This window comes from Triturus cristatus, chromosome 6, assembly GCF_964204655.1.
Source record: "Triturus cristatus chromosome 6, aTriCri1.1, whole genome shotgun sequence".
Lineage (NCBI taxonomy): Eukaryota > Metazoa > Chordata > Amphibia > Caudata > Salamandridae > Triturus > Triturus cristatus.
This window is the reverse complement of record NC_140589.1, coordinates 27,367,189-27,439,277: the sequence shown is the minus strand read 5'-3', so window position 1 is coordinate 27,439,277 and position 72,089 is coordinate 27,367,189. Positions and strand designations below refer to the sequence as shown.

The following is a 72,089-nucleotide window of genomic DNA, read 5'->3' as shown; positions in this document are numbered from 1 at the left end:
GCAGCCGGTGGTAGTCACTTGTGGGGGGGAGGCAGGCTGAATGTAGCAGCCTTCGGGAGAGGTGCAGTCGTACCCTGCACTCAGCCTCGCACAGTGCTGCCTTCACTGCCCCCACACATTGTGTGCAGGCGAGCAGCTCTAGAAGACTGCACGGGAGATGGCATGGCTGCAGAGAGTCCAGATAAAAATAGCGAGGACAGAGGGACTCGTGCTAAGTGGATTGGTCAGCAGAACTAAGCGGGTCTGAGGACTGCTTTTTAAATCAATAAGTCAGACAGCAGCATTCGTTGTTGCTACAGCTCTTGGGCTAGGGGTTACAAAGTATCGCCTGGTATGGCCCCCAGGTATCGTTTGGCACTCATGTTATTCAGAGTCCGAGTAAGCGCAAGCGCCCTTGCGAAAGCAGAGCGCACAACGGAGGACTCCTCTGCAGGGCGTTGCCATTGTTGTAATACAAGAAAAAAGTGCTTGCCGGCTAATTAAGAGACGCCGTGTCACGCCGCGATCAAATGATCCAGTCCGGGTGGGCGAGCCAAAAAGGAGACAGGGAGGGAACAACAAACAAGCCTCACTTCAAATAGAAAGCGAGCGTTTACCATAAAGGCATGGGCGGAGCTTCCACTCCACTTCCAAAATCTCCTCGATTACAAGAGGTCTTGCAGAGCGAGCACCGCATGCGGTGCAACGCTAGGCGAGACCTGAAAAAAGGAACTACAAAAAAATACTAATGAACGGGTTTCTGTCCTAAAGAGCCTGGCTCTACTGCTTATTTCCATGTCCGCTCTTCTGATGCCATACAAAAATGTTATCGATAAAAATAAATAAAAAATAAAAATTACTAAAGATTGAAAACAGACTACTGGGGGTTATAATGTCCATGGTCCACAAAACCCAGAATGCCTTTATTCTTGGGCATGGGCAAGGCACTGAATTAGGTGCCAGCATGTTGCCCCGGCAATACACAAGGAACTGGAGGCCCCTTGGCCCTGATCCTCCTCAACTTCATAAAAGTATTTAACTCTGTCAATTGGGCTTACCTGTTCCGGGTCCTCCATAAAAATGAACTTTGGGCTCCGGTTTGTAGATGGACTCAAAACACGCTATGCAGACGTATGTGCTATTGTCAGGACCAACTGGGAAATATCCAACCCCTTCCTATTACGAATAGGTACTAGGCAGGGGCGCCCCCTCTCTCCTCTACTGTTCGCCCTCATTATTGAACCACTAGCTGAGTGCATTAGAGGAGGTGCATTGGTACGAGGGGGCTTCCAGTGGAGGGGTAGGACGGAAGATCGCAGCACTCTATATGTGGACAATATCCTCCAGTTTCTGCAGACTCCAGCTGTGACCTTGATATTGCAGCTGCGAGGACCAAGTGACGCTGAGGATGACCAGGACTCGGATGTGAGCTGCCTCATGAAGGATGTTGAGTGCTGAGGGGTCAGTGTCCGGCTGGAGAATCAACAAGCCTTGGCAAATGCAACCCACGCAGGAAATCAAGAAGGTGCACAGTTGGGACCAGCAACGTCCAGGAGACTCACCACAAGCAGGGGAGTCAGGGCAGGCCAGAGAAATCAGAGGAGCCCAGGAAAACAAAAATGATCCTCAATTGGACCCACAGGCCGGAGGCACAGGGATCACGTCAGGACCTCGAGCAGCACACCAAAAGAGGCAGGACACAATGCTCACGAGGTGCTGTGGCTCAAGATCTTGGTGCAAGAAGTCGCCAACAAGCATATGCACTTGCAAAAGTACACATTGCACAGGGGTTTGGTTAATGCAGCCCCCACAAGGGATTCTGACCTCAGACTTGGTGAGAGAGCAGCTCGGGCCTCGGGAGACGTAGTTAACCACCACCTGTCTTGTTGAACCCTTCGGAGGCCACAGGAGCTCGGGATCAGCAGAATGGTCAGCAGTGTTGTGGTGCCTACAAATGTAGGTGAGTGACTCCTTCACTCCAAGGGAGATTATCTTCAAGTGTCTTGGATGCTTCACAGGTCCTGCACAGACCCTGTATGGTGCACAGGCACAGATGATGCAGCAGACTGAAAGGGAGAAGAAGTTAGGCCCAGATGAAGTCCAGCGAAGTCCAGAGTGCCCAGACAGTAGAAGTGCAGTGGTTTCAGTTCTGAATCTTGTCCACGATGAACCTAGGGACCTACACCTAGGTAAGCCCTTAACTACACTAAGGAGAGGGTTGGGAAGATTCAGGGGACCCTCCCAGGGGAGGGTCTGGACAGGGGGGAGGTTACTCCCATGTCCTTTGTTCAGTTTAGCATCAGAGCAGGAGCCAATGGCTCCCAGGAGTGGTTTGAACTGGAGTATGCACAGTGACACCAAATGTGCCCCTCATGCAGACTTTCAGGCACTGGCAAGCGCACCCACCCAGCCCTTATACACTAAACCCTGTGTGGGAGGTGGTCACACCTCCCTGTGACAGGATGCCTATTGTTCTGCCTTCCCCTGCTCAAGCTTGGCTCAGCAGCAAGAGGGCAGAAATGTGTCTCTGGTCAGCAGCAACCATTTTGTGCTGTCCAGGAATAGAAGGCTGGTTCCCAGAACACTGAGAGGCTAACGAAGGGCTCTCCCGATGGGTGAAATAATACCTCCTACACCGGTAATGGTGTGGGGGTATGATTCCAACATGTTTGACACCAAACATGATAGGGTTCGTTGCAGCCATTTTTTAGATGGTCATTGCGCTGTCATGTAATGCACCTCTATATTAGTATATAACTGCTTCAGGGGCAACCCAGTAGAATGGACTCCGTAGGCTGCAGGGGTGTCCTGCTCATGGAGGGGCACCCTCTCACTTAGAACCAAGTCCCCTGCCCTCAGGATTGTAAAGGCCTGCTAGAGGGGTGACTTATAGGTTTTATGTGCAGTGACCCTTAGATATAGTAAACCTATATCTTTCGTAAGTGGTGCATGCACCAACTTACACAGGCTGCAATGGCAGGCCTGTAGTTCCATTTTGAATGGTCTCTCATGGGTGGCATAATGCATGCTTCAGCCCATGGGAGACCTCTGGAGTACCTATGCCCATGGTACATGGGTACCATATAATAGAGGCTGACAAGGGTACCCCAGTATCCAATCTGGGATGTACCGAGGCACTGAACACAACAGTTTAGGAAGAAAGCAGATAGACTGGGGTCCTGATTAGCAGGATCTCAGTTAGACCAGTCAAAAACAGTATCACATCAAGCAAAAAGTGGGGGTAACCATAAGAAGCAGATCCTACTTTCCTACACAACCCTCACCTCAAATGTAAGGGGATGAGAATAACCTTCCCAGTTGAATCTTCATTTTCTAAGTGGAAATATCTGGAGAGTCCATCTTCATTGTCATGGTTACTCTCAGGTCCATGTTTCACTGTATAGTCCATCCCCTGTAGGGAAATGGACCACCTCAAATGTTTGGGGTTTTCACCCTTCATCTATTTTAGCAATAAGAGGGGCTTGTGGTCTGTCTGAACAATGAAGTGAGTGCCAAACAAGTATGGCCTCAGCTTCTTCAGGGCTCAGACCACAGCAACGGCTTCCCTCTCAATAGCTGACCAACGTTTCTCTCTGGGGGGTCAGCCTTCTGCTAATAAAAGCTACTGGTTGACCCTGACCCTCTGCATGTGACAACACAGCACCTATCCCCAACTCAGCTGTATCTGTTTGGACAATGAATTGCTTGGAGTAGTCATGACTCTGCAGAATGGGAGCAGTGCACATGGCCTGCTTCAGGTCATCAAATGCCTTTTGACAGCTAGCTGTCCACTGAACTTTCTTGGGCATTTTCTTAGAGGTGAGATCATTCAAGGGAGTCACTATGGGCCCATATCCTTTTACAAATCTCCTTTAAAACCCAGTCAGGCCCAAGAAAGCTCTGACCTGAGTCTGGGTGATTGGAGCAACCCAGTCCATTATAGTCTGGATTTTGCTCTGAAGTGGTTGAACCTGGCCTCAAGCCACAAGGTGGCCAAAGTACACAACCTTGCTCTGCCCTATCTGGCACTTAGTAGCCTTGATAATGAGGCCTGCTTTCTGCAGAGCCTCCAAAACGTTCTGAAGGTGGACGAGGTGATCCTCTCAGGTGGAGCTGAAGATAGCTATATCATCAAGATATGGGCTTACAGACCTGTGAGAACTTTGTTCACCAGCCTTTGGAATGTGGCAGGTGCATTCTTCAAGCCAAAGGGCATCACAATAAATTGATAATGCCCACTAGTGGTTGAGAAGGCTGTTTTTGGTTTGCATCCTCTACTAATCTGATTTGTCAATAGCCAGCAATCAGGTCAAATGTGCTTAAGAACTTGGCTAAGGCCAAAGTGTCAATGAGCTCACCTGCCCTGGGAATTGGGTGAGCATTAGTCCTCTGTAGTCGACACAAAACCTCATTTCTCTTCTACCACCCTTGGTGTGAGGTTTTGGTACCAAGACCACTGGACTAGCCCAAGGGCTATCTGAGAGCTCAATGACTCCCAACTCTAGCATTTTCTGGACTTCTGTCCTGATGCAATCTCTGACATGGTCAGGCTGCCTGTAAATCCTATTTTTAACAGGTAGACTCTCACCTGTGTCCACTTCATGGGTACACCAAGTGGTCTGACTAGGAGTCAGAGAGCACATGTGTCTATATTGATTGAGGATCTTCCTGCAATCAGTCTGCTGTTGGTCAGTGAGGCTGCCTGCCAAGGCTACACCATCAACTGACCCATCACCAGGGTTTTGTGAGAGGAAATTGGGAAGAGGGTCACTCTCTTCTGCCTGTCCCTCATCAGTTGCCATGAGCAAGCCCATTCCAGCCAGGAAACGACCTTTACATCACGATGATTACACCGCGATGCCATTACAGCGCGGTCGTGATAACGACCGTGTTGTTAGCACGCAATGCCATTACTAGGCAAGTCATTACATCGACTTGCAGTAGATGGCGTGCTAACATTAGAAATAGTATAGGGGCAGAGACATCAGACGCACCACAGGAGGTGGAGCCAGCATTGTGGAGGGAAGGCACAGCCCTATTCAGGTCCCAGGTGCAACTCCTCCCACCCATCTGCATGCAGATCTCTCTATTCAGTCCCGTGCTGACTCACCTTGTCTCCTGGAATCCCCCAGCCCCTGTCACTCAAACTCCAGACAAGGAATACACAATCTAGCAGAGGCAGGCTTGGATGGTTAGACAAGAAAATACCTACTTTCTAAAAGTGGTATTTTCAAACACTGAATGTTAAAACCAACTTCACTAAAAGATGCATTTTATCATTTTGACTTCAGGCATACTAAACTCGAATATCTACTTAGTTCCCTGAGTCAGTTAGGATTATAAGCTGTAATAATCAAACTGCCCGTTCTGGCCTATGGGGAACAGGTAGCCTTGCAATAGTGAAAAACGAAAATGGCTGTAATTCACTATTAGAACATGCCACACACACCAGGGCATGCCCTACCTTATACTTATGATGCACCCTGCCCTTGGGTCTACCATAGTGAAGAAATAAAGACCTTCTCAGGGGTTTCACTGATACACCTGGTCCTTTTAAACCAACAAAGAAGAGGTTTGCACAGAAGCTGTAATATAAAAACAATGCATTTATTAAACCTCACATGAGGGAGATTGCATCACACAGTACCCCCAAGTCACTGTAGGAGGCATTCTAAGGAGTACAGAGAACAGGGGCCTTATATACCCACACAGGGGCTCAAAATAAGGCGGTACAAGTACACATGAGAAGAGTTACACACATAGATGGTCATACAGAAAATGCACAGTCAACAAGTAGTAGGAGTAATGAGTTGCTGACATCAGTTAGAACAGCCTGACAGTTCTATACTAGGAGCAGGTGCATTCTACTAGCTAGGCCCTTCTGAGCATGTGCGAGGGTCTGGAAGAGGGAGAAAGCAAATGGCTAGCACATAGCTAACTAAAATGGCTGCCAAGTACAAAATGGCTTTCAGCTCATGCCACCAGATTCTTGCAATCTTTAACAATAGAGGTGTCTGATATGAAGAAAAGTGAAGGTTTAGGGACTGGCAAGTGGGTGAACTTGCCCAGTCAGCATGGCAGTACCGGACTGCACACAGGCTCTGCAATGGCAAGCCTCAGACACACTTTTACAGGCTGCTTCTGTGGGTGGCACAACCAGTGCTGCAAACCCACTAGCAGCATTTGGATTACCAGCCCTGGGCACTCCTGGTGCACTGTACTAGGGTCTGACGAGTAAACCAAATCAGTCAATCATGGAATCACTAATCCATACATCAATTTACAATGGGGAGCACTTGCACTGTGGCAATGGATAGCAGTGGCACAGGGCCAAAAGCATCTAACCCCAGCAAGAACACATGAGGCAACAGCAAAAAATGGAAGGGAGACCCACGCCAAGGTGCCAGGTCTAACAAGAGCACTCCTCAAAATTGAGTAATTGTCAGCATCCTCTTCTCTAACAGTGAGGAGCTTATCTCTACCTTTGTCAGCAAATGAGAGGCACAAGAAAGGTGTCCACTGCTCTTGAGGGACCCTCTGAACATTACAGGCCCTTTCTAAAGCAGTTATCCATTTAGAGAGGGGCGTGGCCAACCGTCAGGGGAAATGGCCGCTTCTTGAGGCAGCTCCGTCCGAGCGCGCCCGTCTTTGTAAATATCCGCCTTACATTGATCTGGCACCTGGTGTATTTATCCACTGGAAATGGAGGGGATTTGAATGAGATCATCCCCATGAAATTCTGATCGGCGACTCCGGAGAACGAGCTGCGGACGCATCTGGCCTGGAGAGGAGCCGCTGCCCTTGTTGTGCCAATTCCGCCACGCTGGGGCCTGCGGCCCCATCTGGCTGACCCTTGATGCTCCAGCACCTACACGCCACTTCAGAGGGCTGGTGCCGGTTTCAGCGCCCGTGATGGCAATTGCTGAGTCGGCACCTGTGGCTGAGGCGGCGCGTTGGGAGGCACCGGGACAGCGGGGTTCCGGCTAGATCCTGAATGCCTGCTTGCTGCTGGCCGCGGCGAGACCTGACTGTCCCAACCATCGGAGCTGGTGAGTGATGGCTGATGTGTCCCTCGTCCTGCTTGGGGTAGTGCCTGGAAGCCGCCCACTACATATGGAAGCAGTGTGGCTTCACTCAAGACTGGGCATAATTCATTACCACTGAGAGACTTGGCCAGAGTGCGGTGGTTTCCCCTTTGGGCCCCCTGTCCTCCCAGCTCCACAGTATATCCCCCCGGCTGGCTCCAGCTATAATAAGCGACTACGCATGGGCTTGGTGAAGCCCACCGACACACGTAGGAGCTGGGCCAGATCTGTCTTTCCTCGTGGGGGCCGTGAGGGAGGCTAGGAACACGGCAGCCATCTTGGGCCGGTGTGCACTGCCGGGTGTGCTGGGCCCTCTCATCATCGGGGGCCTCGAGTGACTGTCCGGCCCAGCTGGGTCTGGGCTCTGACGGAGGCGTGGCTGTGCGGAGGACGCTGATCCCAACACCCTACTGAGTGCGGTCTGATCTGCTGACTGAGCTTGGATGTTTGTGTCCCTTACCTCGTGCCACTAAGCCAGACCTGGCCTGCTGTAGTTCGATTGACAATTCAGACAGCCCCCCCAATGGCACGGGTCCGTCTTGTAACACGTCATTTTGGAGTTCCCGCCGGCGGAGCCACCTACGCCATGGCAGGGGGGTCACAGCTCTAAAGCAGTGGTGCAGTCTAAACTGAATAAGTATGCGTGGGATGGTGGCCCCAGCGCTAACCCGAAGGAGGGACCCACCGCGCATGAGAAGCTGCATTCAGGTGGGAAAAAGCAAGAACCGACGCTACAGGACATTATGGAAGACATCACGACAGTGCGCACATCGTTGGAATCACGCATCGATGCTGTGTCCTTAGAGGTGTCCCTTATCCGGGCAGACATGTGCTCGATGAACACACGTCTGAAGGACGTTGAGATCAAAACGAACTCACTGGTTGAGGACACCTCTGACCTGCAGCGCAAGATGGAGGCCATGCAGACCCACGCCGCAAAACTGGAGGCACAGGTGGACGATTATGAGGGGCGCTCCCGGCACAACATCGTCCGTATATTGGGGATGCCGGAGCGGGCTGAGGGGACATCAGCGGACATCTTTGTGGAGGAATTAATCACCACCTACCTGAAGCCCACAGGTCTCTCCAACCTCTTTTCTGTCGAAAGGGCGCATTGAGTGCCAGGCGGCTGGCCAAATCCCAGGGTCCCCCTGCGGCCCTTGCTGGCTAGGATCTTCAATTTCCGGGACAGAGACGTCATCCTGCAGTGTGCCCAGTCAGCGACACCGGTGGCATACCAGAACAGTCGCATCACTTTCTTCCCGGACATCACCCTCAGGGTGCAATGTCAGCGACGCAGTTTCCAGGATGTGAAAAGGGCGTTTCGTGAGCAGGAACTGAAATATGCCATGTTCTTCCCTGCCAAGCTGAGGGTTGAATCGGAGGGGAGGGCCTGGTTTTTCACCACGCCTGAGGAGGCCTGCGACTGGCTCGACGGATGGCGTACGGCAGGCCCAAGGAACAACCGCGTCCAGAGAGCGGGACTGGAAGAGGGCACTGACGTATCCGGCAGAAGCACCCCGCCCGATGAGCAAGCTGCGGCGACTGGGGGGCCGAAGTGTCTGGTCTGTATGTTAGTTCAATACGTGTGGTGGGTTTCTTCTGCGTCTGGGGGTGGCTGGGAGCAACGGCTCCCCCCCCCCCCCCCCAGCACCACGGACCAGGTAATCGAACTGTGATTAGGTTTCGCTGGGGACTTTTCTACAATAGACTTAATGTGACTTTCCATTGGTTCCAGGCCCTCTTGTACTGGCCCCACAATGTTTTGGGGGTTTTAATGGCTGCTTCCAGACCATCTCAATTTGTGGATTAGGGTTACTAGTTGCTAACTTCCATGACGGGTGCTCGGCTGGTGACACGCACCCACAAGTTTGGTGAGGGTGGGCGATAGGCACTCTGCTTGTTTGGATGGGCGGGAGGTTCTGACACCGCTTAGCAGGGAGGCAGGTAGGGGGGTTTCGGGGGCTGTTTTTTTGGGTTGGGGGATTGTTTCTATGTGTATTGTATTTTTCTTGTTGCACAGGCATGACACATCTGGCAGGTCTCACATAAGGACATACAGGTTCCTCTTCTTTGTGGTACACATTGCTGATTGGTTCATGGAGCCCGGGACAGGCTCCCTCCGGGGACCATTCTGGGTGGTATCCTCCGGAGCTTTATGTTCCTCTAGAAAGGAGTGATGGGCACGGCGACCAGACAAAAGCTTAAATTACTGTCATGGAACGTCAATGGGTGGGGCGATAAAATCAAACGGGTTGTGGTTCTCCAATTTTTAAAGCGCCATCCTCCGGATGTCGTATTCTTACAAGAGACCCACTTGCTAGGTAATGCATGCAAGGCTTTGGCTCCCGCGGGCGTGTGCATCCTGGTCTGGAAATCGTTCCCCCTAACTGTTGCCTCGGTTCACACCGACAGTCTGGGCAGATTTGTAGCCATCACTGGGACTAGGGAAGGATGCACACTCAATCTTGTCTCGGTCTATTTACCACTGGGCTTGCACACCCAAGCCTTTATAGACCTCGGTGATCTCCTTCTCGGCTTAACAGATGGCAGAATATTGGTCGGGGGGACTTTAATTCTATTGTCTCTGATTCATAGCTTTATTGGCGCAATGGGCCTTGTCAATATATGGCAGGGCTTACACTCGACCGATCTTCAATACACTTATTTATCAGGGCCTCACAGTAGCATGTCCCGGATAGACTACATGCTGACGCTAGACCACCAACTCCACACTGTTAAAGACATACAACATCTGGACAGGGGGATCTCTGACCACTCCCCCATTCTATGTCACTTGGAGGTGGGTGAACCCACGGTTGGCCGTGTGGCACCGATCAACTCCTGGTATCTCATGAACCCCTCAACCAGGGACAAGGTCCTGAGCAAGACGGATCTTTATTTTCAGGAAAACGAGGGTTCAGTTGCCTCGTCGACTGTACTATGGGAGGACTATAAGGTGGTTATACGGGGGTGGTCTTGGCACAGATCGTCGGACAGCGGAAGGAAAGGGGGGCCGCCATGGTGAGCGTGAAGGAAGAGATCCTTGACTTGGAAAATGCAATCCGGATACATGACTCGGTAGACGTGCGCCAGAAACTCCACATAAAGGTTAAGGAATTCTCCTACTTCGCTACCGAGGCCACTAAGACACACCACCGGGCCACGATCAGTAAGATCTACGATGTGGGAGACAAGGCAGGTAAATTACTGGCCTGGATGGATCGCAGGGACAGGGCCCAGAACGTTGTTGTAGAGTTGGAAACTGACTCTCCTCCCCGTCTTACCGCACCACAGGACATTGCAGACGCTTTTGGCCAATATTACCAGTCGCTCTACACATCCCGCACGACACACTCTGAGGCAGAAGCCGCTTCTCTCCTCCGTGATATCTCGATGCCACTCCTTACCGAGGAGGAATGCTCCGACCTAGATCTCGATATTACAGTGGCGGAAGTCGAAAAGGCCATTCATGACCTGCGGGGAGGGAGAGCATCAGGTCCTGATGGCATCCCTATTGAGTTGCTTAAAATCACGGCAAGCAAGAAAGCGTCCTTTCCTGCCGCCATGTTTCGGGAAAGTAAAGAAAGGGGTATCCTCCCCAAGGATCAGGGGCTGGCAAACATCGTCGTCATTCCTAAAGCGGGCAAGCCTGCCAATAAATGCTCGTCCTATAGGCCCACCTCATTGCTTAACTGCGAAGCGGAAATCTTGGCAAAAATTCTTGCCACTCGCTTGCACGGGATCCTCGCCCGCCTGGTCCATCCGGACCAATCGGGGTTTATGCCTGCGAGAAATACCTCTCTTAACCTGCGCAGGCTTTATGGAGCTCTGGGCCGGGTGGAAACACTTAGGGAAGACGCGGTGTCCCTGGATGCTGTATCAGCTTTTGACACCATCGAGTGGCCCTATTTGTTTGCCGTACTCCGCAAATTGGGGTTTGGGTCTGAATTTATCAGTTGGGTGCGGCTTCTCTGCTGCCAACTGCTTGCACAAGTGGTTATCAACAACAGGAAATCCCCCGTTTTCATTCTTGGAAGAGGCACCCGACAGGGCTGTCCTCTGTCACCGCTTCTTTTTGCACTGGCCCTGGAGCCCTTGGCTACTTGGGTCTGTCAGGACCCCGCTATCCGGGGCCTTTGATGGACTCACGGCTGGGAGGACCGCATTTCATTATATGCGGATGATATCTTGCTTTATTTGGCCTCCCCGGCAGCGTCCCTCAATGTGGTCCCGGACATATTCTGCGTGTTTTGCAAGTTTGCAGGATATACGATCAACTGGTCTAAGTCAGTGCTTTACGTCCTTTATGGCGAGCGGCCCTCACTTCCTCAGGGCTGCCAACTAGCAGAGGCGGCAGCTGGCTTCAAATATTTGGGACTCTAAAGACCTTTCCAGATCCTACGAGGCTAACCTTCTGCCGCCCCTAGCGTGTCTTAAAGCTGACGTACAGCACTGGAAATCGCTCCCATTGACTCACTTGGGGCGCGCGGCCCTGTTCAAGATGATGTCCCTTCCCAGACTTTTATATGCACTACACTCCCGGTCTCCGCTACGTATTTCAGGGGCCTCGATGGTGTGGTTCGAGATCTCTTGTGGGAGGACAGACCACCACGTATCGCCACCCATAAACTCATGCTAGGTTGGTTCGATGGGGGTATAGGGCTCCAGAATATCAAGAAGTATTACAGGGCGGCGCAACTCGCAGCCATTAATCAATGTACCTATAGATCACAGGATGACCCGGCCTTTCAAATTGATAGATGGCTCCTCCCGAGAGGTAGCTTCGGAGGCGCGATTTATGCACGACCTTTGCGGCCTGCCCTGACTGGCCCGACTGGGCACACAGTTGCTATATGGAAGTCTGGGCTGGGAGGGTAGACTCACACAAGCCACGCCATTCTGGCAGAGTGAACAACTGGGTAGGCTGATCCGCTCAAAGGGCTTTGATAAATGGGACCTCATAGACATCTCCAGGGTGGGCGATCTATCGGGGGATGTGGTGCCCTTTTCCCGACTGCAGCAGGAATACGAACTCACTCAGTCTGAATACCTTAGATATCTTCAGATCCCCTCGTGAAGTGGCCATTTTTCTCCCAGCTCCGACTGGTCCAACTTAAAATACTTCATAGAACCTACCTATCAAGGCCTTTACTGGCTCGCATGGGTTACATCCCGGAGGGCAGCTGTGTACGGCAATGTGGGCAGGAGGGCACTTTTATTCATATTCTCTGGGAATGTGATGTGATCCAGGGGTACTGGGAGCGGGTGACAGGTCGAATGGAGGAAACACTAGGGCAACAGATCCACTGCAATATAAAGTTAGCATGGTTGAATATTTGGGATCCCACGGACTTGAACTCCAGGGAGCGACTGTGGGTCACACTTGGGCTCATGATCACCAAGAGGAACATCGCACGGCTTTGGACTGCTCCACACCCGCCAACAATAGTGGATTGGTCCAACGATATGGACTGGTGCATGGTGACAGAAAAATCTATCTATGAAGCGAGGGGGTGCCCGAGCAAATGGACATATATCTGGGGACAGTGGAACACCTACAGAGGGGAGATTTGTGCACCGCCAATAGCTAGTTACGGAGGGTCTTGATGTCACATAATGAATATTGTCATCTAGATACTGCAGTCTGTACACCAGGAGGGGGTAATGACCGTGTATCGTGTGAGTTTCCTTGATTACCAGTGCCTTGATCACGTAACATGCCTTTTTTCTTCAATAAAAGTTTATTAAAAATTTTTTTTTTTAAAGTTATCCATTTAGAGATGTAATCCCCAAAATGGTTCGGAGGGACAATCTTGCTCAGGTTCTTATTGTCAAAGGAATGTTCCTTACTTCTAGGGACACTGTTCCTTCCACCATCGGACTCTAGTCCCAATTTCTTCCTACCCTTCTGGACTTCTAGGTTCTCTCTGTCAAGGGCCAAATGCTCTTTCCTGAGCCTAAGCCTAGCTTTCTCAAGCTCAAGCATTTGGGACTCCCTATTCAAAGAGTTCCCTCCTTTACTAGAAATGGAAGTCCCTACTGACTGTCTTGAGGCATTGGATTCTGCAGAGGAAGATCTAGACCTCCTTGGTCTACTCTGCACCTTCCCAGGAGGATCAAAGGGGGAATCCTCTTGTCCCTCTGTGTTGTCCTCTGGGAGGTCTGAATTGTCAGGCTCCCCCTGGTCAGGGTTTGATTCTAGGTCAAATAGGGGTTCCCCTCCTGCCCAATCATCATTCCCTGGCCCACCCACTCTGTCTTGTTCATCTGACCCAGGGGTCTTCCTTAGGTCAACAGTGGCACCTCTACAAGGCATTGGGTGTTGGCCAGGGCTTAATTTGTGCCGGTGCTTTCCGGTGCTAAGCACCGGCACTTAATTATTAGGGCCGGGTCTATGCATCTGCTGCTGCGCACGCCCACATTGATGGATGTTTTAAAATGTACCTTGGCTTATTGCACTCGCGTAATAAATATAAATAATTTGTCATCATCATCATGGCGGCCGCGGGCCCGAACGGCCCTTCAGTGCAGAGATGCAGATGATCAGATTGTAGATGCAGTGTTGACTTGCCAGTGTGGGCGGGCCGCGGAAGTTCGGAACACACACACATGTATTTGGGCGGGCTGGAGGCTCTGTGCGCGCGGTAGCGCGTGCTCATTTTTTTCACTTTGCCACGCCCAGCAGAAGCAGCATAGCATCATCGTGGACTGAGTCAGTCCGGCAGCCCCGGTCCAACCGACGACGATAAGGGCAGAACTGGCTGGGCAGCAGCAGGCATCCATCGATCAACTGCAGCCAGTACCACCACATTAGTGACGGTCTGGACTGGTGGTACTTGCGCAGCGGCCTAATCCATTGTAGTACGTTACCTACGTACTAATAAAAACAAAGGCACAAGCAGTGGCAGTGCAGCCAGCAGTGAGTGTGTGTGTGTGTGACCCAGCCGACCGGCCCCACGCGAGTAACGGTAAGATTAGAACTTAGAAGTTTTAACTTTAAGCACTTTTAAGTTAAGCAGTAATGCTATGCGGTGCCTTCACCAACGCTGTGTTGTTTTTTTTGGTAGCGTGATGCAGGCCCGGTTCTACAGTCACACACGCAGTTTTAGAGATGATCGCAGCCGCACCCGAGTACTTCACAGGTGTTTACAAGACCATTTACATGTCAAAGAGGCTTTGTTTGTTTCTTCACCCCTTCATCTCCACATGGCGAAAGGGACAAATCCTTTCTTTGGCCCTGGTAACCTCTGCCTACTGTCCTGCTGCGTGGATATTTATTTTCCTATGCAGCGCAGGAGAAAATAAGTTTGTTTATTCCCATCACCTCTCCTGACCCCTGCAGCTGCTTATCACATCAGGCTGCGACAATAAATTTGACTAATTGTGTCGGTAAGAGAATGTGTTACTATTAGTTCTTCCTTTTAAAATCTGCACAGGCCCAGCAGGACACATACTTCGTGTGCGCTTCATTTAAACAGTTTTTATCATTATCATGGCCGATGCAGGACAACAATGAGACCATACAACATGCCCAGATAACGCTGGTGATGAATGACCCTGCCGGAGAGCAATCATTTGTCTGTTAGTAGTTTTTAAATGTAGATGAACTGTATTTTATGTGGATAGCTCAGTGGGTTACTGTCATTGTGACAGAGATTCTTGTGTTACTTGCAGTTCAGAAGTTACAATCCTAACATAGGACAGTGACCAATGAACTGTCACCAAAGAGCTGCATACGAACATGAATGGTATGGTTAGAACTTCGCTTTTTTTGTTTTGTGATATAGTTAGGACTTCCCCAGTCTTTCATTATTCTAGTGCTGCTAAAATGAGTATGTTTGGGCAGATATACATTTTTATCAGTAAAGCTGACCCCCATGGAATACTCTTTAAATCCTAAGGTTGTGTTTCCCCAGACCAAATCCTCTTAAAATGCCCACCAGTATGGATGACGTGATTCCTACACCTTGTAATCCTCATTGGCTTATGTGGCATTCCCTGTATACTGATGTATATACTTGTATGATTCATTGTCTCTGTATAATGTGAGCGTGGTGTAAAGTACTGACACACACTACACTGATATGAGTAGCGCTATACAACAAATTAAATGCATATGAGAGAGGGGCTACGTAAAGATGAGGGGCACTGTTGGAGTGTGGCAGTGAGGGAATCCGAGGAGGAGGTAGTGGGAGGGGCAATGGAGCGATGAGGGGCACTGTTGGACAGTGGCAGTGAGGGAATCCGAGGAGGAGGTCATGAGATGGAGGGGAAGCTAGGGAGAGATGAGGGGTACTGTTGGAGGGTGGTAGTGAGGGAGTCTGAGGAGGAGGTCATGAGGGGGAGGGGCTACAGAGAGATGAGGTGCACTGGTGGAGGGTGGCAGCGAGGGAATCCGAGGAGGAGGTCATTAGGGGGAGGGGTTATGGGGAGATGAGGGGCACTTGTGGCGTGTGGCAGTGAGGGAATCCGAGGAGGTGGTCAGGGGCACTGTTGGAAGGTGGTAGTCAACGTATTTACAGAGAAAGAGGTTATTGGTGCGGCACGAAAAAAGACTTTCGCATCAGCGCTGAAGCCGGCCCTGTCATGGCCTTTCTGTTTTTGCTTATTTAATTAGCAGTCGGGTCATATGGGCTACTGTGGAACATTAAAGTGCGTGCTAAATATATTTACTGCTATATTCAATGTTTTAAGTTTGAAGGTGATTTTATTAATGTTTTTACCGGGAAAAATGAAAGTGGGGCCCGATGGTGCCTGATATGGGGCTGATGCCCAGGGTCAGCTGTGAGATAAGGTGCACTGGAGAGGAGTAGTGAATAATCAAGCCTGTAAGGGAGTGAGTTGCAGAGTCCGGGATCAGGTAGTGGAGGTTGTAATGAAGATAGATTCTCCCTGAAGGCTCGCACAGAGCGAGCCTGAGTAGTGTCACTTGACTAATACTCCCACCTCAGAAACCTCCTCTTCCCATCAAAGGAACATTACATGGAAAAAACACTTTTTGAGAGTGATAACATTTAGAAAGAGATCTGGAAAAGAGTGCGTTTTACTGGGCCTTGTAAGACTAAGAAGAGATAAAGGAGGGCCCTGTAGCAGGCCTGGCTAGACATATATGCGACAAATCGAGCCCGCAGTGGCCCACCCAAATAAAAATTCCTGAAGCCGGGCATGGCGTGATGGCATTGGTCCGGTTCTAACTTGTAGATCACCGGCGTGGACAGTGAGACTGGAAGCAGGCAGGCTGCAGGCAGCTCACCCAGCTCTGGCGACTCCCAAATAAATACGAATACGATGATTATAGGATCCTCGTAGTCGGACTCCGATGTCTGATTCATTCATTTTCATTGTCTGAATGCCAGACCAGTGCCTGCCTGGTGCCTGGCCAAGCAGTAACCGGAAGCCTCCACGCCCGCCGGCCCTAGTGGTACGCTTTAACTCAAGATAGCAATCAGCAGGCCTCGGGTGCATTTGGCTTATTGGCTGGCCTGGCTCTCATAGAGGGAGTGGTGGTCGGTCCTACAGATGGGCGGCAGTGTGGAGTGCAGTGAGATCCGGAATTTTCAAGCGCTGCTAAAAGGGAAATGCTGGTTCAGGGAATCCTTCAATCCGATTCCTACCATATGTTGTTACCCAGTATACCCTGCAAATGTATGGATAATGGTCATGACAGTCATTCCAATATGCTTATGATAAAACATGCATATCAATGAGGTGGCATGGAAATTAGCGAGGGAAAATTAATTTGGGTGTTTTTAGTGCTCAGAAAGGATTGGGCACTGTAAATTCCCTCTGATAAGTCCCCTCTCTAATAAGAAAATATCCCCATTATAGAATCCAAAAATACAAGAAAACTTGCACCGGACCGGAAGGTGGCGCTATGTTGAAACTCAGCAGTGCGACAGATGGGTGCGCAAGGTCGTGCCCTAATTTAACTGTTTTTGTATAAAATGTGTGATTGGGCCGGTTCACACAAACTGTTCGCCCGCATCTTCAGATGACAACAGCTTAATTAAAGAACATTACAAGGGAAGGAGTGCATTCTTACCATTTGTCTTGCTTAGAAATTCATATTTATGCCATAATGAGCCCCTCTATATGACATATATATGTCAATCAGTCAGCAAAAGTTTTAGATTAGAACACAATGAAAACTGCGATGTGTTGCCACTTTTGAAGCAATTCCACAAAATAGAGCTACATTAAATATTATAGGGCAAACCATTGAGATATAAAACAATGTTTTTGGGCCTTCTATTTACTGAAATGTAGAAGGACATGGATAATGGCTTGAGTGCCCTTCTTTAACATTTTCATGCTTTCTGGCCTGGGTGCTTATGTCAGGTCATCATTTACGATTTACTTTGCTTTGAAAGTTAATACAGCTAAATATGTAATGGAAAATGTGTTGTGCACCATTGGATTTTCTTTTTACGAAATGTTCTTGAAGGGAGAATTCCCCCCATGCAAACACCTCTAGCAGTCATTAAGCTTGCTGCGCTCGCTTGCTACACACCGTAAGGGGGCTGGTCTAACAAAACTTGCCAGGGTTGACACTAGGAGTAAAGCAGGCAAAGGTGAAGACTTGGAATGCACTAGCGATTTAGACCATTCCAACTGAAAAAATGTGTCATTGCAATGTTTTGGAAAAGTTAGGCTTTACTGTGTTCGGATATTTAATTGTTCTAGTTTATATAGGTTCTTTATTTGCATTTAGAACACTTTGTTGACAGTGTCAATTTATTTAATATTTTGTTATATTTATGTCTCTTCCTTCTTTGGATGTTATATTTATTGTTCTATTTAATATATTTTATTTATTTTGTTTTTATAAGACTTAACTTGTTTTTTTGTGTTTCATTTTAGAACATGTATTTATATATTTTATTTTTAGTTATTTTGTCTTTATATAATTACATTTTGTATGGCACTATGGTTCCTCTCTAAATGTAATCGCTTTAACGGAATACTCTACTATACTGATTTACCCCATACCCCTTCAGCCAAGTGTATTGCATGATTTTATTCAGTTTATCTGTTTGGACTAGTGTTTTCACAACATTTTGTTTTATTTTGTCACATAACTTACGCTATGTCAAAGTTGTATCTTTGAACTCATAGACTCTATTAAAAATGGCATGCCCTACCCCCAGTGTTGTCCTTTCCCCAAATCAGCACACAGAGCACTGACATTTTCCCTTTTCAATGCATTAGTGGTTTTAGCTAATTTATTCCAAAATTGTTCTTTAAATGCACTTTTGCTTTAATCTTTTTCAAAATGGTTCACGGGGAACCTCCTATCAAAACCTTACTCGGGTATTATATTTGACTTTTCTCAGTGCCAGTTGAAGATGTGGGTGGAGCTAATAGAATAAGTGGGTGGAGCCAGAAAAAGTGGGTGTGGCCTCCGACAAACATTTGAGCACCTGCACTTCATATTTTACAAATTAAGCACTGGTGTTGGCACTTCTCCCTGTCTTCAGCTTTCTAGATGCACACAGGGCTTTCAGTTGTTGGAACGAAAGTTCACTGTATCTAGAGGGCAGAGAGCCACTGGCATCTCCTTTAGTAGACATACTAAGTGAGGTGTAGTGTTGCACATACCTAACCTATTGGGAGCTAAACTCTCTTAGGTTGGAGAAAGTATGTTCTAGACCCTTAACTTACCTAACCCCAAGTTCAGTAGAACTTACTATTCTAAGCTTGTATTATATGTGCCTACTACTAGTGGTTTTTCAGTTAATCAATACAAAGATGTATCTGCTAAAACAATGCAAGCTTGAATCCTACTCACTGCACACCAATGTGAGAAGCTGGCCTGGTATATGCTGTCCACTAGTTAAAGTGGGCACCTTGCACCAGTCCAGACAACTCTCATGGTGATTTCAGAGGTCGAAGATAACCTTAGAAAGTTATCCAAGTGGTAGCTGTGGAGAGCAGCCTTCAGGCTTAGTCTTGAAGGAGTGTAAAGCAGTTTGTTTTACCAGAATGCAATCAAATAGTATAGATTAAATGAAAAGGAACCACACAAAGTATTTATAAAAAATATGTATGAGATAGACACAAAGCACACAATACTTAAGAAAAGAAATCACAGTAAAGAGCACTGATACACAGAGGACCCGGGGGGAGGGAGGGACCAAACCATACACGAAAAAAGTAGTATAAGAACCACGACTCAAGTCAGGACAATGTCAAGAGGACACAGAACTGCTGGGGAACCACAGAACCACCCAAGGTAAGTAGATGGGGACCCCACGGAGAGCGTGTGCAGTGTGTGAACTCGACCACGTGCTCCGTACAAGTCTATGTGCAAGTCACGGTTGGATTTTTAATGATTAGGGACCCTTCCCAGTGGACCCTGAAGAAACCCTGTGGAAGACAGAAGGTTAGAGAGCCACCCCACCCGTGGATACTGTGGTACCCAACTTAACTATCCCACGGGAGCCAGGTGCATAGGTGTGAAGTGCCGTCGGAAACCGCTGTCGAACTCAATGGAGGACTTCAGGAAAGTGGCGCTGCTGGAAGAGGAGAAACTTTCCGGAGTAATCCAAACATGGATTCTTAACAAGGAATACCTGAAAGCAGAGGGGACTGTGCTTTTGTGACCAGGAGACTTGGAAGATGGATGCCCTCCGATGTCAGGTGCTTCTGGGAGGATGGCGGTGACCTTGACTCTGCAGCTCAGAGGACCAGGCGACGCTGAGAATGACCAGGACTCGGATGCGAGCTGCCCCATGAAGGATGCTGAGTGCTGAGGGTTCAGTGTCTGGCTGGAGCACCAACAAACCTTGGCAAATGCAACCCACGCAGGAAATCAAGAAGGTGCACATTGGGACCAGCAAGGTCCAGGAGACCCGCCACAAGCAGGGGAGTCAGGGCAGTGTGAGAAAGCACCCTCTTTCTGCATGGTTGCCTCCTCTTTTTGCTGTACTGCTGATGTGCTTTGACTGAGTGTGCCCTGGGCTCCTGCCAATCAGGTACCCAGGGCCTGTGTTCTTTCCCTAAAACTGCATTGAAGACCAAACCCAATTGGCACTCTCTGGCCACAGGTCAGTCCCTGGTAACGGTACCACAGGTACCGAGGGTACTGTGACCAGGGAAGGCCTCTAAGGGCTGCAGCACCTATTGTGCCACCCTTAGAGGCCCTGTACCTTTACACTCACACACTGCCTTTGAGGCTGCGTGTTTTGGTGCAGAACAAAGTGAAGAGTCGACATGGCACACATCCCTGTGTGCCATGCCGACAACCCACTGCCCTGGCATAGATCAGTCACCCCTCTAGCTGGGTGCACTATACCAGTGGTGAGGGTACAGGTGCATGAGCCCTGTACCCCTACAGTGTCTACGTCCATTCTGAGACATTGTATATGCAGTGCTGCCATTGAGACTATATGGTGCTGAGAGTTTGTCATTACGAACTCCACAGCACCATAATGGCTGCACTGAAAACTGAGAAGTTTGGTATCAAACTTCTCAGCACATTAAACGAACAATGATGCCAGTGTGGGATTTAATGAAAAATGCACACTGAGGGCATCTTAGAGATGCCCCATGAAAAATGACCCACCACTAGTGTCCAGGATGAGTGGCTGCTTTCAGCTGCCACCACCAGACATGTTTCTGAACCCCTGGGTCGAGATCCTGCTGCTCTCGGGGCCTGAAACAATGCACATCCTGATACGAGGTGCCAAGCCTCCTCCCCCAGGATGGGCACGGCCCACGAAGAGAAAGCCGCCTTTGTGAGCTTCCCCAGGCCTTTTGCCGCTCCCATCAACTGGTCCCCACGAGTTCTGATCCCCACTTTGGAGGGGAGAACAGGTGGGAAAACCAAGTAAGGAAGGGAGGTGTGCCCGCCTTTGCCAACCCCACCCCTCAGGTGGGGGAGGCAAGGTGAAGCACAATGCTCAGTCACCACCATCTTGCAGATGGGGGGACCCAGCCAACCAGTGTAAGGCATATGCCCCCTTCCACTGGAGGTGGCATAAAAGGGGGTGTACCCACCCCAGGGAAGGGACCCATTGGTCCCAACCTTTTACCTACCTGTAGCACCCCTAAATCTAGTTTTTAGGGGCACCCCTGAACCTTGCTTCCTCAGACAAGAAACCAGAATAAGAAAAGAAGAAGGACCCAACAGCCGTGCTGAAGCTAAGAAGAAGAGGGCGCCCACTGACTTAGCCCCAGCCCTACCAGCCTGTCCCCATCTCGAACCTGCAGAAGCGATACCCTGGTGTGTCCCACAGCCAACAGCCTCAAGAACCCTGAAAACCTGCCCTGCCTTCAAAAGAAAAGACTCAGTCTCCTGTGAACACCGGATTTGTTCACCCACAGGCTGCAGGTCCGGCAAAGTCCGCAAGTCTGCACCACTCTTCACCCGATGCCCACGGCCCGAGTTCGAGTGGCCCAACACCACGAGTATGTCTCCCCAGTGATCCTGACCCAAGATCCGGTGACCCCTGACCTACCTCAAACATCCAGCCTATTCCTGCAGCCTCAAACCAGAAGGTCCCCCCAACCGCGACCAAGAGCTGGTAAGAAGCTCCGACCCTAAAAGGCACCCCGGCACCCGACACCCCATGGCCTTGGGTGGCCCAAACGATGGTGCCTAACCAACCCCAGCATCCCAACTTACCTTTCCAAGAGGTGGTCACACCCAGAAGACCTTCGTCCCCGAGCCTGCAGTGTGTTTGCAAACCGAAGACTCCCCATTGAAAGCTACAGGGCGCCTGACGCCAAAACAGCACTCTGTACCCGGTTGCACCAGTGCCACTGAGGGTGCACCTTTTTGTGATGGCTTGAACCTCCATTTGCCCTGAGCTTAAGTCCAGGAACTTTGCCCCCACAACGCTGTGGCCTGCTCGTAAGCAGCCACCGACCGGAGGGCCCCTATCCCCCATTAGATAACATTGGGCCTCAGCACTCTGCACCCGGCCGCCCTAGTGCAGTTGAGGGTGTAATGAGAGTGCATCCTTGACCATGGGGTACCCCTGAGTGTACCTCAAGAACCTCAACTCCCACAACAAAGTACTTACCTTCGAACCGATAACCCTATTTTCCTCCATAGGATAGTATTGACAGTTTTTCTGTGCACATGTTTTTAGTGTGGAGTTGTAAAATCTATGAAACCCTTTAAAACTGTAACTAAATACCAAAAACCCTTTTACCTACCTGTTTACAGGAAATGTCCCAGTGCAGTGTCCAGGTAAACTGCACTGTGGAAGAAAACTAATCTGTAAAGTAATCTACTTGACATTCTACTAAAAAGCCAATACAAAGTATATGTACAGTATTTCAAAAACATTGCATTACTAGGAGCCGTACTGTAATCAAATCAGAGTGCATATACAATTGTAATGCAAACTGTTTACAAACTGTATTATTACAGCAAAGTACTTATCACTTACCTGTGCCAGGCTTGCTTGTTTCTAGGAAATAAAATAACTAAAAGAATATTTTCATACAAAACCAATTGGCCTGAAGTCCAGTCTTTGAGTGTGTGAATTCATTTGCTGATTGAGTGGGTGCAACAAATGCTTAACACTGTCCTCTGATACTACCTTACTGCTCGCCCACACTACCACAAAACGAGAGTGAGGTGCTATCTACTTTACCTTTGCCTACCTTTGGGGTTCCACTGAACTCTGTGCACAGTATACCTCACTTTGGTATGGTATATACAGAGCCAGCTTCCTACATTGGTGGATCAGCGGTGGGATATACAACTTTGCATTTGTTGGACTACTTGGTTACCACCTGATTACACGACAGAACTCTTAAATTGTCTTTAGAATTCTGATTTTTGAATTGACATATGTTTCCAAATTACTAGAAGTCTTGTTAGGGCCTTGGTTAAGTCCCTTTAGAATTTTAGAAAAATAAAAAGTCACTTTAGCTAGAGATAGGAGGGGTTAGAAGTTTTTTTTTTAACAATGTTTCTTAACAAGAGCCCAGCTGTTAGTGAAAATAACCACAATGCCATAGAGGACCAGGATGAGTAGCTCGACCTCACCCCTTACCGTCACTTGTCTATCAAGGAGGTAAGGCCCCTATTCAAAATTAAAAATATAACCATGGGATCCCGTCCCACCAGACAAAAGCTCCAGGAGCTGTTGGCTGGGTATGCTAAGGACCACCCATCTGAAAATGGTGAAGACCAATCAGATGAGGAAGAAGATGGAGGGGATGAGGATACAGTTTAGCCCCCCCCCCACACGTCTTAGGGAGAGAAGGGCCCCAGTGGCCCTGAATCCAAGAATAAACCTCTCAGTACCAAGAGCCCACACAGAGGGATCAGGTATCAGTGAGGACAACCTGCTAGCAAGGTTGACCATAGATTAGACCTAGAAACCAGACTCCTGGCTCTAGAGAGAGAGAGAGCAGAGATGGGCCAAGCACCCATCAATGGTGGCAGCAATTTACTTAATAAGGATAAAGAGCAATCTAATGATCCTAAAATCCCCAAAGGGATTGTACCTAAATATGAAGAGAGTGATGATACCACAAAATGGTTCACAGCCTTTGAGAGGGCTTGTGGAATGAGAAAAGTGAAGAAGTCACACTGGGGGGCACTCCTTTGGGAACTGCTCTCTGGTAACTGCAGTGACAGACTCCTGACCCTTACAGGGGCAGATGCTGGGTCTTATGACCTCATGAAGAGAACTCTGATTGAGGGATTTGGACTCACAACTGAGGAATATAGAATTAGATTCAGGGGGGTTCACAAAACCAAAAACAATACTGGATTGACTTCGTAGACTACTCAGTTAAGACACTAGCTGGTTGGTTAACTGGACACAATGTGCATGATTTCAATGGACTTTACAATCTGTTTATGAAAGAACATATTTTAAGTTATTGCACTAATGAAAAGTTACATCAGCATTTGCAAAAGTACGCGTTGCACAGGGGTTAGGTTAATGCAGCCCCCACGAGGGATTCTGACCGCAGACTTGGTGAGAGAGAAGCTCGGGCCTCGGGAGACGTAGATAACCACTACCTGTGTTGTTGACCCCTTCGGAGTCTGCAGGAGCTCGGGATTAGCAGACCGGTCAGCAGTGTTGTGGTGCCTACGAATGTAGGGGAATGACTCCTTCATTCCAAGGGAGATTATCTTCAAGTGTCTTGGATGCTTCTCAGGTCCTGCACGGATCCTGTATGGTGCACAGGCAAAGATGCAGTAGACTGAAAGGGAGACAAAGTCAGGCCCAGACAAAGTCCAGTGAAGTCCAGAGTGCCCAGACAGTAGAAGTGCAGTGATTTAAATTCAGAATCTTGTCCACGACGAATCTAGGGACCTACACCCAGGTAAGAACTTAAGGAAAGGGTTAAGAAGATTCAGGGGACCCTCCCAGGGGAGGGTCTGGACGCTGGGGGGTGGTTTACTCCCATGTCCTTTGTCCAGTTTCGCGTCAGAGCAGGAGTCAATGGCTCCCCGGACTGGTTGGAACTGGGCTGTGCACAGGGACACCAAATGTGCCCCTCATGCAGACTTTCAGGCGCTGACAAGCACACCCACCCAGCCCTTATACACTAAACCCTGTCTAGGAGGTGGTCACAACTCCCTGTGACAGGATGCCTTTTGTCCTGCCTTTCCCTGCTGGAGCTTGGCTCAGCAGCAGGAGGTCAGAACTGTGTCTCAGGTCGGCAGCTACCATTTTGTGCTGTCCGGAGCTAGAAGGCTGGTACCTGGAACACCGAGATCCCCATGGAGGGCTCTCCTGGTGGGTGGAATCATACCTCCCACACCGGTTACCGGTGTGGGGGTATGATTCCAACATGTTTGACACCAAACACAATAGGGTTCTTTGCAGCCATTTTCAAGATGGTCACCGTGTGGTCACGGAATGCCCCTCTATATTAGTATATGGCTGCTTCACTGGCAACCGGTAGAATGGACTCCATAGGCTGATGGGGTGTCCTCTCACTTAGAACCAAGCACCGTGCCCTCAGGATTGTAAAGGCCTGCTAGAGGGGTGACTAATAGGTTTTAAGTGCAGTGACCCTCAGATATAGGAAACCTATCTCTTTCGTAAGTGGTGCATGCACCAACTTACGCAGGCTGCAATGGCAGGCCTGTAGTTCCATTTTGAATGGTCTCTCATGGGTTGCATAATACATGCTACAGCTCATGGGAGACCTCTGGGGTACCTGTGCCCTAGGTACATGGGTACCATATACTAGGGACTGACAAGGGTACCCCAGTATTCAATCTGGGATGTACCTAGCTACTAAACACAACAGTTAAGGGAGAAAGCAGATAGACTGGGCTCGTGATTAGCAGGATCCCAGTCAGACTAGTCAAAAACAGCATCACATCAAGCAAAAAGTGGGGGTAACCATACGAATCAGATCCTACTTTCCTAAAACCTCTCATAGAAAGAGCATGCCATGACATAGAGAGGTGGTCAAAGTTGCTGTTGTATTTACTTGGGAAAATTGCCCTGTACAAGATGATCGTGTTTCCCAGATGGCAACAGACCTTACAAAATTCATTCTTTAAAATTCTGCCTCTTTCAGGGATTTTATATGTGTGGGTCGACAACCTTGTGTTTCCTCTGTAAAGTGTTGTCTCTCACCATACGAAAGGGACTTGGGTGTCCTAGATCTTTAATTATAATCCTGGGTGACCCACACATGGGTGGTCAATGTTTGGATTTTCGGGGAGAGAGATGATCTGGCCCACCGCCGAGAAGGGGATCTGTTCCTTGAAAAGGCCCCCTGCTCTTTCTTACAGCTTCAGACATCAGACGGCTTTGCTAGAAATTACTTTATGGACATGGACCATGGCCCTCAAAAACATTGGGTGAATCAGACGACTCACACTGAACTCCACCCCCCCCTGTGGGTGGGTGGGTGACTAGCTACCTTGCGACACTTACACACTAGGATTTCACACACGGGACTGTATTGGCATATCTGGGGTGGGGGACACATGAAGTCTATGGAGGACCTCCATAAAGAATTCTCCGTGCACAATTCTCAATTATTTCACTGCCTGCAATTAAGATATTCACTTGAACCCCCTCAGAGAGCAACTCGTGACCATCTCCGAATATCACCCATTCGAAGCTAAGCTGGTGATGGAGCATGCGAGAGATTGGGTTATTGGTTGAGGGCAGTGTCAACCCTACTCAAGCTACAACCACAATCCCTGTCAGGTTGAACCATATGAACTCACTAAATTAACCTGTGCTTAACCCTCTGGTAGCATGGCACAAAGCAGTTAGGGTGAACTTAGAGGCAATGTGCATTTACGTAGCACTAAAACAGTAATACAGTAAAAAATAGAGGAAAATGTGATGAATTATTTGACACAAAAAATACCTAAAATCCACTCAGTAGAACTGGAGTTATGCAGCTTCAAATGTTTAGGTTAGTAAAGTGCCTAAAAGCACAAAGTGCTATTCACAGTTATCTAGTCGTGCTGAACCCGGGGGAAATCACAAGTTCATGCCGATCGTAATGGAGATACAAGGACCTCGTTAGTCCTGCTGAAAAAAGTATCTTCTCAAATTCTGGTGTGAAGAGTCCAGTTCTCGGTGGAAGAGGCCACGAAGAGAGCGTCGCAAACAGTTGTCATTGTAGTGTAAAGAGCCTGCTAGGCGTCGTGGACGTCTCATCTGTTGCTGGAGCTTTGCATTGACATTCACCGCTGGCTGTCAATGCTATAGTGTGAAGTGCAGATCTTGCGTTGCCGTTCTTTGTTGGTTGTCACTGTAGGGGTTGGGGCAGGGAATGGGATCTCAGCACGAACAGGCTGATTGTATTGCCACGAGTCCAAAACTACAGGATTCCTCCTTTTGCTTCAGAAGAGTGCGCTCTGATGTTCACCAAGGGCCCAGGACCTGGGGAGTCGCTTCTTGGGGATCAGGGACTTCTTCTAGCAGAGGCCTGCAGGGCTCGGGCACGTCAGTTGCAGGTCCAGCAGGTCCTGTTGCAGCCGGCCAGGTGGGAAGTTGCAGAGAGGCCACTGGAGCTTGTTGTGTCTCTGTAGCTCTTGCTTCTTGGAGCCCTTGGTTCCTGGCAGCCCCATCTCCCTGCAGAATCACTTGTCCTCAATTTAGGAGTTTTTTTACTCCCAGGACATATAAAATGTAAAAAGTACATGTCCAACCTTTGAAATATACTGCAGCCTGCCCTTTGGGCTGCTTAGGGCTTACCCTAGGGGTGATTTCCATGCAATAAAAAGGAATGTTTAGGCCGGACAAAAGGTTTATTTTCCCACATCGAAATTGCAGTTTAAAACTGCACACAGGCAGCTGTTTCAGGACTGAGACCTCTTTTAAAGAGCTACTTAAGTGAGTGACACAATAACTTCTGTGAACCCACTAATAGCATTTAATTTACAGGCTGTGGGTACATATAATTCCACTCTATTAGGGACTGACAAGTAAATTAAATATGCCAATTTGGTGTGAGCCTGTTTTACCATGTTTGAAGAAGACAGCACAGCACTTCAGCATGGGTTGGAGGTCCCAAAAACCAACGGAAATGGGCTTAGAAAACTGGTGGCTTGGAGGCAAAAAGTGTGGGGCTGACCGTGCAGAGAGTGCCAAGTCTAACAGAGGATATAGGAGGTCATGGAATCTCCGGGGGTTTACCGCTCTCTCCTGACCAATATGCCAGACCCACTGGTGGAGCTACGTTCTAGTTGGCAAGAGGATGTAGGAACTCTGGACGACGATGAGTGGCGGGACTCCAAGATGGCTCCTCGTAAACTGGTTATATCAGCCTGCCTTTGTTTAATTAAATTTAAGTGTCCACACAGGACATATTTCACCCCCGAAAGCCTTTGGGAAATGACTAACACCATTAGCCTGTTGTGCGAACGCTGCTCAGCAGAGGTGTGTACCTTCCTCCACATGACGTGGTCCTGCCCTGCTCTCACACCATTCTGGTCCATGATTGAATGCACTCTGACACAATGATGGATATGCCCCTTGGCCTTACATGACAAATCTCCCTTTAGGGACGCCTGGAGGAAAGAGGAGGACTCGAAGAAAACCGTACCCTGCTGATATTGGGTTCCTTGATTGCAAAGAGAGGTATATCCCTTACATGGAGATCTGTGGGCTCCTCATCTACGAAGGGATGGATGCAGGGCATGGACCGATGTGTTTGTATGGAAAAAGAGGCTGTTCGAAAAAGTATGAAAGAACCTGGGATCGTTGTTGAGAAACCCTCCTAACAGTGGTGAATAAAGGTGTTTCGGCCTTACCTCCAGCTCCTCGAACGGGCAATGGAAAAGATACGGCTCCTCCTCTACATTTAAACCAGTAGGCCATCAATGACCCAGGATGAATGGAGCCAGCAGCCCACACATACATGCATATTTGCTCACCGACAAGATACAAGGGATAGTTTGGTTGATTAGAATATACTGGGTATATGTGAACATCACAGTTTTATCGCTCAAGCTTGAGGAACGTGGTTGTATCGCAGTGTATTTGTACAGGGTCGGTAATCCGTATTCGCCTTCTTGGAAATGAAAACTGATCAAAATTCACAGAAAAACAAAAGAGGCAGTACTTAGTACTTTAAAAACTCTCTCTAACCCCCAGGTATTGATACCTGACTATGTAACTGTTACATACGTAACTTCACAATAGCTTTCCTGTATGAATCCTGACTGTGTGTAAAGACCTGTGTAACATGCAGAGGTTTCCTGTCAAAAGCTTAAATGTGTATGATTTAATTTATTTGAGCAAAGTTCAGTTTTCTAAAGTTACGCTGTGTGACTCCTGTCAACTGACTCTACCTCAAAAGGTTGCGTCATATTCGGGTGTTTAGAAAATGTGTACAAATAGCTTAAAATGATCCTGAAAAGGAAGTCATAACTCCCACATTTGTGTTATGTAAGTGATAATTTTTAAAATCCTTAACACCTTTCTTTTTTCTAAGGTCTGTGGTATTCCAGTCTGTCTTCTATGTTTGTTGACCTGTGTTTGTAGTTCTTGCACGTTGATGGCTTCTTGCAAATTGTGTTCTTTGTTCCTTACCCAGGAATCCTTATGGGAATTGAAATGTATTTAAAGAGATTAATTAGGTCTAAATAGGGTTCCCACACATGTTTCTGTTTTCGAGGCCTTAAGATGGGACTGCCTGTGAACTGACCCAAGAGAGCGTCAAAGCGCTAAAAAGACAATTAGTAAATTCAAAGTTTTTTCTGAATGGGGACCCCCAAAATATGTGTGACTTACATCCCCTAAATCCTTAATATGTCCCTGGACCTGCTGTCGGTTCTGGCGTTTGTCTGTAGTCTGCCAGAGATCCTCTGAGAGTTTCCAAGTACAGGTTAAAGATGGGAAGAGAGGATGTATCCATGAGTCCTGTACACTTGGAGGCAGATTTGCTAACATTTCTCACAATGCAGCGCAGCAAGGCAACTTGCTGTGCTGCGTTGCACAAAAGGTCGACTTCAGAAAGATATGGCACATGTTTGCTGCCTCCTTGTGCTGCCACACGGTGTGCTGCCTAGCACCAACACAGGCACTCTTGCACCATGGTGCAAGGGTGGCTGGGTTATGAGCACCAAAAGAACCCTTAGAGGTGACTGCATCACACAGAAAAGAGAAGTACCAAGGAGAAATAAAGACATCACGCACAGAAAAGGGAAATACCAAGGAGAAATGAAGATATCACACACACAAAAGGGAAGTACCAAGGAGAAATGAAGATATCACACACAGAAAAGGGAAGTACCAAGGAGAAATGAAGATATCACACACAGAAAAGGGAAATACCAAGGAGAAGTGAAGATATCACACACAGAAAAGGGAAGTACCAAAGAGAAATGAAGATATCACACACAGAAAAGGGAAGTACCAAGGAGAAGTGAAGATATCACAAACAGATAAGGGAAGTACCAAGGAGAAGTGAAGATATCACAAACAGAAAAGGGAAATATCAAGGAGAAGTGACGATATCACACACAGAAGGGAAGTACCAAGGAGAAATTAAGATATCACTCACAGAAAAGGGAAGTACCAAGGAGAAATGAAGATATTACTCACAGAAAAGGGAAGTACCAAGGAGAAGTGAAGATATCACACCCAGAAAAGGGAAGTACCAAGGAGAAGTGAAGATATCACACACAGAAGGGAAGTAACAAGGAGAAATGAAGATATCACACACAGAAAAGGGAAATACCAAGGAGAAGTGAAGATATCACACACAGAAAAGGCAAGTACCAAGGAGAAGTGAAGATATCACACACAGAAAAGGGAAGTACCAAGGAGAAGTGAAGATATCACACACAGAAAAGGGAAATACCAAGGAAAAATGAAGATATCACACACTGAAAAGGGAAGTACCAAGGAGAAGTGAAGAGAGGATGTATCCATGAGTCCTGTACACTTGGAGGCAGATTTGCTAACATTTCTCACAATGCAGCGCAGCAAGGCAACTTGCTGTGCTGCGTTGCACAAAAGGTCGACTTCAGAAAGATATGGCACATGTTTGCTGCCTCCTTGTGCTGCCACACGGTGTGCTGCCTAGCACCAACACAGGCACTCTTGCACCATTGTGCAAGGGTGGCTGGGTTATGAGCACCAAAAGAACCCTTAGAGGTGACTGCATCACACAGAAAAGAGAAGTACCAAGGAGAAATAAAGACATCACGCACAGAAAAGGGAAATACCAAGGAGAAATGAAGATATCACACACACAAAAGGGAAGTACCAAGGAGAAATGAAGATATCACACACAGAAAAGGGAAGTACCAAGGAGAAATGAAGATATCACACACAGAAAAGGGAAATACCAAGGAGAAGTGAAGATATCACACACAGAAAAGGGAAGTACTAAAGAGAAATGAAGATATCACACACAGAAAAGGGAAGTACCAAGGAGAAATAAAGATATCACACACAGAAGGGAAGTACCAAGGAGAAATGAAGATATCTCACACAGAAAAGGGAAGTACCAAGGAGAAGTGAAGATATCACAAACAGATAAGGGAAGTACCAAGGAGAAGTGAAGATATCACACACAGAAAAGGGAAATACCAAGGAGAAGTGACGATATCACACACAGAAGGGAAGTACCAAGGAGAAATTAAGATATCACTCACAGAAAAGGGAAGTACCAAGGAAAAATGAAGATATTACTCACAGAAAAGGGAAGTACCAAGGAGAAGTGAAGATATCACACCCAGAAAAGGGAAGTACCAAGGAGAAGTGAAGATATCACACACAGAAGGGAAGTAACAAGGAGAAATGAAGATATCACACACAGAAAAGGGAAATACCAAGGAGAAGTGAAGATATCACACACAGAAAAGGCAAGTACCAAGGAGAAGTGAAGATATCACACACAGAAAAGGGAAGCACCAAGGAGAAGTGAAGATATCGCACACAGAAAAGGGAAGTACCAAGGAGAAGTGAAGATATCACACACAGAAAAGGGAAGTACCAAGGAGAAGTGAAGATATCACACACAGAAGGGAAGTACCAAGGAGAAGTGAAGATATCACACACAGAAGGGAAGTACCAAGGAGAAATGAAGATATCACACACAGAAAAGGGAAATGCCAAGGAGAAGTGAAGATATCACACACAGAAAAGGGAAGTACCAAGGAGAAGTGAAGATATCGCACCCAGAAAAGGGAAGTACCAAGGAGAAGTGAAGATATCACACACAGAAAAGGGAAGTACCAAGGAGAAGTGAAGATATCGCACACAGAAAAGGGAAGTACCAAGGAGAAGTGAAGATATCGCACACAGAAAAGGGAAGTACCAAGGAGAAGTGAAGATATCACACACAGAAAAGGGAAGTACCAAGGAGAAATGAAGATATCACACGCAGAAAAGGAAAGTATCAAGGAGAAGTGAAGCTATCACACACAGAAAAGGGAAGCACCAAGGAGAAGTGAAGATATCGCACACAGAAAAGGGAAGTACCAAGGAGAAGTGAAGATATCACACACAGAAGGGAAGTACCAAGGAGAAGTGAAGATATCACACACAGAAGGGAAGTACCAAGGAGAAATGAAGATATCACACACAGAAAAGGGAAATGCCAAGGAGAAGTGAAGATATCACACACAGAAAAGGGATGTACCAAGGAGAAGTGAAGATATCGCACCCAGAAAAGGGAAGTACCAAGGAGAAGTGAAGATATCACACACAGAAAAGGGAAGTACCAAGGAGAAGTGAAGATATCGCACACAGAAAAGGGAAGTACCAAGGAGAAGTGAAGATATCGCACACAGAAAAGGGAAGTACCAAGGAGAAGTGAAGATATCACACACAGAAAAGGGAAGTACCAAGGAGAAATGAAGATATCACACGCAGAAAAGGAAAGTATCAAGGAGAAGTGAAGATATCGCACACAGAAAAGGGAAGTACCAAGGAGAAGTGAAGATATCACACACAGAAAAGGGAAATACCAAGGAGAAGTGAAGATATCACACACAGAAAAGGGAAGTACCAAGGAGAAGTGAAGATATCACACACAGAAAAGGGAAATACCAAGGAGAAGTGAAGATATCACACACTGAAAAGGGAAGTACCAAGGAGAAGTGAAGATATCACACACAGAAGGGAAGTACCAAGGAGAAATGAAGATATCACACACAGAAAAGGGAAATACCAAGGAGAAGTGAAGATATCACACACAGAAAAGGGAAGTACCAAGGAGAAGTGAAGATATCACACACAGAAAAGGGAAATACCAAGGAGAAATGAAGATATCGCACACAGAAAAGGGAAGTACCAAGGAGAAGTGAAGATATCGCACACAGAAAAGGGAAGTACCAAGGAGAAGTGAAGATATCACACACAGAAAAGGGAAATACCAAGGAGAAATGAAGATATCACACACAGAAGGGAAGTACCAAGGAGAAATTAAGAAATCACACACAGAAAAGGAAAGTACCAAGGAGAAGTGAAGATGTCGCACACAGAAAAGGGAAGTACCAAGGAGAAGTGAAGATATCACACACAGAAGGGAAGTACCAAGGAGAAGTGAAGATATCACACACAGAAGGGAAGTACCAAGGAGAAGTGAAGATATCACACACAGAAGGGAAGTACCAAGGAGAAGTGAAGATATCGCACACAGAAAAGGGCAGTACCAAGGAGAAGTGAAGATATCACACACAGAAAAGGGAAATACCAAGGAGAAACGAAGATATCACACACAGAAAAGGGAAGTACCAAGGAGAAGTGAAGATATCACACACAGAAAAGGGAAGTACCAAGGAGAAGTGAAGATATCGCACACAGAAAAGGGAAGTACCAAGGAGAAGTGAAGATATCGCACACAGAAAAGGGAAGTACCAAGGAGAAGTGAAGATATCACACACAGAAAAGGGAAGTACCAAGGAGAAGTGAAGATATCACACACAGAAGGGAAGTACCGAGGAGAAATGAAGATATCACACGCAGAAAAGGGAAGTACCAAGGAGAAGTGAAGATATCACACACAGAAAAGGGAAGTACCAAGGAGAAGTGAAGATATCACACACAGAAGGGAAGTACCAAGGAGAAATGAAGATATCGCACACAGAAAAGGGAAGTACCAAGGAGAAGTGAAGATATCACACACAGAAGGGAAGTACCAAGGAGAAGTGAAGATATCACACACAGAAAAGGGAAATACCAAGGAGAAATAAAGACATCACACACTGAAGGGAAGTACCAAGGAGAAATAAAGACATCACACACAGAAAAGGGAAATGCCAAGGAGAAATGAAGATATCGCACACAGAAAAGGAAAATACCAAGGAGAGAAAAAGACATCACACACAGAAAAGGGAAGTACCAAGGAGAAGTGAAGATATCGCACACAGAAAAGGGAAGTACCAAGGAGAAATTAAGACATCTCTCCTCGTTACGCCTGGGTCTCGGAGGCGTACCATATTGACGCATTCCCAGGTTTATCAGTCTTTGTAAACCTGGTAATATACCAAAATCCACGGGTGGCTGTGTGAGAACGCCCTCCCTCCACCCATGAAACTGCCGCAAGATAACGCAAGGAAGAGGAAATGTGCTGCCTTGTGCTATCTTGGATTTACTAAACCACACAGAGACACACAAGGGGCCTTATTTAGTAACACCGCGTGGCGCCGCGAGCCGTTCGGCTGCATCATGCTGCGTTATATTCAGTGCACAGGGATGCCTCGTATTTACAACAATGTGACGTATCCCTGAGCTCTCTCCTGCGCTGGCGCAGAATTGGCTGCCCTGCGCCAATGGAGGCCCCCTTGAACCATGGTGCGAGGGTGCCTGCGTTGCTGGGATGATTGTTTTTGTGTCGCATGGGCCACCTTCCTGCACAAAAACAATCACAAATGGTGTTTTTATGCAGCACGCATAGAAAGAGGAAAAAATGTGGAGAAATAAAAGTATTTCTCCTTGTTGCGCTTGCTCACGCCGCCCTGGGGAGGCGTAGGATTTTGACTCATTCCCAGGTTAATGAAACCTTGTAAATCTGTGATGCGGCAGAACATAGCATAAAATAATCCATGGGTGTTGCGTGGGACGTCCCTTTCACGCAAAGTGCTGCGTGAAAAGGGGCCGTATCTACATGGGCAAGAAAAGCCGCGCAGGGTGGCTTTGGGTGCCCTTGTAAATATGGAGCACCAAATTGCGTCGCCGGGGTATCGCAGAAAGTGACGCACCGGCGGCGCAAGGGGCTTGTAAATATGCCCCAAGGTGCTTTGTGCGGCAGAGTTAATCGCAGTTAAGAGCCTGAGTTGCCGTGCGTGGTGCAAGGGTAACACAAGCTCTTTGTACATCTGGGCCTTGTCTTTTTTACTGGCTTATATTTTACATAATTACAGATTGAGACACAGAGCAAAAGGGTGGTATGCCCCGACCCCCAGATTTTTTTGGTTTGAGCCAGCAGCGGGATAGGCTCCTGGCTTCCCGGGTGGGATCTTACACATAAATGCATTTCCACCTGGCATCCGTAGCTCCAAATCTGGGCTTCCACACTGAAGAGCCCCCCCACCTTCTGTTAATCTGTGTCATGTGAAAAATGAAGGGAGAAACTAATGTGCACGGTGCAGCTGCGAATTACTTCCAAATCATTTGAGATTTGCCGCTCTAGTAACTTCGGCCCGACGGTTCCCATGCGCCAGGATTTGTGCACGTCTTGAGAGCTGCGGCTGCGGGTGCACGGGTCTGTGTGTGACTGGGAGTTCACAGGTTTACATCCCAGCCGAGCCGACTCCGCATTTTATCCAGGTTTGCAATACATCCCAGTCGAGCCGACTCCGCATCTTATCCTGGTCCACGGCTCTGTGTGTGACTGGAAGATCACAGGTTTGCATCCCAGCCGAGCCGACTCCGCATCTTATCCAGGTTTGCATCCCAGCAGAGCCGACTACGCATCTTATCCTGGTGCATCAGATGTGGTCCGCTGCGCGAGTCAGCTGGGGACCAGTTGCCGCTCAGGTTAAACACAGCAAGGGACCCACCCGGCCGCACTTGCCGAGACCCTGGGTTTTAAATGCTGTAATCCGCTCCCTTTCCGGTCCAGATTTCCTCTGTCGAGGCGCGTGCTTCGCGCTGCTCCAGACTGTTGAAAAAGTCCTGTTTTAGCTCTCACTTGAGTCTAGAAAGAGTGCCGTCCGTTCTAGGTTAAACTACGCGAATATAGGGCCATATGTAGGTAAAACGATTTTTGCCATTCTCAAATTGCGATTTTTAGGGAATCGCAATTAGAAAATCGCAACACGCAATGTAGGTAGGATTTGCAAAATATTCTGCGAATCCTACATATTCCTTAATTGCGAATCGCAAATTGAGATTCGCAAATAAGGAATACCTTCCCATTCATTCCTATGGGCTAGAAGACCCATAGTAATGAATGGGAAGACATTCTCAATTTGCGATTCCCAATTAGAGAATCGCAAATTGAGAATGCAATTTCAAGGTTGCAAGGGTGTCAATAGGACACCCTGTTGCACCCCTGAAATAAGCATGTGTGCACATGTGGCACACATACATGCGCTAAGGGCATGTATGTGCGCCACATGGCACTTTGAAAATGCAAAAAAGTGAATTTTTCAAAAAAATCGCAAATTACCACCAACCTGAAGTTGGTGGTAATGTGCGATTCCTTAAGCCAAAATTGCACAACTTGGGTACTTCCTGCATTGCATTTAAGGAATCGCAATTTGCGATTCCTTAAATGCATTCGCAAAATAGGGAATCGCACATTTTGCGATTCCTTATTTTGCGAGTGGATTTTTGTCTGCTACATAGCACACTACCCAAATTGCGGTCGCAAACGCTGAAATTCTGTGAATTTCAGCATTTGCGATCGCAATTTGGCTTCCTACATATGTCCCATAGTGTATTTGGGTACTACTGAAAAATTGATTCATATCCTGCAGACTGTCCAGAATGCTGGAAGGCGCCTGCGCTTGAACATCTCTCATCGGAGCGCTATCTTGCACCAGGAGCCCAATGCCCATTGGGCTGAAAGGGCTTCAGGCCCCTGTAGTCTTTGGTAGCCCGGACTGTCACAGCTTCCAGGACACACGGCTCTTCCGCTGGTGTGTGCTGGACCGTGCTGGACATGGCGCCTCTGTGGCAGCCTGGTACAGAGCAGCATATCTATCATTATTTCATGCAGCGCACCAAGCCACCGCGCTGCGCTGCGTGAAAGGGCAGGAATGCACCGTATTCAACAGCATACAACGCCATTCGTGTCCGTTCCCTGGACTGGCACACTTTTGGCTGCCTAGCGCCAACGCAGGCATCCTTGCACCATGGTGCAGGGGTGCCTCCTTTGCATGCAGGATTGTTTTTGTGCAGGAAGTGGCACTTTCCTGCACAAAAACAATCCTCCGGGGCATATTCCTCTATGTGCGCAGCAGAATGTAGTAAACACAGAATGAGGAAAAACAAGAAGTAAGGATATTTCTCCTGCTAACGTCTCATCTTGGGAGGCGTAGCATTATGACACATGCCCAGGTCTACCAGGAATAGTAAATCTGGGAATCTGCCAAAATCCATGGGTGGGTCCTTGGGTACACCCCTGCTCCACCCATGGCACGCCTCCCTGGGCAGTAAAAAAGACAAGGCCCAGATGTACAAAGAGCTGTGTTGCGTTACTCTAGATTTATCAAGTCACACAGGGCCGTGCTTGGTTTGATAAATCGGACACTGTAGTTGGGTCGCCCTTGCGCCCCCTTGTGTGGCGCAAGGGCGACGCACCTCAGTGATAAATCGGCCATTAAGTATTTTGCAGTTCATTCACAGTTTGGAGTGCGTAAGGGGCTGTGTTAACATAACTCATTCTTTTACGTTATGGAAGCTCAGTTGGTTAATACGATCACTGCAGGTGCCTCTATAACTGAATTCTGGTCGTTACATGGGGAAGAGTGACTTCTATTTATAGTGCCACGAGGTCCCATCGTGTGAGTGAAAGCAGTCAGAATATTCAAGTCATCATTTAAAAATGGTACCACACACAGTATCAGAAAGACTGCTGCAAAAAGCGACAGGGGCTGCGACTCAGATTTTTTTACACTTTCATGCAGGTTTTGATCCCAAAAGTGAAACAAACCCAGGACAAACTGTTGCGGTGGGATTTCCTTTTCAATGCAAATTTCTGTTGGAAAGTTGCCTAATCTAGCGGCTAGTTGGCACCAAGCACCTCTCAGCACTACTTTGTGTTACGTGTCCATGCTATGGGTGGTGCAGGAGCATTCCCACGGAACCACCCATGCGTTTTGTCACAACTCCCTCTCTACTATCATTGCTAGGCACTGGTTTGCACCAAAAATGTATCCCTCCTCGAGCCAGGAGTAACATTGAAGTAACATTTTTGCAACTTTGCATGTGATCTGCACGGTACAGAGGGGGCGGCTCCTCTGCTACGGAGGAGAAGCGTCGCACGCTGAAAAAGAAAATGAAATGAAAATCATTTTATGATCATTTGGTTTTTGTTACATAGCAGTTTCGAGCCGAGTGTTAGGGCGGGGCCATCCTGACGAGCGTCACGTCAGCAGCATGGAGGACGAGTGGCGGGCACTGTAAGTGCGCATGTCGGTTTGGCCGGCCGCATTAGGACGTATATTTCCCCACCCCGAGCTGTGTTTCACAGCCAGGTGGAGAATAGGCACAGGGTCCCTGTGCCGGAGAGAGTGTCAAGTCAGCCCGCTCAGGCCAATCACAGCGCTGCTCTCATGCTGGTAAATAGAACAATGCCGTGGTTGGCCCATAGGAGCCTGTGCAGTGCGCACCAGCGTCAGGAGAGGGGAACCGAGGTAGCAGCGGCAGGTAAGTGTTTTCCTTTATTATTTTCCCCTCACACACCTCCGCGTTGGCTCACCACTTTGAAGTTAGAGCAGCCGCCACTGTATTGAAGCACAGCGTTAGCACTGGAAGGGTCCCTGACCAGTGCGTATCCTATGCTCGACATCACATATCACATGCATGGCACAAGGCAGCATAAGGTGCAAGAGGAAAACAGCACCGTGACATGGTGAATTCACTTTCGTGCAGCGCAGAACAGCAACTTTGGTTGCGGCAAAACGCTCCGTGAAAAGTTAGTCAATTTGCCCTTTAATGTTTAACATAAAATAAATGACTTCAAAATATATATCTTTAGTAATGCACAGACTGTACCTAGTGCACACGTATTAAAAATAATCGAGACTCCAATTGTAAAATTAAATGTAGATTTATTGTCAGCACGGCAAAGGCCTCTGCCCAGGTTGAGCTCCAGATGCAACTGGAGCAAACAGTGTGGAACACATACAGTCAGCACTCCATGCAGAATGTGGAACACATTATAAAAGTATACAAGGTGCATGCCAAAGGAGGCATGCAGCATGGGTGATGGAATGATAGTGCAGACCTGAAAGTGGTGGAGGAATGTGTGATTCATGGAAGTGAATGTAACACACCCCCCTTATTAATTAACGAAAAAACAAAACCAAAATGACACGATATGTGGCTATACAAAATCATTACATGTTTGGGGAACTTGCCTCATGCGGTCAGATATTTTAACTCTAGAAGCAACCGTTTCATTGCTCTGCCCACCATGCAAGTTACCAGTACCGTGGTTTACATCACAAGAGACTCTGGGGCCGATTCACAGAACTAACTTAAGACAAAATCCTAAATTTACTACTTTTGGTATTCACAGAAGTTGGGATTATGTCTTTAATTTGTCTCAAGACACACTTAAGACAGACTTAAGACAGACTTAAGATAGACTTAAGACAAAATCCTAACTTAAGTCTGTCTTAAGTCTGTCCTAACTCTGTCTTAAATTTGTCTTAAGTCTGTCTTAAGTCTGTCTTAAGACTGTCTTAAGTCTGTCTTAAGTTTGTCTTAAGACAAATTTAAGACAAAATCCTAACTTCTGTGAATACCAAAAGTAGTAAGTTTAGGATTTTGTCTTAAGTTAGTTCTGTGAATCGGGCCCATACTTCTGTGGAACATGGCTGACGGGGCACTTTGCTACTCTTCTAGTGTCCCAGAGTTTGCCATCTTGGATAATGACACTATTGCTGAACACTTTTTTGATCTGTATGGCTTTTCCAAGCTTGTTAGATCCTTTACTTACTGAGCCAGGTTTCAATATCCTGACCCAGTCACCAACCTTGAACATGTGTGCCTTTGTCCTTCCTTTGTCATTATACCATTTTTTGGTTTTGTTTTGTTTAATCTCTGCTCTCTTAGCCGTGTCATGTACACACTCTTTTTCAATACCAAAGCTCTTGCACTTTTCCCTGAACCACCATGGACACACACTGAAAGCGGGATCCCTTCCATTTAGCAATTTGAAGGGACTAATCTCGGTGGCGGAGTGTGGAGTAATGCGATAAACCCATAATCGTTCTCTCAGTGCACTCAACCAGTTACAACCTAGTTTGAGGGATTAAGTGACAAAACTTTTGAGCACACGATTAAAGCACTCGACTTGTCCATTTTCATGTGGGTCATAACGAGACATGAGCTTATGCCTAATGCCACAACTTTTAAGGAAAACCTCCATCTCAGACGAGGTTAATTGTTCTCCATTATCAGAAATTAGAACAGAGGGACATTCCTCTCAATGAAATACCGCTTTAAAAAAATTAATGACAGCACTTGTGGTGGCCTTAGGAACAAATTTCACTTCCGGCCATTTAGAATGATAATCGATAATGACCAATGCAAAACGGGCCGGTGTGTGCAGTGCAACCTGACTTTTCAGGAGGAGGAGGTGCCTGTGCGCAGTGTGCACTGTCTCCTCCTCCACCGCGTCAGCGCGCCTCTCTAGGCCCGGGTGCAGGCGGCTGATGTCATTCCCGCATGCGCATTGGGCCCTAAAAGTGCGCGTGACTGGCCTGCAGCAGCATCACGAGTGACGAGGAGCAGAGGCACTGTCTTGACCACCGGTTTCTGGGCCGCCATCATTTATTTATTTATTTATGGCGATTTTTAGAGCGCGCAATTACCCGAGGGTGTCTCGGCGCTGTTGTCACAGAACTCTCTGTCGGAGAAGGGGGTTTAGGCTTGGAACAACCATGTTTTCAGTTTTTTCTGAAATTGAGCAGAGTTGGTGCACATTTGATGTGGAGAGGGAGAGTGTTCCACAGTCTAGCTGTGGCAACGGTGAAGCGTTTGTCTCCCCAGTTAGCCCTTCTTGTGCGGGGGACTGTTAGCAGATGGGCTGAGGATGAACGCAGTGTTCTTCGCTGTTCGGGCGGGTGAAAGGCTTGTTTTAGGAATAGGGGGCCATGATTGTGGATCGCTTTATAAGCTATGCACAAGGCTTTAAATTTGATGCGGCTCCTCACCGGCAGCCAATGTAGCTGTTGGATGTAGGGGGAGACAGATGCAAATTTGGGAATGGGTAGCAGGGTCCTGGCTGCTGCATTCTGTACAGTCTGTAATTAAATTTTATTCCTAGGCTAGCCCGCTGGCCACCGACGTAGCCCCCCTGTCTGCCACCAACACAGCAGGTGAGTTTCTCCTGCACCAATTGATTCATGATCATGGGTGGTGGTGAAGCGGTTATGCTGCCTGTGCTGTATTGTTGTGAGTGAGTGACTTGTGACTTCTTGAGCAGGGCGCAGGGCGCAGGGCGGAGGAAGTGCGGAGCGAGGTGGCCTGCCTCTGATCACTGATGACGTCTTCTATGAGTTGTGGGCCCATCTTTTGAGCTGTCGGGAGGCCTGCGAAGACGACTTTCAGGCACAGCTCTGTGTACATGCTGAGGCCTCTAGTCTCGCCTGCTAGCCCCGCAGTTCTTCTCTTACTGAAAACAGTGGCTGCAAGACGGGGTCCTCACTCTCTTTCCTCTCCTTTCTTTTATTTGCTCCCCTGTGAAATGGATCCAAAAAAGAAAATCACTTTTGCTGGAAATCAATGTCATATTTTTCTGACATTTAATTCCAAAGTGCAGCATCGGGAATAAAAGTTTAAAAAAATGAAAAATAAATAACTAAATAAAGTAAGACAGAGTGGTAGCAAACTGGCCAGATTGATTTTATTCACACCCAAGCACATTAGCGCCACTTTTACAGAGGTTGCCAGTGAAGCGCTATTTTTGTTGTCTTGGCTTTGTTTCCCCTGGGCTTGGAACTAGTGCACCAATCCTGGAGGTACTGCAATGTGAGGATTGAAAAACTAAATTTGTACTGCTGCTCTGTATCTAGGGATGTTGTCTTTTTTTACCATACTGCTTACGTTTTGTAAGGATATAAGCAATGGTCATTGAAATGGGTCCATTCAGGGCCCTGTTGTCATGTCCTTAACTTTTCAGGCAAAAGCACTCACTGATTTCTGAACGGTGAGTGTAAAAGCCTTTAAGGTAACCATGTTGTTCCTGCTAACATTTCACATGGTTTGCAAAATTTTGCTTTCCCTATGATTGTTTGCTTTTTCCAGGATGCTGTCACTTTTTTTTTGTAGGCCACATATTGCTCTTGCCCAGTGCGTCATTTAAATTGAGCCGCATCCAGGTGTTTATAGCTGGCAACAATTGGGTTGTAGTTGAAGGCAGTCTGAGTTTTTAACAGTGGGTCAGTATGGTGTTCAGTGGGGGGAGAGGATGTGGCACTATGGCCAGAGCTGCTGAATTTTGAACTGGGGAACCATGTTCAGCCTTAATAACCAGTCCGCCAGACCACTCTCCTGAGAGAGCACTATCTCATGCTAGCCCTTAGAAGGCTTCGCAAGACATTAGAAGCCCCGGTGTCGTAGCACCAGCAGGTGGACCCTAGCATGACAAGTGTAGGTTAACCTTCAAGACTTGTCCACCGCTATCCATACTGAAGTTCACCTCCAGTCTTGCGGGCAGGCCTATGAAGCAGCACAGCCTAGAACAACAGTGACCCTGTCACTGAGATCACAGGACCCTTGAGAAGGGCCAGCTATAGGGCGGTGCAACCGGTGTCACCGCACCAGGTGCTGACTTTTGGTGGAGGCATCATTTTTGCAAGTATATTATGGTTTTAAAGGCGCTTGCTGCCTCCTTCCTGGCCTCCAGCAATTTTCGGTAACAATAAAAATATCATGGTGGCTGGTGATTAATGTTCGTCCTAGACAGAGATCGGAACTTTGTCTAATGGAAGATTTGACTCAAGGAAAACTAGCTCAGAGGATTAATGTGCCTGCTGCAAAGAACATGAACCATGCACATCACTAAATGCACATAATGTAAATAGGCCAGTGGGCTACTGCTTTTGTCAGAGAGATCCTTTTGTTACTTGCAGTTTATAAGTTAAAATCCTAACATAGAACAGTGAGCTATTAACTGTCATCTACTCCGCAGCAACACAAGTCACATTTTTTATTAACTTTTGATACGTTTGAGCTACAAACAATTTATTAGTTCAAATGGTCAGATCATGCAGCAGATCTTGCATTATGAGGCATATATGGCAGAGCCATTATTATTTAGAAAATATTTGCAAACTAGGATTTTTAGCCATTCATGTTTGAACTGCTGTTTTGGAAAAGGGAAAAGTGCTGATGACAAACTCCATGGCTCGGAGACAAATGTCTTGTGCTTCCACATTTTATCGTATTTGGGGACATTCTGTGATTAGAAGCATATCCCACTTTGTGAATACATTTTACTGTCAATAACTCATTATAACCTTAAATAATTATGTGTATCCATTGGGTGATAAAACTGGGCAGTGAAACCAAACAAATACAAAAAATTGGGATGTTTGTGCATTCTGGCCACACCTCTGGCTCCGCCCACTGAGCCAATCCTTGGGTTATTCCCGCCCTCTGATTCTCCACCCACAGTTCCCTTACTTTTTTTCCCCCCACTTCGACCACTGATATATCCTGTTGCTGGACAGTGGGAACACCAAACCAGTACAAAGTACCATACCTATGATATTATAAATTCCAATAAACTGTTGACTAGCAGGTAGCCCATTGTACAGCCTGATTAAAGAGTCATTATCACACTGTTGTTAACAGGCTCAGGGGTCTCTGTCTGCAGAGGCACGGCTGGGCGCTCACTGTCTACACAGATTTGGGTGGTAGAAGAATAAATTGGTTATATTTAAATTCATGTTTCATGCTCGACATTTCATTTTTTAGTGTTCTCTGTAGGAATGTCTGTGATTTATGACTGGGTATCCTGGTGCTCTATAAGGTAATCATTTACTATGCTTTAAAAGTTAACACAATCTAATATGTAAAGAAAAATGTGTTGAAAAATGCTTTGTTTTGGCCTTTCTGTCTCCCAAATTTTCTTGGGGGGCTTTCAACCCCCCAAACTCCCCCTAGTAGTGGTTGCTCACTGAGCTTGCTTGTTACACAGCACGTGGGGGCTGGTCTCACTTTTACTTTGTTCCCTCTGATTCACTACTTGTGTCTATTTTTGGTGCTCTCTGAAAGGAGGTCTATGGGTACATATGGCTGGGTGGGTAACATGATGTTCTTTAAGGTCATCATCTACTATTTACTGTGCTTTGAAAGTTGATATAATTTGAATATTTAATGAAAAATGTGCTGTAAAATTCACTATCATGTGACCTGGCAGCCATCTGTAATTTGAAATGTGAAGACGACACAAGGGGTGAATCTGTGGCGCTATCATTTTTCAGACCATTTACTTCTGTCACTCCCATCAGAGTACAGGAAGGGGGGCTATATTTGGCTGCCCTTTATTGGGCTTTAAGTGCTATTGAACTGAGACCTTTATTTGGAATAGCTTGTAGGAGCACCTCCCCCCGATGTCCAAGCTTGGGTGGGAGGCTCAACTACGGTGTCATTGTCACACGACTCCACCATGGTGGAGAGCTGCCTGGCAGAAATGCATCCACCAGTTAAATCTGGTTAAACCGCCAGGCACGCCCTGAAATGAGGGGGAAGCCGTCTCCTCGGGACAGGCAGGGCTGCCCCCTCCCCAGGAGCAATGATTATAGACTTCGCTATCCCCCAAATAGGGGTGTGCAAATTTTACATAATTTGGTCCTGCATCAGCACATGAAAATTCAGCAAAATTATGTGAAATTGTGCATAATAATGCGAAATGCAAAACTGGCATATGGTGCTGCACTTTAGGAAGAAATTCATACTTGTGTCCACTTCGAATGTGAGAATGCATTTTGCGCTAAAAAAAAGTACAAAAAAACACAATAGCACCTCAAACAACAGCCGCTCGCTCTGTCATTCGCGTTGTTCCTGTGCAATGGGATTCTCTGTAATTTTTTATGTCGAACAGTGCGTTATTACATGATGTGTCATAATAGGGTATGACTGAATGATGACCAGTCCACCTCTACGGAGGGCCTTCCACGGCACTGGAGCACTGGAGCACATTTTTATTAACATTTGATTTGCTTCACCTAAAGACAGAAATGTATTTTTGCTAAAATCTACAGGGTATGCAGCAGGGCCACATTACAAGAGGCTTGCAACGATGCCATGATTCCCAACTGTGGTTAATAAAGCAGAAATAATCATTCTACTGAATTCTATATTTTCTTTTGCAGTGCCTGTCTTTATTATTAAACCGTTGTACTGTATAATTTAACATGTTTGTAAATGATGTTTATAAAGAAAATGCAATAATGCGCATGTATGCTCAGCGGGTGATAGTCAATCCCGGCTTCCGTCTTTTACAGGCTTATTACCATCGATAAAATAGGCGACATGTAACAGCGGCACAGGGCGACTCACAAAACGACCAAGATGAAAACCTCCCAAATCATTTGCACGAACCACTCGTACTATAGGTGACACTGACATCCTACATTTGACTGGATCCACCGTTTCATCAGCCCACGCCCCTTACACGTGCTTAAAAACACGCTTTGCGTTTGTCATTGTTGTTGTTGGTGTTTTTAAAGTCGCAGTTTTTTTGATAATAATAGTTCAAGGATATATTATATCATTCATGCCACATGGAATACATACATCAAAGAGGCCAAGTTGATGCCAGCAAAGAAAAGCAAAAAAGGAAAAAAAGTAATCACTCTCAACACTACGTGGATCCATGCTTCAATATGTCAAGAGACCAGATGATGGCCAGGATAAGGGTTCATCAAAAGACACAGTTCCTCGGCCACCAATTGATAACGCTGATCCTGATGCTAGTATGCGTCCTGCAGAAGTGGAAGGAGTTGAAATAGAAGAAAATGAAGCAGAAAACCATGAAAAGGAAATGGAAATTCAAATGGATGAATTTGAAGCAGAAGAGAGTACTGAAAGTGACTCTAACCATGATACTGTAAATGAGATGAGGACTGAGGTTAAGGGGGAAAATTGGAATATTTTAGATGATGCTTCTTTTTGGAATATACCAGTTCCATATCATTTGCGGGTTGTAAGCATCAAAAGAGGAAGTGCTTATTTCCAGAACAAAGATGGCCCTTTCAGAATTGCGACAAGGCATGATCCAAAACAAAAAGGAGATGTTCGCCAGCTATGAAAAGAGTGGTTTTACAAGGTGATGCCAAATGGCGAGAAAGTGTTGCAGTCATGAATGGTTTACTCACTCGTCAGTGAGAAATTATATTGTTTTTGCTGCCGACTCTTTGCCGCTAATCATGCTACAGACACGACATCCAAATTTGTGACTGGGTTTCAGATGTGGTGGAAACTGAGCCCGAAAGTGCATAATCATGAGACATCCGGAGAGCACTTACATTGCCTTGAAAAATGGAAAACATTGGCAGAAGGACTTAGACTGCACAAAACAATTGACGCCAAAAGTATTGCTGTGATGGACATAGAGAAGAAAAAGTGGAGAGACATCTTGCACAGGTTGCTCGATATCACATTGTTCCTTGCCAAGCAGAATCTGGCATTCCGGGGCCACAATGAAGATGAATCTTCATTGAATAAAGGAAACTTTCTTGAAATGGTTGAGATGCTTTCTAAATATGACCCAGTGCTGATAGAGCACCTAATGAGATTAAAGCGAAGCACATGTAAACTCAAAGCATCAGTATCTTATCTTGCACCAAAAACTCAGAATGAGTTTATACAGGTCCTAGCAAATAATGTGAAGGAGAAGCTTGTCATGGATATAAAATCTGCCAGGTATTTCGGGATCATGTTAGATAGCACACCTGACACAACACACACTGACCAAATGTCCGAAGTGATCAGATATGTGAAAATCCAAAATAGGAAAGTTGAAGTAAGAGAAGTGTTTCTGGGATTTTTCCCTGTAAAGGGGAAAAAAGCTGCTGACCTCAGTTCTGATATTCTTAAAAATGTGGAAAGTGATGGACTCGACATTATGATGTGCAGCGCTCAAGGTTACGATCATGCTGCCACTATGGCTGGAATCCATGGGGGTGTACAAGCCATTTTGAAAAGAAAGAACAGGAAAGCTATTTTTAATGGATGTGTGGACCATTCGCTTAACTTGTGCGGCCAACACTCTTTTGCTGAAAATGCTTCGTGTGTGACTTTTTTTGGAACTCTTGAGACAATGTTTTCCTTCTTTGCAGCTTCCACTCACCGATGGGATGTTTTAATGGGCCCCCTGCACTCTTTTACCACAGCCCCCTCCACACTTTTACCACAGCCCCCTGCACACTTTTACCACAGTCCACGGCACACTTTTACCACAGTCCACGGCACACTTTTACCACAGCGGACTGCACACTTTTACCACAGCCCCCTGCACACTTTTACTACAGCCCCCTGCACTCTTTTACCACAGCCCCTCCACACTTTTACCACAGCCCCCTGCACACTTTTACCACAGTCCACGGCACACTTTTACCACAGTCCACGGCACACTTTTACCACAGCGGACTGCACACTTTTACCACAGCCCCCTGCATACTTTTACTACAGCCCCCTGCACTCTTTTACCACAGCCCCTCCACACTTTTACCACAGCCCCCTGCACACTTTTACCACAGTCCACGGCACACTTTTACCACAGTCCACGGCACACTTTTACCACAGCGGACTGCACACTTTTACCACAGCCGCCTGCACACTTTTACTACAGCCCCCTGCACTCTTTTACCACAGCCCCCTCCACACTTTTACCACAGCCCCCTGCACATTTTTACCACAGCCCCCTGCACGCTTTTACCACAGCCCCCTGTATACTTTTACCACAGGCTCCTGCACTCTTTTACCACAGCCCCTCCACACTTTTACCACAGCCCATGCATACTTTTACCACAGTCCACTGCACACTTTTACCACAGTCCACTGCACACCTTTACCACAGCCCCTGCATACTTTTCCAGAGCCCCAGGCAGACTTTTACCACAGTACCTTGCACATCCTCACCACAGCCCACTGAATACTTTTATCACAGCCCCTGCTTATTTTACCACAGCCCCTGCAAACTTTTACATTAGCCCCCTGCGCTCCTTTACCACAGCTCCTGCAGACTTTTACCAAAGCCCTCTGCACACTTTTACCACAGCCCACTGTGCACTTTTACCGCAGCCATCTGCACACTTTTACTGCAGCCCCCTGCACACTTTTACCACAGCCCCTGCAGACTTTCACCACAGCCCCCTGCGCTCTTTTACCGCAGCCCCCTGCACACTTTTACTGCAGCCCCCTGCACACTTTTACCTCAGCCCCCTGCACACTTTTACCACAGCCCCCTGCACTCTTTTACAGCAGCCTTCTGCACACTTTTACCGCAGCCCCCTGCACACTTTTACCACAGCCCCTGCAGACTTTCACCACAGCCCCCTGCGCTCTTTTACCACAGCCATCTGCACACTTTTACTGCAGCCCCCTGCACACTTTTACCACAGCCCCGTGCGCTCTTTTACCGCAGCCACCTGCACACTTTTACTGCAGCCCCTTCACACTTTTACCTCAGCCCCCTGCACACTTTTACCACAGCCCCTGCAGACATTCACCACAGCACCCTGCGCTCTTTTACCTCAGCCCCCTGCACACTTTTACCACAGCCCCTGCAGACATTCACCACAGCCCCCTGCGCTCTTTTACCACAGCCATCTGCAAACTTTTACCGCAGCCCCCTGCACACTTTTATCACAGCCCCCTGCGCTCTTTTACGACAGCCCCTGCACACTTTTACCACAGCCCCTGTAGACTTTCACCACAGCTCCCTGCACACTTTTACCACAGCCCCCTGTACACTTTGACCACAGCCATCTGCACACTTTTACCACAGCCCCCTCCACACTTTTACCACAGCTGACTGCACACTTTTACCACAGCCCCCTGCACACTTTTACTACAGCCCCCTGCACTCTTTTACCACAGCCCCCTCCACACTTTTACCACAGCCTCCTGCACACTTTTACCACAGTCCACGGCACACTTTTACCACAGTCCACGGCACACTTTTACCACAGCGGACTGCACATTTTTACCACAGCCCCCTGCACACTTTTACCACAGCCCCCTGCACTCTTTTATCACAGCCCCCTCCACACTTTTACCACAGCCCCCTGCACACTTTTACCACAGCCCCCTGCACACTTTTACCACAGCCCCCTACACACTTTTACCACAGCCTCCTGCACTCTTTTACCACAGCCCTTCCACATTTTTACCACAGCCCCCACATACTTTTACCACAGTCCACTGCACACTTTTACCACAGTCCACTGCACACCTTTACCACAGTCCCTGCATACTTTTCCAGAGCCCCCTGCAGACTTTTACCACAGTACCTTGCACATTCTCACCACAGCCCAATGAACACTTTTATCACAGCCCCTGCTTATTTTACCACAGCCCCTGCACACTTTTACATTAGCCCCCCTGCGCTCTTTTACCACAGCTCCTGCAGAATTTTACCACAGCCCTCTGCACACTTTTACCACAGCCCACTGTGCACTTTTACCACAGCCCCCTGCAGACTTTAACCACAGCTCAGTGCGCACTTTTACCACAGCTCAGTGCGCACTTTTACCACAGCCCATTGCACACTTGTACCACAGCCCCTGCACACTTTTACACACAGCCCACTGTGGGAGAGTCTTTGCACTCATGGCGTCAGCCCCGCAGTCATGGGGGAGTCTCTGCACTTGTAGCAGAGGCCCGCAGTCATGGGGGAGTCTGCACTCATGGTGGAGGCCCCACAGTCGTGGGGGAGCCTATGCACTCGAGGCAGAGGCTTCTCAGTCATGGGGGAGTCTCTACACTCATGGTGAAGGCTTCGCAGTCATGGGGGAGTCTCTGCACTCATGGCAGAGGCCCGCAGTCATGGGGTAGTCTCTGCACTTGAGGCAGAGGCTCCGCAGTCATGGGGGAGTCTCTGTTCTAGTGGCAGAGGCCTCACAGTCATGGGGGAGTCTTTGCTCTTGTGGCAAAGGACTCGCATTCATGGGGGAGTCTCTGCACTAGTGGCGGAGGCCCTGCAGTCATGTGGGAGTCTCTGCACTAGTGGCAGAGGCCCCCCAGTCATGGGGGAGTCTCTGCACCCAGGCAGAGGCCTCGCAGTCATGGGGGAGTTTCTGCACTCGAGGCAGAGGCCTCGCAGTCATGGGGGAGTCTCTGCACTTGTGGCAGAGGCCCTGCAGTCATTGGGAGTCTCTGCACTCGTTGTGGTGGCCCGCAGTCATGGGGTAGTCTCTCTACTCGTGGTGGCAGCCCGTAGTCTTGGGGGAGTCTCTGCACTCGTGGCGAAGGCCCTGTAGTTATGGAGGAGTATCTGCACTCATAGCGGAGGTCCCGCAGTCATGTTGAAGTCTCTGCACTCATGACGGCGGCCCGCAGTCATGGGGGGGACTCTGCACTCGTAGTGGAGGCCCCGCAGTCATAGGGAGTCTATGCACTCATGGAGAAGGCCCCGCAGTCATGGGGGAGTCTCTGCAGTCATGGAGGAGGCCCCACAGTCATGGGGAAGTCTCCGCACTCATGGTGGAGGCCCCCCAGTCATGGGAGAGTCTCTGCACCCATGGCAGAGGCCCTGCACTCATGGGGAGTGTCTCTGTACTCATGGCAGAGGCCCACCCTAGTCGTGGGGGGAGTCTCAGCACTGCTGGTGGAGGCCCCGCAGTCGTGGGGGAATCTCCGCACTCGTGGCGGAGGGAGGCCCCCAGTCATGGTGGAGTCTCTGGCCTCATGGCGGAGGCCCTGTAGTCATGGGGGAGTCTCTACAGGTGTGGTGGAGGCCCCGCAGTCGTGGGGGTGTCTCTGCACTTTTGGCGGTGGCCGGCAGTCATGGGGGAGTCTCAGCACTCATGGCAGAGGCCCTGCAGTCATGGGGGAGTCTCTGCACTCATGGCAGAGGCCTCGCAGTCATGGGGGAGTCTTCACACTCGTGGTAGAGGCCTCGCAGTCATGGGAGAGTCTCTGTACTCATTCTGGAGGCCTTGCAGTTGTGGGGGAGTCTCCTTACTCGGGGCGGAACCTCCGCAGTGAGAATTCTCGTTGCGGAAGTTCTGCTGTGCGGGGCCTATGCCACGCGTGCGGAGACCCTCTGTGAATCAGGCCTGAGAGTGCAAGAGTTCCTCAGAATGTAATAACGAGAGGCAGTGATACTGTATTGTGTTGTCATTTGCATTGCACGGTCCTAACCCATCAGAGATCCAAAGCGCAGTTTAGGCAGAAATATTGCTTTGTTTTATTTTCTTAATACGTTGAACCCATTCATAACATCAGGCGCTCTTTACCCAGAAACTGAAAGAAAAGATATATATTCTGCTTTCAGGTTTTATGAGTAATCTTTATTGATGTCCCAGCACTCCAAAGCCTGTCCACTTTCCTGATCGCAGGTAACAATTGCCCTAAACAAACCGTATTGTGTACGTTGTAGGCCCCATTGTACTGTGAAGGTCCTATGGATTTTTCCTTCCACAGAGGCTGCTTTGGGTTTGATTGGATTCACTTTCGGGCCTCATGACTGCCGGAATCCATGTGTTTGCACCTTCCGAGGGCTTCCTTCATCTCTCTGCACCTTCTTAGCTCTGTGATCCATGTGTTTGCACCTTCCGAGGGCTTCCTTCATCTCTCTGCACCTTCTTAGCTCTGTGATATGTGTTTGCACCTTCCGAGGGCTTCCTTCATCTCTCTGCACCTTCTTAGCTCTGTATTTCATGTGTTTGCACCTTCCAAAGGCTTCCTTCATCTCTCTGCACCTTCTTAGCTCTGTGAGCCATGTGTTTGCACCTTCCAAGGGCTTCCTTCATCTCTCTGCACCTTCTTAGCTCTGTGATCCATGTGTTTACATCTTCTGAGGGCTTCCGTCATCTCTCTGCACCTTCTTAGCTTTGAGATCCATGTGTTTGCACCTTCGGAGGGCTTCCTTCATCTCTCTGCACCTTCTTAGCTCTGTGATCCATGTGTTTGCACCTTCCAAGGGCTTCCTTCATCTCTCTGCTCCTTCTTAGCTCTGTGATCCATGTGTTTGCACCTTCCGAGGGCTTCCTTCATCTCTCTGCACCTTCTTAGCTCTGTGATCCATGTGTTTGCACCTTCCGAGGGCTTCCTTCATCTCTCTGCACCTTCTTAGCTCTGTGATCCATGTGTTTGCACCTTCCGAGGGCTTCCTTCATCTCTCTGCACCTTCTTAGCTCTGTGATATGTGTTTGCACCTTCCGAGGGCTTCCTTCATCTCTCTGCACATTCTTAGCTCTGTATTTCATGTGTTTGCACCTTCCGAGGGCTTCCTTCATCTCTCTGCACCTTCTTAGCTCTGTGATCCATGTGTTTACATCTTCTGAGGGCATCCGTCATCTCTCTGCACCTTCTTAGCTTTGAGATCCATGTGTTTGCACCTTCGGAGGGCTTCCTTCATCTCTCTGCACCTTCTTAGCTCTGTGATCCATGTGTTTGCACCTTCCAAGGGCTTCCTTCATCTCTCTGCACCTTCTTAGCTCTGTGTCAAATGTGGTTCGGACGGTGCATACACAGACAGCTCCATTGATGGCAGGCACTGGCTGGTGCAGACCCATTTATTGTCACACGCCTCTCCTGTACCCATGAGTGAGCTCAGCTACCTGCTTAAGACTGCCCCTGCGGCTGGATTAAATGAGGTCAGACAAATTTACAATGATGACCTTTCCACCTGCTGTTGCATTTGTGTCATCCTGTTACCTTCTGTTATCTTGAAGAAAAGCCTTCCATTTGTCCTGTGCCACTTGAGAGCCTGTGTTGTTAATGCTACCGTCATTTCTAGATTGGATTATGCCAATGCTTGCTTTATTGGCCTTCATGAGTCAAGTATTTACAACCTTCAAGGGGTTTAGATTGTGACAGCATTACTTGTAACCAGTGACGGCCGGTGCAGGTACGAGTGTTGGGGCGGTGGGCAGATGGAGGTCGACAAACAACGCCGAAGGAAAACAACATTTAAAATAAAAGAAAAACACTTACCTTGCGCTCGCTGCATTGTCGTGATGGTGATGCGGGGAGCGAAAGGTAAGTGATTTTTATTTTTTATTTTAAATTCCTCGTCGTCGTATGTCGATTCCCCCTGCCACATCGGTCTTACATGCACCAGCCGCCACTGCTTGCCACAAAGTCTCTTTTCTTGCTTCTTCTATTTGGAATGCACTCTTATTTATTATCTCAATATCTTTTCTGATGTTATTAGTTAGTTCAGCATTAAGATCCCAGAGGGTGTTCACTGCACTTTTTAAGCAACAACTCTAATCGTATTTTGCATTTTAAGTAATATATGCTGGGGTATCTTCGGGCGCTACACACAGTACTGGTGGCAATGTCAGAGGAAATCTAGCAGAAGTATTAGGTTGTTGCTCTTGGTGATGGAGCGTTATGTTATGTTATGTTACATAGAATTTATAGAGCGCACGTTCACCAAACGGTTTCTTGGCGCTGGGAGAAAACATGAGGCAGCAGAGGGACAGGAACTAGTTGTCATAAGCCTGAGAAAATAGCCGAGTCTTCAGAAGTTTCCTGAATAAGGCATAGGTGGAGGCTGTTCTTATCTCCAGAGGGAGTGAATGCCAGAACTGCGGTGCCAGTACTCCAAAACGAACGCCGCCCATTTTTGTACGTTTGAAGGTAGGGATGACTAGCAGGTTGTGGTGAAGGGACCGGAGGAGCCGGTTGGGAACATAGCGTATGATTTTAGATGAGATGAAGGCTGGTGAGCTTCCGTACAGAGCTTTAAAGATGGTGCACCCCAGTTTAAAGAGACCTCGTTTGGCCACAGGTAGCCAGTGTAGTTCCTTCAAGAGAGGCTGGATGTGATGCCATCTAGGCTGATGGAAGATCAGCCTGGCCGCCTGATTCTGGACAAGTTGAAGGCGTCTAAGCTGATAAGCTGGGATGCCTACGTAAAGGCAGTTAGAGAAGTCCAGACGGGAGATGACCAGGGCTAGGATTACCAAGGTCAAAGCTTCTTGAGAAAGGAATCTACTAATTTTTTTGATTCGGCGCAATTGGAAGAAGCCGGCTGAGACCACAGAACTGATCTGGGCCTTCATCGAGAGGCCGTTACTGACCAGTATTCCAAGACTCTTAGCGGAGCTGGCTGGGACAGGGGGTTGCCTAAGTAGGGAGGCCAGAAGTTAGAGTTCCATGGGTTGGCAGGGCCACCCGTGAGAATTAACTCCGTTTTGTCAGGATTAAGTTTCAGCTGGTTTCCATTCATCCATTCACTAATAAATGTCATAGTGTCCTGAAAGTGGTTTAGTGAAGAAGGGAGGAAGCTGATATTGAAAATCAGCTGAAGGTCATCCGCATAATTGTAGGTTACAACTTCCCTATCCCGGAGAGAAGAGATTAAAGGGAGAAGGTATAGATTGAAAAGAAGCGGGGAAAGGGAAGAGCCCTGAGGGACTCCACAGGAAAGTTTCCTCTTTTTAGACGAGAAATTGGCAAGACGAACTGATTGGAATCTATTACTGAGAAAAGAGGAGAGCCAATCCAGAGCCCGCCCCTGGATCCCGGCATTATTGACACGGTCCAGAAGGATGTTATGGTCGACCGTGTCAAAAGCCACGGACAGATCCAGGAGGACCAGAGACTGAGTAAGCCCATTGTCAGCACTCCCTCTAAGCTCGTCCATCACTGTCAAAATCAGTGGCGGCTGGTGCATAGGGGCGAAAGGGGCGTTGCCCCACTAAACTCGGCGATGGGCGAAAGCGGGGCGTGCCCTACTACCATCGGAGTCTCCGAGAACAGAGAGAATGATGAACAATGCATTGAGTAGCTTTAAGCGCTCACTGCTTCGTGCTTCCTGCTAATTCCAATTTAAATAAAAATTCTATTTTTTTTTTTGAAGGAAGGAGGAGTGAGGTCAGAGAGAGGAGTCCTCCGGCGCATGTGCAGTGCTGGCCAGGGAGAGGGCTATTGCTCGCCCTCGAGATACACACGAGGAGAGTGATGTCAGGATGATGGGAGTGGCCGGAGGAAGCAGCAATGGTTTACTTTTCAATGGGGCGCTTCTGCTGAAGCCCAGGCGTTTTCAGCAGAGCCCCATTGAAATAAATGGTAAGGGGCAGGGCTGGCCTACATGGACAAAGTTTAAGTGGGTGGCAACAACAGAAGCACTCCCTTCATGCTGATTGGATGTTGAAAGCTCGGGGAGTGGGCTGTGGAAGAGTTTGTCGTCTACGCAGCTCCGATTTAATTTCCGGGAGAATCAGCGCGCAGCAGGTTTCACGTTGGCTGTTCAGGAGGGAAACCAGCACTGGCGTCTGGCGCAAAGTATATACTGCAGTGCGGTCACAGCGGATTGTTGCCCGGCTGGGGTGAGAGCACTTTTCCAAGGGTGCTTTATTTTATTAATTTCCCCGCGCTACGCGCGACCCCCAACACCCCCCCTCCCTCCCCCCGCGAGTATTGGAGCGTGAGCCGCGACTGCCCCTTATGCACCCTCGTCTGTGCAAAGTGTGCAGTCCCCATTTTTGGAGGCAGCGGCGTAGTGAGTATGATGCCCGTTCTTTTGCTGTCCCTGGCTGGCTAGAGTTTTCTGTCCCTGCTTGGGTGGGATCTTAATTCCCTGCCTGGGTGCGTTTTCTTGTAATTACCCTGCCGAGTTTCCTGTCCCTGTTCGGGTGGGTTGAGGGTTCTCGAGCTTTCACTGACACTGTTGGTTCTCCAGTCACTGCGTGCGTGTGGTCCAGTGCTCCCCACTCCTTGGTGGTTTCTCGTGCTGTCATTGGCTTTGTGCGGTATTTGGCGCTTCAGTTTTTGGTTGAGAGGGTTCTATCACTGGGATTGAAAGTTTTGTGTTTTACTGACTGGGTAGGTTGTCCTGCCGCTGGACAGCTGGCATCTCATCATCTCTGTCTGCACTTCTTCTGTTGGTGGTACGCGGAGGGGGGGACTCTATGCTGTTTCTGGTTGTGTTTTGTTGTCACTTGAAGAACATCCATGAGCCCACGTCTACTCCATTAGCGTAGTGTCTTACAAGTTAACAGCCTGCATTGTTTGTGGTGTTAATTAATCAATGCAAGTCCAGTGTGTCTCAACAGTGTTTAATTTTTTAAGAGACAGCGCCATTTACCACAACATTGTATTCCATTGTGTGGAAATTTATAGAGCGCTTCGTAACTTGCCTTTTTGTATGCAACGGCTTGCTGTCCCATTCCCAGGTAAAAAAACAATGTTTAAATAAATAAAGCGATTTGGTGTATATTATCCGCATTCCTGATTTCATTACTCTCCTTCCTTACAGCAAGAGACGTAGATATCAAACGTGCAGCAAGGTCAGTGGCACCACAACCCCGGAATCAGAGGGGCCCATTGCATCCCCAAATTATAGCTGTTTTTTATTAACACATGTTGATTGGGGGTGCGGGGTGGTCCGTTCATATATTAGGGCCCTTCTCTGAGGTTACCACATTGCCTCAGGCTTACAAGAAAATAGAAAGATCTGCCGACTGTGCTTGATTTTGAAAGGCCGGGAGGGCCGGGGAAATGACAGTCATGATTTCCACCTAGGCCAGTTTCCCACTGCTCCGAACAGGCATGGTTGTCTGTCACCGCGGCCCCTGTTGTACACAGAGCCTTCCAATTGGCTATAAGGATCCCAACCTGCCAGCTCTTAAATTTGATCCCAGGAAGGTTTAACCCTAGTCCTCAGGCCAGCAAGTGTTTCCAGGCACTCTGTTTTAGATGGTGTACTGTGGCTCACTTTCTCAATCTTATTTAGGAATGAGCATCGATTTTATTCTGCAATTAAGATTTTGCTAAATCTTTAATTTTCGAAGTGCAGTGTGTGCATGTGGTGTTTGTGTGTTTGCATGTGTGTGTGTAAGAGAGAGAGAGTGTGGAGAGAGAAAAATTATACTTTTTCAGTGATATGTATGCTCCATCACGGTAGGGGTTCTGGTGACAAAGTACACAATGACGGCTTTTTGTATTTGTTATACTGCATGTTTATTTCAGGTTCTATTAGCTTTAATAACGTACGTGTCTTACGCAGAATAATGTTTATTGAAAACAGTATGTGAAACACTGGACAGTGCGGTTCGGTTGCAATAAGTAACAATACCAACATGTTTAGTTATGTTAGTCACAAGGTGGATTTTTTCTGAATACTTTGAGACACCCATCTGTAGAAGATGGAGCATTTCTGGCAGGCCTTTGTCACTGAGCAATTGAAATGTTGTTCTTATGGGGCAGTAAAACCACGGAAGACAGGATGCCTTGTCTGATGGCGTCATTGTGCAGGTCAGGCGCAGCACTTTGTTCAGCCACTCATTGGTATTAACATTGGCGAGGTGAAAGTGGACATTTGCAAATTAGTCATGGGGTGTTTCTGTGACCTCAAATTTGCTTGAAAATACACCATTTGTCCACTCTTTTTTCAAAAAAATGTCTTTGGAAGGAGCTCCCCTCAATATCCCCCGCAGGTTATTTGTGCTCGCTAAGCTCGCTCGCCACAGCGCAGTACGACAATTATTTTACGCCCTACCACTTTCAAATGTCACCAGCCGCCACTGGTCAAAATGACAGATTCAGTGGAGTGAAAGGGACGGAAGCCGGCTTGGTGAGGGTCCAGAATATGATGCAGCTCAACAAAAGAGCTTAGTTGTGAGGAGACATAAGCCTCTAGGACTTTACCAAGGTATGGTAGGAGTGATATGGGACGGTAGTTGCCAAGGATGGAGGGGTCGACACCTGGCTTCTTCAGAATAGGGATAATTTCCGCGTACTTAAAGAGATTGGGGACTATGCCCTCTTCAAGTGATTTATTTAGGAGGGAGAGAGAATGGTCAGGACACCTAGAGAGGGTCTGCTGAAAGATGTGGGGAGGGCAGCAATCTGTTGGGGACCCTGAGCTGACTCTTTTTAGTAGCCCCAAAAAGGTTTCCAAAGAAATAAGGGGAAGCTGGGTCATCGGAGGTGGCAGGTCCTTGAATTTAGGCGGAGTGAGGGGGGTGCAAAAGGGCGGGATACTGGCTTTAATGCCAGTGATCTTATCCATAAAGTAGGAGTTGAGTGAATCACAAAGAGATTGAGAGGGAGTAAGCTTAGGCACTATTCTGTCGGGTTTAGACAGCTCACTGACTATAGAAAAAATGTCTTTAGCTTTGTTGGCTGAATCTACAACCTTTTTTGAAAAGTAGTCTGTTTTGGTTTGGAGAATAGCACTTTTATATTCCTTTAATAGGGTGATGTAAATATTTTTGTCGACTGAATGATAGTGAAGTCTCCACTTACGCTCAGCTTGCCTGAGTGTAAGTTTCTTAATTTTTAGGTCCGTAGAGAACCATCGCTGAGCGTCATGTGGTCTACAGGATTTAATGTATTTGAGCGGGGCAACGTACTCACTTGCGGATTCAAGCCAAGACTTGAGATTTGTGGCCTGATCATGGATTGACTCCGAGTCAATAGGGGCCGTAAGAGTAAGATGGGAGCAGAGAAGATCAATGTTAGCATTTTTCCAGCTCCTTGACTTAAGATTTTTGGTCGGTTTAGGTCTAGGGAGTTGAACTTCCGGTAAGGTGAAGGACACAAAATGATGATCCGACCAGGTGCACGGAGAGACCAAAAGGGACGAGGGAGTCATTTTCGTTGTCCAAACCTGGTCTAAAATATGTCCCTTGGTGTGGGTGGGTACCTGCACATGTTGGGTGCAGATCATACCCAACAGAAGATCCGTTAATTCGATAGAGCTGGCGCTCTCCATAGCGTCTAAGGGCCAGTAGTTGAAGTCCCCTATGATAAGGAGTCTAGCATGAACAATCGCCAGGTGAGAGATCATTTCTCCTAGAGCCTGGGGAAAAGTGGACATACAGCAGGGGGGTCTGTAAAAAAGGGCGCAGGTGAAGGGCGATTTTGGGGATTCTAGTTTAATGACTAGACTATCAACAGAAGGTACACTCTTAATCTCCATAATTTTGAACTGATGGTCCTTAAGGATAATGGCAGCAACACCTCCACCCGCTTTCCCTGAGGGGCGGTTAGATTGCAAAATATAGTAATTATCTGGCACGCTGCCAGAATGTCAGGTGTAGATTCATCTGTAAGCCATGTTTCCGTGAGGAGAAGTAGATCAGGCCTCTCCAACTGTAAGAGTTGGAGGATCTCAAGTTGGTGTTTCACCATAGATCGAGTATGCAGGGCTTAATTTGAGCCAGTGCTGGCAGGTGGGGCCAATGGCACTCATTTTTGGGAACCTCAACAAACTTCACACCTGAGAAACAGAGAGAAGCTCAAAAGGGGGGAAGAAAGAGGAATAGAAAGACAAATGTAGAAAACAGGGATGGAAAACCTGCAGGAGTGAGATAAAGGGCAGAGTGTCTGGTGGCGGATGGGAGAGGCATGAGGTGGAATGGTTTGTCACCCTGACCTTCAATAGCGCGGGCCATGGCTCAACAAAACTTAATCCCTAGCACTTACTCTTTTATTAATTCAGCACTGTTCACCTGAGGGATAGCTGAGATGTCTGTCATCTGACCTATGACTAGACTGAGAACTCAGCTACATGACGCCTGAACATAGTATTTATTACTAACCAGAGTCATACCTCTACCATCTAAAGAAAACACCTCTACGATCAGTTTCTCAGAGTGCGTTGTAAGACAGGTGTAGGATTGAGTTTAACATATGCCTTGTGTTGTTTTTCTCCAGGGTAGTGTGTATGTAGAGGCAGTACACCCTTTTTAAACAAGTGAAGTTTGGCAGCAAAATGCTTAATAAACATTTTGATGCTGTCAAACTAAGCCTGGGTCTGTCAAAAGTGGTATAACTTTGATATTAAGTTTAATAGAGTGTTAATGCAAAAACAACGCTGTAGGAAAATGCCCCTTTTTGCATGGTTACCCCCTAACTTTTTGCCAGATAACTGACGCCAACTTGTTGGAGTGTGTACTGGGACCCTGCTAACCAGGGCGCAGCACCTGTGTGCTTTCCCAAAACTGCACCTTTGTTTCCACAATTGCCACACTTCCGGGCCACATGTAAGTCCCTTGCAAATGGTACTCCTTGTACCAAGGGCCTTGTGACCAGAGAGGGCCTCTAAGGGCTGAAGCATGTATTGTGCCACCCTCAGAGACCCCTCACCCTCAGAGACCCCTCACCTTTGCAGGCTGCTTGTTTTAGTGCAGACCAGACTGAAGAGGTGACATGGCACACATCCCTGTGTGCCATGCCCACCAACACTGCCTATAGCATGGGTAAGTCACCTCTCTTGCAGGCCTTACAGCCCTAAGGCAGGGTGCCCCATACCACAGGTGAGGGCAAAGCTACATGAGCAATTTGCCCCTACAGTGCATGTGCCATTCTTAGACATTGTAAGTGCAGTGAAGCCATTTTGAGTACATGGGCTGGGAGTTTGTCATTACAAACTCCACAGCTCCATGATGGCTTTACTACAAACTGGGAAGTTTGGTACAACATTTCTCAGCATAATAAATCCACGCAGATGCCAGTGTTGGATTTGTTATAAAATGCACTCAAGGGGCATCTTAGAGATGCCCCCTGAAAAACAACCAACTTCTATTGCATTGGCTGACTGACCCCTGCCAGCCACCCCCACCAGACAGGTTTCTGACCTCATGGGGTGAGAGCATTTGAGCTCTCGGGGTCATAAACAAAGTCTGCTCGGGTGGAGGTGCTTCACACCTTTCCCTGGCTGGAACAGCAACAGGTGGCGGTGATAATCAAAGGTTCTCACCTTGCGATGTGCTGATTTGGGCAGCTGGGGGAACTGCCCACCCCTGTCCAGGCCCCACTTTGGAGGCAGGATAGGTGGGAAAATTAGTAAGCATAGTAGCAGTGTCTACCTTAGCCTGGCACACCCCTAGGGTCCCCGGGAGCTGAGGTGAACCCCTCTCTTAGAAATTCTCCATCTTGAATTGGAGTATTAGGTCCAATAGGAACAGGGGTGTGCCCCTCTCCCCAAAGGGAGGGGGCACCCAGAGGGTGCAGTCACCCTAGGGGACAGTAGCTATTGCCTACTGCCCCCCAACCTCAGTAAGACCCGTAAATCTAGTATTTAAGGGCTCCCCTGAATTTTGCTCCTCAGATTCGATGGACCAAAGAAAAAGATGGACCAGGGTCACTGCTGGACCAGGAACCGACCAGCTGCAGACCAAACCCGACAAGAACCACCGCCACCTGCACCTGGTTTGATCACTGGACCTGCTGTCCTTCCAGGAATCCTGCCCGGCCTCCAAGAAACCCCAGAGACCCCTCAACCTTCGCCAAAGTACCAAGAACCTCCCTCCAGGCTCTAGTCCCTGGCGTACGCCAGTACAAGACCTGCAAGAACCACCACAGGGAGGACCGACACCTGTGTTGGTGTGCTTCCCTGCTACAAGAGAACTCCCAGAACCACCGCAGTTGAGGACCGACACTCTTGTCAATGCAACTCACTGCTACCTCCAATGGCCACAGTGGTAGAGGACGGGCACTTGTGCTGACACAACTCTGCTCTGCCAGAAGAAAGCACTGCAGCCGGATGTCCTCTACAACCTCAAGGGATCCTCCCGGCGCCATGACCATAGCTGTTCACAGCCCCGTGTCCGTGAGCTCGTAACCTCCTGCAAGTGGCCCTGTCGGCCTCCTCCTGCACTGCCTGCCTGACCGTGACCACCATAGGATGGTCCGACGATAGCGGAAACCCATCCAATCTACAGCAACCGACCGCCAGCGACAGTACTTGTGTTGGCCACCTGCTGAAACCTATCCCGCTCATTGCCGCCACTGACTGCAAGGGTAAATACCATTACGGGTATCTACCGCCTTGGCGCTGACACTGAATTCTGCACCTTTCCAGTGGGCACAGCCCTCACGACTGACACTGCGCTCAGTGGTGGCCTGTGTACAAAGTATCTTCTACTAGACTAAAATGTGTTTCATGTACGTGAAAAGTATTGGTTGATGCTATACAAACCTATTGCTAAGAATATTGAAAATTATTCAATCATTTAGCCTGGAGTTAGTCATTGAGTGTCGGTTCCTGCCTTGAATGAGTATGTACTCCAAATGCATTCACACTACCCACTGATAAGGCTAACAGATCAGCCCAGCTACCACTGACTTCAGAGTAAGGTATTATCTAATTTAAACTCTGCCATTGGTCTGGGGACTCGCTGGACTCTGTCAACACTATATCTCTTTTTGGTATTGTATATACAGAGCAAGCTTCCTGCAATTGTACACTAAAAACATTGACAAACTGATAGCTATGTTGTCTGCCTGGTGTCGCTCTTGTGTCTCATTCAAGGGTGTCCCTATCACTCAGGCCCATCGCTATAACTTGTACAGACAATTAGGAACAACCATTATAGATAATACTGTAATTGTAATAGCATTTATATATCACTTACTACCCCTGACGAGGCGTTTAAGCGCTTTTTCGTCGAGTTGTACGCTACTCCGGAATCCAAAAACGATTAGAGGTGAATTAGTATAGTGAAATATGAAAGTAATTTGCGTGGTGGATATATTCGTCTGTTATTTGGATTGAAAAGGATAGTGGAGGGACAGAAGGGGGAAGGGTTTGTATTTATATAGGACTTGCTACCCCTGATGAGGTGTTGAAGCCTTTTCGGTGAGTAGCACCCTAATCCAGAACCCAGAAAAGATTGTCATTCTTTGTAAGAAATTCATGACAAATGTTTAACAGCATTCATATTTTACTGGCTTTGACCCTGTATGTGCTGAAGGCTTCAGAACTGAACTGAAATCCTGTTTTTGTTATTTTGAGATATGCTAATAAAAGACATTACTTCTGTTTCTGTTGCAGTGACCTGTTTGTAGGACATTGTCCATCAGCCCCACACTCTATGGGCCCGATTCACAGAACTAACTTAAGACAAAATCCTAAACTTACTACCATTTTAGAATTCACAGAACGCACTTACTCATTTTGGTATTCACAGAAGGCACTTACTCATTTCGGTATTCACAGAAGTTAGGAGTCCTAACTTTAGGACCCCTAAATGCCTTCTGTGAATACCGAAAGTCTTAAAATTAGGATTTTTCTCAGTTTAGTAGTAGTAAAGTTAGGACTCCTAACTTTAGGACTCCTAAATGCCATCTGTGAATACTGAAAGCCTTAAAATTAGGATTTTTCTCTGTTTAGTAGTAGTAAAGTTAGGAGTCCTAACTTTAGGACTCCTAAACTGAGAAAAATCCTAATTTTAAGACTTTCGGTATTCACAGAAGGCATTTAGGAGTCCTAAAGTTAGGAGTCCTAACTTCTGTGAATACCAAAATGAGTAAGTGCCTTCTGTGAATACCAAAATGAGTAAGTGCCTTCTGTGAATACGAAAATGGTAGTAAGTTTAGGATTTTGTCTTAAGTTAGTTCTGTGAATCGGGCCCTATGTCTTCGAGAGCTTGAAGGAATACTTGTGCCCTTTGTTTGCTAGAACACCATTCTTTGCAAAGTTATTTTAAGACATCTTCTTTAAGCCCGGCGGCTTCCTCCATGGATGTCCCCCGGTCAGCTCATACGGGGACTGCTCAATGTGGGGTGCTGACAACAACTATTGTAATTTGATTTACAATAGCACAGATTCTTGGCAGAGCAATAAAAAGGCAGTAATATTGTGAAATGATTGGTACTCACTCATTACATGTTATGTTATGTTATGTTATTAAATACTTATACAGCGCGCATACACCAGGAGGTTTCATGGCGCTAGCTCTAGAGTATGCCGGGACCATTTGGTGGAGTTATTTGTGAGCCTGCACAAACAGCCATGTCTTGAGCATTTTTCTGAAACTTAGAAGATTATTACATGACCGAATCTCCAGTGGAAAAGAATTCCACAGTCTAGGGGCCAGGGAAGCGAACCTACATCCTCCCTGACGTTTTAACTTGAAAGCAGGGGTGGTCAGTAACTGGAGGTGAATTGAGCGCAGGTTGCGGGGGAGAGTGTACCTAGATAAGAGACAGTTGATAAATTTGAGGCTCCGGCTGTGTAGGGACTTAAAGATTAGGCATCCCGTCTTGAAGGCCATGCGTTGGGAAATAGGGAGCCAGTCAAGTTTTTTAGGAGAGGTCTGGCACATTGCCATCTGGGTTTCTGGTGGATCAGTCATGCTGCTTGGTTCTGAACCATCTGGAGCCATTTGTTAGACCTGGCACCATTGGCGTGGGTCTCCCTTCCTTTTTTTCGCTGTTATCTCCTCTGTTTTTGCTGGTATTAGATGCTCTGGGCGCTGTGCCACTGCCATTCAGTGCCACAGCGCAAATGCTCCTTGTGTAAATATGACATGTGAATTGGTATATCCATAATTGGCTTATTTTGTTTACCTTTTAGTCCCTAGTAGCGTGGCCTGTGTGTGCCCAGGGCTGGTAAACCAAATGCTGCTGGTGGGCCTGCAGCGCTGGTTTGTGCCACCCACAGAAGCAGCTTGTAAAGTGTGTCTCAGACCTGCCACTGAAGAGTCTGTGTGCAGTCCAGAACTGCCATCTTGGCTTTGAAGTGCACCCACTTCCCAGCCCCTAACCCTTCCCTTGGCATCATGTAAGTCACCCTTATGGTAGGGTGCATTGTATGTGTAAGGTAGGACATGCCTTGGTGTGTGTAGCATGTCCTGGTAGTGAATTACACCCAATTTCGTTTTTCACTACTGCAAGGCTACCTGTTCACCATAGGCCAGAATGGGCAGTTTGACTATTACATTCTATAATCCTAACTGACCCAAGGAACATGGTAGAAAAACGAATTTAGTATGCCTGAGCTCAGAATATTAAATTACACCTTTTAGTGAAGTTTATTTTTATATTCTGTGTTTGAAAATACCACTTTTAGAAAGTAGGTATTTTCTTGCCTAAGCCTTCCAGTGTGCTCTGCTGTTATGTGTATTGGCTGTCTGGTTTTGGAGGGACAGGGCAGGCTGAGTCAGACCTGGGTTGAATAGAGAGATCTGCCTTGGAGTATGGGGAGGGGTAGCTCCTTGACCTGAATAGGGCTGTGCCTGGCAAGGTGAATGCTGGCTCCACCTCCTACTGTGTGTCTGATAACAGACCCCCTCTTTCTGAAAGGAAGGATGCAGCCTGGTAAACAAAGTGCTCCAGGACTGGGCAGAACTGGTTCTGGATGGGTTCAGTGACTTGTAGCTTTTGAGAACAAATACTTTTGGGGTATAAATATCTGTGCTGAAACTCCTACAATTTGTATTGCTCCTGGACATCAAGACGAACCTCTGTTCGTGTAACTGAAGGAAACTGCAGGAGGTGATTGTCCTTGTGCTTGTGCTGTTTCTTGGATTGGCCTGCAGTGGTTACCATTGGACTTGGAAGAAGAGGGAAAAGGACTTTGAGAGAACTTTTATTCATCTTGCTAAAGCATTCACCCAAGGGCTAGAAGAGAGCTAGCCTCCTGCTGAAGTCTCAGGCACATCAGACTTCACCACCAGCCTCCTGATTCCTCCCAGCGAGGATTTCTGTCTGCAGGTGAGGCTTCTGTGAGTTCCAGGGCCACTAGTTCTACTACAGAGAAGAGAGTGCTGAAATCGTCGCTAACGCCCGTTTGTGAGCCGCCGCAGCTGAAAGCGCACCAGAAAATCATCGCGCTGCTGCCGCTGAGTGCTCGCAACCAAAGATCAACGCATCGCACGTTTGCGGGCCGCCAAGTGCTCGCTAACTCCAAAGATCATTGCACGTTTGCGGGCTTCCAAGTACTCGCTAACTCCAAGAGATCATCGCATCGAGATCATCGCATCACGACATTGCAGCGCGGATGTCAGGCATCCGCCATTTTCATCGCATCGCATCGCATCAGGATCGTTGCTCCCTCGTGGAGCGCCATTTCTTCGCATCGCAACCTGATCGCACATGCAACAGAATTTATCGCATCATCTCCTCCCTCGTGGTAAGGACTCATCGCATCAACGGCCTAGCGTGCAGAAGTTTGTCGCATTGTCCCCGCACGCATCAGCAGATCGGCGCATCGTCTCCTCCCTCGAGGCAAGGATTCATCGCATCGCCGGCCTCGCGTGCAGAAAATCATCGCTACAGCTCCTTTGCGACATTTTGGTTGTTTTGCTACGAAATCCAGGTTCTTTGTAAGTAAAAGGGTCGGAGAGACCACTGCTTTGAAGTGAACTCCTCTTTGCACACTTTGAACTATTTTTGCAGCATTTCAAGAGTAATCCTAGTTTACAGTATTGTGGCTTTTTACTGTTATTGGTCTTGTGTTAAATCTATATCTAAAGATACTTATTTTATATAACTACTTGTGTGGTGTCCCTTTGTAGTGTTCTTCACTGTGTTACTGTGTATGGTCATAAGTGTTTCACACACTGCCTCTGAGATAAGCCTAGCTGCTTGTGCTATGTTACTGTTACTATAGGGTTGAGTAGGGGTTATCAAAGGGTGTAGCCCTCTTACTTTGACTTAGGAAGAAGGGTCCCTACTTAGACAGTGACCAGCCATTGCCAACTAGAGACCCCCATTTTTAACACCGTTTGATTAAAAAAAGTGGCATGCCTAGGTAGATTGAGTTGGCGTAGTCTAAGTGTGAGAGTACCATGGCTATCACGACCTGTTTCGAGAGTTAGATAAGTTCTGGGGGTCTGCTCCCGGTTTCTTTAGGAGGGGGGCCACAATTGCATCCTTGAATGCTTTAGGGACCCGGCGCTGCGAGAGGGACTCATTCAGGAAGGACACGAAGGTACGCGGCAGGGCGGAGAGGGTATCTTTAAGATATAAGGTGGGCAGCAGTCCCTGGGGAGCCAGATTTGATTCTGGACAACAGTCCGGGAAGGACTGGGTACCAATGGCTACATCTCAGGAGGAATGGAAGATGCATGAGGACTCAACCGAGACTTGCCAGTCATTTCCCGAAATCAGGTGCGGTCACCCACTAAGCTCAGTATTCTGAAGCCCGCGCATGTGTGGGAAGCCCGCGCATGTGTGTGGAAGCCCGCGCATGTGTGTGGAAGCCCGCGCATGTGTGTTGCCTCCAACAAGCATATGTTGCAACGTCCTGATGAGCAGAGAAAACCGACCTTTGATGACCAGTCAGGAGTGTCTTTCTGATGAGGAGATTACAAATATTTCATGAGCTCATCGTCCTCTCACAGAAGGAATTTTTGGGTCATTGTCAAGAAGGGTCGTTATCCTGAAACAACTCTGCGAAAACTGGCTCTAAAAGGCTTTGTGTTGAAATCTGTAGAAGCTGATTTTTGGTTGTCAAATCAGGCATTCGTCTTTTCAAATGTCTGAGTCACAGCCTATGAACATTATCTAATCCACTAAAACATGTTCATTGTAACCGGATTTGAGCACGATGTTTAAAATGAGTCATTTGTTATTTTCCTGTATGGGCTCGAGGGATAGCTCTGCTCCATGGCCTCGTTGTTTGAAGCGATGCTCCCCTCCTCCATCAGGGGGTCTGATCGCCCTCTCCCCCCACGAAGTTCGGGTCTAGTTGTGCCACAGGTTCGCTGCCATTGTCTGGCAGCTTAGTGGACTAATGTGTCCACTGTAGGGGCCTGTGTAATTATCATGGTTGCAGGTTCAAATCCTGGCAGGTTCACTCAGCTTTTCATCCTTCTGAGGTCGATAAAATGAGTACTGTTGGGTAACAATAAACACCTGTTATTCAGCCCCAAGATACATTTGGGTGAACGTACGCTTTATAAAATACACATATTGTGTTATTCTAAGGGCCCAAGGTATTCTGGAAGAGGTTTATTCCCTCAGCTCCCTCCAGAACGCTTCGTTCTTTGCAGGCCCTTTGGGCAGTAAGACCTGGGCTTGGACTTCCCAGTAGAAGCAGCAGTTTTTCCTCTGTGCAGCCCCACGGGCTTGAAACAAACTACTGCTCACTCTCCGCAGCATCCGCAAGGAGATGCACGCCCGCAAGCAGCTAGAAGCCCGGAACCAGGCTTAGTAACATTTTGTGTCGTGGTTGCGCCACTTTTAGGGTGTAGCCAGAACACCAAATTTTAGTCCAAATTTACAAAGCCACGCAAGGGCGGATTTGCGTGGCCTTACGTGGCTTAGTGAATAAATGTAAGGTAGCGCAGTGGCTGGCGCTGCCTTGCATTACATGCTCGTGTGGTAGGAGTTCCATTGGTGGTGCATGGGTGTTCCCGTGTATCCATCCTTCTACGGAGTCTGAGGTAATTCTAGATTTACTAAAGCCCTAAACTTATGACTGCACCAAAATCCTGCGCCTACCACACAGAGGCATAACAGCAGCAGTGCTTTAAAGGGGTCGGTACTGTCCGGTACTGAGTACCAGTACTTTTTAATTTTGAGAGGGTGAGTACCGGCACTTCTCAAGAGTCACAAGATACTTTTAATTGGAGAGTACAGGCACTTCTCAAGAGTGACGAAATACTTTTAAGTGGAGAGTACCGACACTCCTCAAGAGTGACGAAATACTTTTAAGTGGACAGTACCGGCACTTCTCAAGAGTGACGAAATACTTTTAAGTGGAGAGTACCGACACTTCTAAAGAGTGACGAAATAGGAGGAGGAGCCTAGCGCGCATCCAAGATGGTCGCGTGAGCACAGGGCTCCCCGGACCCTTGCTGCTCCTCGGAATTTATCCTGAGAATATCCTGATGTGGTTTGTGGAATCTGGCAGATGAAGACCGGCTGAGCACGTATCTCTTTTCAGAACTCGAATCGGACCTGGGAATCCTGAGTTGTCGTCGTTCGAACTTTTGGGACCCACCCGACGGAGGTGCCCGGGGCGAAGGTGAACCGTGGAGCCGTGTCGTAATTGAACAACAGCGGCTGCAGTGCGGTGCCAGTGGCCGCTCTACCACTTTCGGTTTCACTTTCTTACTTCAGGGGGCTGGCCTGCGAATGCAATTGATGTGGCGGGGTATTCCCCTGGCCTCTGCGCGAGGCCTTGTCTCCACCTGCCACTAGAGTGCCCGTCGCCTTGGGTCCCCCCGCACCGCTATATTGTGGTCTATGGTGAGGCGCTGGTCTGCGGTGCCGGTCCCCCTACGACTCTTGATCGGCGATCCCCTTCGGCGTCCGTGACCACATGGGGGGCAAGGGGGGCCCCGAGGGGCGGAAGACTAAGGCCTCCCTTCGCGGGGGACCGGTCCAGGCCAACAACATGGACCGTTACACTCAGGGCAGAGGGTCCCCTGGAGCGACCGGCCCCCCCCCGGATGCCGTCGGTGGTGGCACGACCGTCTCTCCGGAGCTCTCCCTGCAGGACATCATGAGCGCCATTGAGGGCATCAGGGAAACCATCGCCACGCAATATGAGGCCCTGGCCCGTAAAATCGACACGGTGGCGATCGATGTCACCTTAATTCGGGCAGATCTCTCCAAAACAAATGAGAGGGTACAGGCTCTCGATGTGCGGACCTCCACCCTTGGTACGGATGTGTCGGACCTGCAGGCCGCGCTTGGTGACATTAAGGCGGTCAACGACCAGATGGCCCGGCGGCTGGAGGACTTCGAGGGACGGGCCCGACGCAACAACATCCGTGTCATAGGCGTACCGGAGTCCTCCGACAGCCGCCCGGTTGACCTCCTGGTTGAGGAACTCATCCTCCAACAGTTGGCCCCTGCTGGCCTAAGTAAGTTCTTTGCCGTGGAGCGGGCACATCGAGTTCCGGGCGGTCGGCCACGGCCGGGGGCCCCCCCGAGGCCTATCGTGGCCAAACTGTTCCACTATAGAGACCGAGATGCGATTCTACAGGCCTCACGGGTCCACGGCCCGGTGCGTCATGAGAACTCATCCATTAACTTTTATCCGGACTTTACCCAACTTGTTCAGAAACAGCGGATGGGATTCCAGGGGGTGAAGCGCCGTCTCCGTGAACTGGGCCTAAAGTACTCTATGCTTTACCCTGCAAAACTCCGGGTGGAACATGAGGATCGGACTGCCTTCTTTGACTCTCCTGTGGCCGTGAGTGACTGGCTGGACTCGTTGCCGGACAGAGGTGACCGTCCCGGGCCCTCTGCGGGCGCCGGAGGTGACGGGTCCCCTTTAGAGTAACTTTTGGTCCTTGATTTTGCCATTTTGCACTGTTCAGCTGGGTTTTACTTCTTTTGTTCATTTTGTCTCACTAGGACCAGTGTGGGGGGCGGGCGGGGACGGGTCCCTTTCCTCCTCCGGGGTCTTTTCGTAGATTGGGGTTAGTAGGGCGACAGGCACACTGCAAGTTGGGGGGGTTTTCAGGCCCGCAGGGGTGCAGGGTGGGGGGAGTTGGGATTTTTGGGGGGGGGTTGGGGGGAGGGAGGGGTTGTTTTGCTGTGTGTTTTTTGTTTACAGGGCGAGGTATTGATTTTTGTCCAGATACGGGAACTGTGCTACTGACTGGGGGGCCTTTGGTCTATTGGAGGGGATGGGGGGGGACGGGTTGAGACTGATGTCATGGAACGTCAATGGGTTGGGGGATCGTATCAAACGGGGTATAGTACTGCAGTATTTGCGTCGTCTTACTCCTGATGTGGTGTTTATCCAGGAGACGCATCTGGTGGGCAATGTTTGTCATGCAATGAACAGGGGAGGATACCGCCTCGTGGCCCATTCTGGTTTCACAACTGGTTCCAGGGGGGCGGGCATTCTCCTGCGATCCTCACTTCCGTTGGCTATCACTAGGGTAGTCTCGGATGACAGAGGGCGCTATGTGTGTCTGTCTGGGAGATGGGAGGGGCAGCCCCTTTCCCTGGTCTCAGTCTACGTCCCCCCGGGCCTCCAGAACTCCACCTTCGCGGACTTGGGCCGAATGCTGCTTGAACTTCCTGATGGCCTTTTGCTTATGGGCGGGGATTTTAATTCGGTGGTTTCGGGTGCCCTGGATCGTCACCCACCCAGGGCCCTCCCCGCTGCCCAGGCATGGCTTGGTGGCCTGCTGGATACCTTCGGCCTGGTAGATAGCTGGAGATTAATGCATCCGACCCAATGTCAGTACACTTTTCACTCTGGGGCGCATGGGAGTCTTTCTAGGTTAGACTATTTCCTTATGCCCGCGGCACAGACTAGTCGGATTCGGGAGGTTAGGCACCTGGCGCGGGGTATTTCCGATCATTCCCCGCTGTGGCTGCTCTTTGACGCCGAGACGCGGTCTGCAGGGCGGATTGCTCCCATTAACCCGTGGTACCTGAGAGACCCTATGACTCGCGACAGCCTGGCTAAGGCTATGGACCAATACTTCCTTGAAAACTAGGGGTCGGTGTCGTCCGCAATGTCCCTGTGGGAGGCCTTTAAAACCGTAATCCGCGGACACGCCCTCTCCCAGATAGTGGTGGCTAAGAAACTCAAGAGTGAGGCAGTGGTGAAGCTGGAGACTGACATTTCGGGGCTGGAGTCGGCCTTGGAGGCGGGTGTCACACCGGACGGGCTCCATGCCCTCAGCCTGAAACAGTTTGAATACAGGTCTCTTGTCACTGACGCCGCCAAAACGTTGTATAGGGAACAGCAGGGTCGATTGTATGATGCCGGGGACAAGGCGGGAAAGTTGATTGCATGGCTGGATAGGAAGGAGAGAGTGAACCGAGTGGTCCCGGAGCTGTGTGTCGCGGATGGAGTGTGTGTGACTGAGCCTGGTGAGATTGTGGAATGTTTCGCTGACCACCTCCGGGCCGTGTACTCCCCGGTGACTGATAGGGATGAAGAAGACTCTCGCCTTCTGCTGCGGGATATTGCTTTGCCCGGCTTGTCTGTTGAAGACCGTGAGCAGCTGGACGCCCCCTTGTCTGTAGATGAAATTGCAACGGCGATTCGGTCCCTTCGTTCGGGGAAGGCGATGGGCCCTAACGGGCTGCCTATTGAATTATATAAGTTGCGCCCGGATAAACTCGCGCCCTTCCTCCGTCGTATGTTTCAGGAGTCCCTTGAGGCAGGCTCCCTTCCTGACGACCAACGTCTGGCAACGATAGTCGTGATCCCCAAGGAAGGTAAGCCACGAGATCGCTGTGCCTCCTACAGGCCTATTTCGCTGCTAAATGCAGAGCCTAAAATCCTGGCGAAAGTCCTTGCCAACCGTTTGTTGAGCGTCATCTGCGATTTGATTCATCCTGATCAATGCGGCTTCATCCCTCACCGTAACACCGCTCTTAACTTGCGGCGTCTTCACGGCGCCCTCGCCAGGGCGGAGTACCTCTCCGAACCTGCCGTGCTGGTTTCTTTAGACGCCACGATGGCCTTTGACACCATCGAGTGGCCATTTCTCTGGGCTGTCTTGACCAAATTCGGCTTTGGGGAGGGATTTCTTGGCTGGGTGAAGCTTCTTTACACGGGACCCATGGCTCAGGTGGTAGTTAATGGGCGGGTCTCTCGGCCCTTCGCTCTAGGTAGGGGCACGAGGCAGGGGTGCCCGTT

The 72,089-nt window shown here is 48.2% G+C and overlaps 1 pseudogene; it reads left to right on the top strand.

Moving 5' to 3' along the window:
- Window positions 1–45,485: 45,485 nt before the first annotated feature.
- Window positions 45,486–61,059, top strand: LOC146813675 (zinc finger MYM-type protein 1-like; annotated as a pseudogene).
- The last annotated feature ends 11,030 nt before the right edge of the window (window positions 61,060–72,089 follow it).